Source organism: Solanum stenotomum, chromosome 5 (genome assembly GCF_019186545.1).
Source record: "Solanum stenotomum isolate F172 chromosome 5, ASM1918654v1, whole genome shotgun sequence".
In the NCBI taxonomy this organism is placed as follows: domain Eukaryota; kingdom Viridiplantae; phylum Streptophyta; class Magnoliopsida; order Solanales; family Solanaceae; genus Solanum; species Solanum stenotomum.
Window position 1 is genome coordinate 20,645,633 of NC_064286.1, and position 72,089 is coordinate 20,717,721.

The window sequence follows — 72,089 nt, forward strand, 5'->3', positions numbered from 1 at the left end:
TCAAGAATCAAAAAAACAAGGAAGAGTAATATCAAGAAATTAAAGAATTAAACTTTCACTTTTCAGACTTTTTCCAAGCTTTGTCTTTCTGAGTTTTTGTATTTCAATCTTGATAGAATGAATTTAGATACCAATCTTATTGATAACGTGTTATAAATAAAGAAAAAACTAAAATCAAGTGAAAAGAGAAAGAAAGAAGAAAACATATATATATATATAGGCAATCTGACATGGCACCTCTCTATTGCCAGAATTAATATTTATCTTTTTTGAAATTTTATCTTTGTTTACTATTTTTTATTTGTATTTTAAAAAAATTGAAAGCATTTAAATGAATTACCCAATTAATCATGTTCTTAAAACTTCCCTCACACTAATATACATTTAAGTAAATGGAAGATGAAAAGGCTAAAAACTTTTCATTTTCATTACTATTTATAGTTAGCTAGCCTATAAAATAAACATATTTGAGTATTTGTAACCAACGAAAATGAACTTCCCCTCCTTCTTCTTGTCTTCTTCTTTTTCTTGTGATGATGAAGAAGAATATACGGATATCAAATTTCTAGGTTTTGTGATTTCTTCAACAAAGAGAAAGAGAGAGTACATCATGATACTTCCGAAGATGTTAGTATAAAGAGATTTTTCATGTAACAAAAGTTTTTCTCAAAATAAAAGACTTTTTGAAAGAATGTTAATTTCTCCTACGTGGAGATATATCTTTGGAGGAAAAAAATAATTTGGTTGAGAAATTTATAGGAAGAGTGATTAGTGTTACAAGGGTTAAGAAGAATTATTTGGAGAAAGAATCTATCTATCTATGAAATTCATATCAAAACTAGGAGCATAATAAGTAGAAAATCTTTTTTTGTGATTTGAAAGGAGACGGAATTAGTATTGATATTATTTCTTTCAACATTATTATTATATATTTATGGAATTCATATAAAAATTAGGAGGAGAATAAGTAGAAAATTTTTTTTGTGATTTGAAAGGAGATGAAATTAGTGTTGATACTATTTCTTTCAAGTTTATTATTCTATTATATTAATTCTTCTCTTCTTTTATTTTGTTTTAATTTTTTTTAATGTGTATTTAGTTAAATTTTATTTTATATATACTAAAGTCTGAAATTATAATTACTTTTTGATTTTTTTTTGGCAGTTATTCTAATTTTAGAAGAAAACAAGTCAAATTTAATTTATTTCTGTCACACCCCAAACTCAAGGGGCGCAACAGGCTCCTAATGCCAAAACCCAGGCCCGAACCGATCCTGCTGAACCATTTGCCACTAGCGCATGGCAGCCACACGCAATCAAGAAATCAAACAAGTATATCTCGGCTTAAAACTAAGTCATCGGCCGGCAAGGCCCCTGCCAACTGACCTCTAAAAGAAACAGCTACTCCCAGGAGATCATATAAATAAATAGCCAACTAGCACAGAAGTCCTGATTGGGCCGTCGAGGCCACCATGAAATCTATACCAAAACTAAAAGCAGGTATATATCAATACAATACATCAAACAGCTCACAAGCTTCAGCAAACCAACCACATAGGCCAGTATGGCCATAACGTAGCTATACACCCCACACACTAGTCTGCAAGCCTCTAAGAGTAGTAAAGATTAGCGGGACAGGGCCCCAGCCTACCCATAAAGATATATGCAACAAAAGGTAACAAACCTCCCAACTCTAGCAGCTTCGGAGAAAACGGGCTAGCCAACCGGATAAAAGTCAATCCTGCTGCTGAGGAGGTCTACTCAGTCGTCTGTCAGGACCTACATGCAAGAATGCAGTGCCCCCAGGCAATGGGGTGTCAGTACAAAATAATGTACAGAGTATGAAAGGCAATAGTCTATGATGAGGTATCCTGATATACTGGAATAATCTGATAAATAAATCAAGGATAAGATAAGTGTACTGACCTGCTCCTAAATCTAAACTTATCAAACATAATAAAACAACAACCTAACCAAGCCCCCATAAGCTCAGCAGGTACAAACAACACACAAGACCACCTACTCAGGCCCCCATAAGCCCGGAAGGTGCCAATCAGCCTATATACCCCTACCAGTAGTCCCCTAGCCCCATAGGCAATCACATAGCCCTCTTAGGCATTAATATAGCCCCATAGGCAGCACATAGCTCTCTTAGGCATCAACGGAGCTTATAGACAACTCATAGCCCTTTTAGACAACAACATGGCCCTGTAGGAAGCAGATAGCCTTCTTAGGCGTCAATATAGCCTTGTAGGCAACTCATAGCCCTTCTAGGCACAATATAGTCCTATTAGACAACATCATAGCCCCCATAGGCAGTTCATAGCTCAACAGCTAACCATAATAGCCCTAAGGGCAACAACAAACAATTAACTAGGCTGAAGGCGAGCAATTTAGCTATAAAAAAAATATTTATGAATAATCTCCAAGTCGTTCTTAACTTAGGGTCTTTCTTAACAGATCGTGAATCCCTAAAATGAGCGGTTATAAACACCCAATCAGCCAACCATTCACAATTACATCTACAAGATTACCAACGTTAACTACATCTAAGGAAACATGTCGAACGAAGGGAATAACCTTAACATACCTTTCAAATGAACGCTCGAAAGACCGTAGTTCCTTCAGGTAAGTTGTTCCTTATGTCCTAAGCTTCGCAAACACTATATATACACAGCTGGTACGCACCTATAAATAGTTTATAATTAATCTTATATCGGCAGATTTGCCATATTGCCCTAATTTGTCGAAACGCCAGTAGAAATTCATAAAAATAATCATAAAAGAGTCCTGAGATGATTACCTTAGCTAACCAAGTTAAAACCTTGAAGAAACACCAATAATTACAAATTTATATCTTCAAAAACCAACTCCAAACGCAGCAAATAAAAGGGAAAAACAATTGTCACGTGTAGGGATTACGTTTCAAGGCACGGGGGCAATGTTTAATGGTAGAAATCGTCAAAACTAACCTTCATTATCCTAGGACTCCATAGAAACCCTCTCCTAAGCTTTCTCTCTAGTTTTGGAACTGAAATGAACTGTTTCCATGGCTAAAAACGTTAAATAGCCGACATACCATATTTCTTTACCCAACTCGGATTCTTCCCTGGCAGTCCCTAGTAAAACCCTCATAACTTTTTACTCGGATGTCCGTTTGATACGGGGTTTTATGCGTTGCAAACTAGATTCGTAGGCCTTCGATTTAATGGGTAATAGGCCTTCTAACTCTTTATATATTGGGAGAAAACATCCAATACATTTGACCCAAATTTCAAAGAAATCTTTAAAAAGGAACTTATGATAACTTTCGCCAACTTTTATTTTGCCACTTACTTAACTTCAAAACTTGAGATAAAACCCTTGAACACTTAGCTTAATTATGATAAGTTACCTCAAGATGAGTTAGAAAAACCTCTCATTACCTACCTGATGGCCAGCACCGATGGAGGTCCACCATTGAAAGTGGTTGGCCCTCCTTTATTAACTAAACCTTCCGAGTTTCCATTCCTAAGTGGGAATGATTCACAAACTTTGCAGGCAACCAGTAAAGATATTACTTTTTTAGATTTGTTACAATCACAAGATCGGAGGAGTCATTAGAGGCACTAACAAAATCAGTTTTAGTTACGTAGATGGCATCCCTCACATACAATGGACAACATCAGAAGTGGAACAAATGAATATTAAAGAAGACTTGCAGTATGCAGTTGTTGGAAAAACTACACACGGATAGCCTGAATGTATGATCTAAGAGAGGCGATTCTAAAACAATGCAATATCAAAAGCAAGTGCAAAATAGGATTGTTTCGGAATAGACATATCCTTATTAGACTATATTTAAAGGAGGATTACATCAATCTCATATTTAAAGGAGCTTTCTACATTACGTGTAAAGAAGGGTATTCATACATAATGTGAACCCTACTTTATGATGTAAATTTTAAGATTGATGAGGAAACCACAAAGACTATGGCATGGATCTCGTTTCCTAATCTCCTTCCAACCTTTTTTGGCAAAGATAGTTTTTTCTCCTAGACCAAGCAACCATCAATCAATCTAGGCCTAGTTGCGCTAAGGTTAGAATGTTGGTGGATCTAGCAGCTAATCTTCCTAAAGCAGTGGTCGTGAATGTACTTGATGAGGCGACTGGAGAGTTAAAAACCGATAAGATCACTATCAAGTATGACTACATTCCTAAGTATTGCTCAGAGTGTAAGTTACAAGGAAATGACAAAAATAATTGCAGAATCTTGCATCCTGATCTATGGAATTATAATTATTCAAACGAATTGGCAAAAGGACATGAAGTGGAGGAACCTTTTTACCCTAAGATCGAGAGACTTCAGAAGGGAAAAGCAAAAATACTCTCTAGTGGGAAAATATTGGAGTGGGAAGTGATTAGGAATAATAGGTACAATCATACAAGTGTGCAGAAGGAAAAACAACAATTGGAAATTACAAACAAATATGGCTCTTTAGCAGCAAATGAATCAGGCGAATCTTCAAACAACAATGACATTGCTACAAATGTGCAAGGGGTAATTCCAAACAGTGATAAGCAAAGTGTAGAAAAAAAAAGAAGAGATCAATAAGGAGGAGCAACAAGTAGACATCAATGATGAAAAGGTCAAGAATGATAACATCAAAACGCTAGAACATCAACCATAATTTGAAGGAAACATGATCGAAACAGAATCTCAAAGGCAATGCAGTGATATTGTAGTGTCAACAAAGGTCATCATGGAGGAAAAAAGAGAGGTTACAATGCAGAATCATCAATACAGTCAACAAGACAAGCAAGAACAACATCAACACCAATTATGTTCCGATAAAAAACAAGCACATGCAGATGGACAAAGCTCCTCATATAAACATCACAGTGGTTCCAATGAGAAGAATAGGGAGCAACAACATCTAGAAGATTTTCTACCATAATAGTAGGTAGTCACAGGGAAAAGTAAGGTACAAGGGAAAGTAAATCAAGACGATAAATATTTGGCAGTAATGGAGATTCCAACCATAATACAAATGACAAATTAGGAGCATGTGACAGTGAATGGGTCTTCACCTCACAGGGTCTTACAAGATATTGTGTCTCATTCTACAACTGAGGATACTCCGCAGAAACAAGCACAACAAAGTATATATGAAAACAAAGAAGACAAGAGTATGAATAGTGAAGGAGAAGACAGTTCAAGTGATAGAAAGAATCATAAAAAAAATTAACAAATCAAGTAGAAATGGGAAGAATTGTGGTAATACAGTAGGTTCTCAACCTACTAGAACATTGCCAAAAATAGGGTTGCAAAGGAACACATCTCAATGATGAAGACCTTCTTCTGGAATATTAGGTCTATCAAGACTCAAAAAACATTTCACAGAGTTCAAATGTTGAACAAAGCACATAAATTCATTTTTATTGCTTTAATGGAACCTTTTCAAAATGTTAGACACATCAATAAGTATAGGAGAAGACTAGGAATGCCTTTTGCCAAAGCTAATTGTAATGGCAAAATTCGGTTGTTTGTCAAGGAGGGATATCAAGTGGATATTATAGATTATTCTGCCCAACAACTTACTCTAAAGATTCATGATTTTAATCTGAACAAAGCATTTTATGCTACTACAGTCTATGTCAAATGTGATAGTATGCAGAGAGTAAATCTGTGGGAGGAGTTATATCAATTATACAACTCTTCTATTTACCATGGATAATTGGTGGAGATTTCAACGTGGTTCTGAATGAGGATGAGAAGATTGGTAGGGTTCCCGTGCAACCAACTGATACTGAAGACTTTGTAAATTGCATTGGATCTTGTGATCTTACAGAAGTAAGCTACAGAGGCAACCCATCTACTTGGTGGAATGGAGCTGCAGAAGATTGCATCTTTGAAATACTAGACAGAGTTCTTGTCACGACCCGGGAGCACCCCCAAGTCGTAACAAGGCGTACTCGACCGGAAGGGGTCTTATACAAACCACATAGTCATTCATTGCATTCAATAATGATAATAGTGCGGAATGAAAAACTTATTTACATCCACACATTCAAACTTCATTAAAACAACTTTAAAAACACACAGCGGAAGTCTAAGTCTCACATGGTCATCTTAGACACAATCACAAAACATAAGTAGGGACACAACCCTTTACAATCGAAACAATAACTAAAAGTGTCTATTACATGAACAAAAGAACTTAAAAGTCTTGTCCTCGAATCCATGAGGACGTACCAAGTCTTTGAGGAAAGCAATCCAACACTTCAAACTAGCTAGGAGGGATCACTTGCCAGAACCTACACTTGTAGTAAAAACATAAAGAATATGGGTTAGGACACAAAATGTACTAAGTATGATGACCATGCAAAACATGCTTTAAAAGGGACATTTTGGCTAGAAACCATGCATTATGCCACTTTTTGAAGTATCATGAACCGTTGCATAGAAGACATACAAGACAAGCATAAACATCAAGTAAGTCATAATATCACCTTTAAACAATATCAACATGAAAACCTTTACCTTGGACCTTCACCTCAAGCAACCCTTATGCTATACCTCGTGCAATGTATGGATGGCGTCCCATACCACCATCCATACTAAGGCACCACATTTAGGTCACTTAAAGTAACTTATCATTCCTTTCTTTCACCTTTGCACAATATTCATACATAAGAGGTATATCATTAATTAAGACATGACAAGGGAAAATAACTCATAATATAACCCAAGTATAGCATGCATCTCATATTAAGCATTTGAGAGCCAACATTCTTTAATAACCTTATTTAGGCCACAATTGTGTCACATACATTAGGATTTAGAGAAACTCACTATGACCCTCTCCAAGCCTACTCGTGCAATGTATAGGTTGCATCCCATACTACTACCTACACTTGGTAGAATCTATCAAGAAACAATAATGAAATCTCACATAATGGGAAGTAAGCATTTAACCGACATAGACCATGAGAGCTTGTCATGGAATCTGGTGTCATAAGTCCCCACACCGTAAAGAGGTGGTCTACTTGCCTAAGGAAGACCGGTACATATAGCTTAATGGATCCACTAGCTACCTATGCGGGCACATAGTTTATGGGATAAGGTAGACGATCATTGAAACGCATGCCTAACTATTGGGGGAGTTTCCATCTAACCAAATCCACTCGGTGCTTAGCCTACATTCCCATAGAATAGTTCGTTACCTTGACATTATCACATATGAGAGGTGTCATTGGCCTACCAACTCCAAATTACATTCATTAACACGTGAAAGGGTGCTTTAAGCCTACCGTTTCAAGGTTCATTTAGGAAAGCTCATTAACTCCTCTTGAAAGGGTGTCATGGGCCTACCGGTTTAAGTCTCATCATTAACCTTTATGGAAAGGTGCCATAGGCCTACCGATTCCAAGGTCCATTACTATCATTAATGGAAGGGTGCCATTAGCCTACCGATTCCAAGGTTCATTATTATCATGAGTGGAAGGGTGCTACTAGCCTACCGATTCGAGGATTCAACAACCAACAATATAATCATTTAAACAAGAAAAGGATGCACAAGATCTACCAATTCGAGATATGCAATACATTGGAGAATCCTTCATATTCTATCATCAACATTCATGAGTGACAAATTGAGAAAAAGCCTTTCCATAATAACACATTTACGTTCATAACATGATCACATTAGCTCCATTGAATGTCCATTCATAAAATATCATGTAACACTTAAATTTCTCATACTATGCTTTCAAGGCCATGGTCACAATGTACAAAATAAGTAAACACCTCCACCTTTCAAGTGGATCAAAATCAAGAACAATTCTACTAATAATATGACATTAAGTCAACGTACCATCCCCCAAAGCCATAATCACCATTACTCAATTCCCAACAATTCTATGACCACAAGGTGATTCACCCATAACTTGCCCATAAGGCCACAATCCTCAATTCATCCATATACCAACAATTCATTATAAATAGATATAAAAAACCATATAAATCAACAATACAATTCGATCTAAACACAATTTCATCAACATTAAATCATAGGCATTAAACCCACTTCATATGCAAATTCTAGGCTTTTAATGAAAACATGGGTTCTTGAAGAAGTTTCATATAAAATCATCTTAAAATCATAAATAGAACTTCAATTCACCAATATAATGACTTTGAAAACATTTTACCCATGAGCCCATACCTAGAATAGAAAATAGAAGTTTTCTTCTTTGAAGACTTTTGAAACCCTTTTTAATGGACTCCTTGAAGGAAAGATAATCAAGGATCAAGGGTCACCACACCTTTGTAAGATTCCCCAAGAAAATTGATGAAGAAACCACCTTCAATCCAAGCCCTAGCTCCAAGTTCTTGATCTTCTTAAATGGAGGATTGTAGAGAAAGAAATATTTGAGAGGAGGTGGGTTTCTTTTTAATTCTAATTGGAGTGACTTAAATGGAAGAATTTTGGTCTAAAAGGGTTTTATAATTGCTAGGAAAGGTAAAGAATAATAGGGACTCAACCTAGGAAAAGAATTAAGGACCCACAAAATTAAACTTAAAAGTTTTCACTAAACTCGTCTAAGCTCGTCCTTTTTTACAGTGCTTCACTATTTTGGGCATAACTTTTTACTCCGAGATCGGAAAAGGGAAAACTCGGTGGCGTTGGAAAGAGGACTCAGATACCTTTAATTAGAGAGGTAATAGTCCACATAATTCATTTTGAGCTAAAATATATCATCATTTGAAGTTGACCCTAAAAGTTGTAACTTTAAAAATTTGCCCTTTGCCTGTCTATTCCAGTGGGATCACTCAAAGGCTGGTCAAATGGGTAGTCCACTAGGTGACCATAGGGCATAAGGGCGACTCGCCAACCCCTTAGGCGATCTAGCAGCCATATCACTAAACAATCCTTCCAAGGACAAGGCTTCTTTCACCCTAACTCGCTAGCCTAGGCCCTTGCTTGCACCCTAGGATGCTACCTAGCTCCATTTATGTTCTAAAATAGCATAAACATCAACCTAAGCTCCCACTAACCCAAACGTCAAGGCTCAAGTTCATTCTATCATTTTTCGAGTCGTTACAGTTCTAGTAAATGAAGAGCTGCAAAATTGGTTTAGTCAATTGGAAGTTAAGCATCTTTCAAGAACTGGATCTGATCATGCTCATATGCTACTAACTTGTGAAATAAATATGGAAAATATCAACAAACCCTTTAGATTTCTGAACTTATGGATAGAACATGAATCTTTCAAGCAGGTGGTTGCTCAGAGTTGGTCAGGGTCTCACTCAGAAAATCCATTCTTTGCATTCAAGACAAAGTTGAAAAAGTTGAAAGTTGTCCTCAAATCTTGGATTAGAGAGGTATTTGGTGATAATTTTAAGCAATTAATTATTATAGAGTACATTGTCAAAATCAAGGAGAGTTTGTTTGAAGATGACCCATCTAATGTGAATAGAGAAATTATGGAAAAGGCACAAGCAGAGTTTAAGAAATATCTACACTATGAAGAGGAGTACTGGAAACAAAAAGCAGGATTAACTTGGTTTGAGAAAGGAGATATAAATACTAGATTCTTTCACAGTCTAGTGAAGGGAAGAATAAAAAGACTAATGTATCCAGAATGAGCAAGGTGGGCTTCTAGAAGATAAAAGACAAATATGTGATGAAGCTGTGAAGTATTATCAGAAGCAATTTACTCAAGAAAGGGATAGTATTGATTTTTCCCTAATGAGACACATTCCATGGACTCTAACAGACGAGGATAATGCAGCTCTTGGCATTAAGCCTACAAAGAAAGAGGTTTAAAATGTTATTTTTTAATCTTAGTGGGGACAGCGCAAGTGGCCCAGATGATTTTACATGCCTTTTTTACCAGCATTGCTGGGATATAGTTGGTGATGATGTATGGAAGCTGGTCTCGGCTTTTTTTTGAAGGACATACACTACCAAAATCTATTACTCATACTAACCTTATGTTGCTGCCTAAGAAGAATGACCCTCTTTCTTTCTCTGATCTAAGGCCTATAAGCTTGAGTAATTTCATCAATAAAGTTATTTCCAGGGTAGTGCATGACAGATTGGAGAAGGTTCTTCCAAGGTTGATCTCTGCCAATCAATCAGGCTTTATTAAAGAAAGGAACATTATTGAGAATATTTTGCTCACTCAGGAGATTGCATCAGATATCAGTAAAAAGGGAAAACCATCCAATATCATAATTAAGCTTGACATGGCAAATGCTTATGACAGGGTATTTTGGTTCTTTTTTATGAAAGTCCCAAGAAAAATGGGCTTTTCAGAGGTTTTTATTGATATCATTTGGAGGAATATAGCTAATAATTGGTACTCAGTATTGGTTAATGGGCAGGCGCAGGGTTTCTTTCACTCTACTAGTGGAGTAAAACAAGGAGACAAATGTCTCCTACTTTATTTATTCTTAGTGCTGAAGTTCTATCTAGGGCTTTGAACTCTCTATTTGATGATAGCCAATATGTAGGTTATGGTATGCCTAAATGGACTCCAAATCTTAGCCATCTTGCTTATGCAGATGACACGATTATTTTTGCAGCTGCACATGAAAAGTCTCTTCAAATAATAATGAAGGTGTTGGGCAAATAAGAATCTCAGTCAGGGCAATTAATCAACAAAGGGAAAAGTGTTTGGTACATGCATCAGAATGTTAGTGCACAACTAAAAGATTTAGTTGATAGATATACATGTATAATAAGAGGCCAATTTCCAATCACTTATTTAGGGTGTCTTAACACTCATGCTAAGAATAAAAAGAGTGACTACAATGATCTTATTAAAAAGGTGAAGAACAAGCTCCAAACATGGAAAGGAAAGATGTTATCTTTTGGTGGTAAGGCAACTTTAATTAATAGTGTATTGAAGAGTATTCCTATCTACACTCTCTCTGTAATTGTCCCTCCTAAATGTGTAATTACTGAATTGCACAAGATTTTTGCAATTTTTTTTGGAACAATAAGGAAACAGGAAGAAGTAAACATTGGACTGCTTGGCAGAATGTATGTCTACCTAGAGATGAAGGTGGACTAGGTTTCAGATCTTTAGTTGATGTCTCCAAAGCAATGTTCGCAAAGTTGTGGTGGAAATTAAGAACATGCAATTCAGTATGGGCAAATTTCATGTGGAATAAATATTGCAAAAAAAAATACCTATACTAGTGCAATGAAAAGGCGGATCTCAGGTGTGGAAGACGATGCTTGAAAATAGAGATATTTTAGAGAAGAACATGTGGTGGGAACCAAGAGGAGGCACCACAAACATTTGGTACGAAAACTGGACCAAATTGGGGACTTTATGTCATGAAGGAGATTGTATTATTCGACCAGAAATGGAATCTATAAATGAGCTAATGAATGAAGAGGGATGGGACCTAGACAGAATCCAACAAGTACTGCCAAATAGAATTGTTAATCATGTACAACAACAATTAAGCAATGTTATGCCTAGTACTTTGTCTGACAGACCCTGGTGGCTACTCAATAGAACTGGAAAGTTTAATGTTAATTCAGCTTGGGAATTTTTTTATTTTTTTTATGATCGATAAATTCGTCTGTGACCCGCCCTTTGGACCAATCATAGCCTTCTAAACTTGGTGGATAATGGGCCCGCCCCTCTACCCTTCTCCACTTAAATACCAGGCTTTGCTTTGCATGGTGTGAGGTTTGAACGTGCAACTTAAGCCACAAATCCTCCACCTTTTGCCACTTGAACTAGGCCTTGGGGGCATTCAGCTTGGGAATTATTAAGAGAGAAGCAAGAAGAAACTCCTCAATACAAGCATTTGGGTGAAATGGCTGCCATTTAAGTTTGGTTTTTTAACTTGGAGAATATGGGGTAATAAAATTCTAGTGGCTACTTACATTTCCAAGTGGGATAGCAATGTGAGCACAGATTGTTTATGTTGTATAGTTTCTGCTCCTGAAACCATACAACATCTCTTCTTAACATGTGATATAGCGAGAAGAGTATGGACCTATTTTACAAATGTTGTTGGACTTCATGGTCCTTGGATCCAAATAAAGCAATCAATACAGAAGTGGAGAGATGCTCCTGGCAATGTGAAGCTTAAGGCAATTTTGGATGCAGTCCCTATTTTAATTTTGTGGTTTCTTTGGAAAAGAAGAAAAACTATTCTACATGGGTGTCTTTATCCTTATGAAAAGGTTATTCATGAGATCAATAATACTATTCATAAATTCACAATTAGCAAATTCCCATTTTTTCAAAACTTACCAAGGACTTGGCCTGCTATTGTGAATGTACTAGAAAATTGGCTGCCTAGGTTTAGACACAAAATTGTGAGGTGGATGCATCCTCCTAGTGGATGGTATAAATGCAATACTGATTGTGCTTCTAAGGGTAATCCTGGCCCTAGTTCGGCTACATTTTATGTGAGAAATTGCTTTGGAGACATAGTGGTGGTGAAAGGGAGAAGAATACCAAATTCCACTAGCCTTGTAGCAGAAGTTGTAGCAATAAAGGAAGGCATTATGTTATGTATTGACAGAAATCTATTACCCCTTATAGTGGAAACAGATTCTAACACTATGGTTCAACTTTTAGAGGATACATAGGAGGTCCCTTGGAGTGTTGTTATGGAGGTTGAGGTTGTTAAAAGAATGAGGGGAGGTGTCCCTATTCATGTTAAACATGCTCTAAGGGAAGACAGTGCAAGTAAGGATAAAACTCGTGGAGATGTCATTGTTAAAACATGCAACCCTGTCCATAAATGTTTGACATCAACTCATTACTATCTTTGCAATTCAAAGTTTTTGGACACCAAATACAAAGAAAGAATAACTCAACAGCCAAACATCAGCATTGTGTTGTTGAAGGACATTATTAGAAAGGAGTTGGATATTAATGTTGGTAGGACAACAGTGAGAAGAGCTAGGACTAGAGTGTTACAAGACATCATGGGTGATCACATTGTGGAGTATGGTAAGATTTTTATTATAAAGATGAAATTTTAAGGAATAATTCAGGTAGTTCTTGTGTAGTGAAGGTTAGAGAAGAAAATGAAACTGGGCAGAAATTTTTTGAAGGATTTTATGTTTGCTTCAATGCTTTAAAGAAAGCGTTTTTTGGAGGTGCTAGGAGGTTGATTGGTTTTGATGGATGTTTTCTCAAAGGTGTGTGTAAAGGCCAGTTGTTAGTGGCAGTTTGTAGAGATGGAAACAACCAAATGCTGCCTATTGCTTGGGCAGTTGTTGAGGTTGAGAATCAGTTTACCTAGACATGGTTTCTTGAACTAGTGAAGAATGATCTTGACCATGGAGAAGGGCATCAACTATCCATCATTACTGATATGCAAAAGGTAATTATCTTACTGATCTTACTGTTTTATTGTTATTGAGTTTTGCATTTTAATTATTCTTTTTCTGTTATGTTGGTTTGTTAGGGACTAGAAATTGTTGTTGAAAATGTATTGCCACTGGTTGAACACAGAAAATGTGCAAGACATGTTCTTGCAAATTGGTGTAAAAACTGGAAAGGAGTTGAAAGAAGAAGAGTGTTTAGGAGGATTGCTAAATGCACATTTGAAGCTGAGATGAAGGATAATATACAGGAAATGAAGAAATTAGGACAAGAATGTTTGGATGATCTTTTATGGTACAACTACATGGTGCAAGAAGTATTTTCAAGACTATAGCAAATGTGATGTTGTGGACAACAATATAGCAGAAAGCTTTAATGCTTGGATACTGCCTGCAAGGTATAAAACAATAATCACAATGCTTGAGGAGATAAGGGTGAAGATGATGAAAAGAATTGGTGATTTGAGAGAGTTCTCAAACACTTGGATCACTGATATATCTCCTATGTCTTTGAAGATTTTGCAAGAAAATATTGAAAAGTTTATGCAATGTAACTTGACTTGAAATGGAGAAAGAGGTTTTGAGAGTAAACATCATGGATTTACACATACTGTGGACATTGTTAGTAGGAGTTGTAGTTGCAGATCCTGGCATCTCAGGGACGTTCCTTGTCCTCATGGTGTTGTTGCCTTTCATTACAAGGAGTTGGAACCAATCCATTATGTGGCTAGTTGTTATAGCAAGGAAACGTACCTCAGCAAATATGCCCATTTTTTTCAGCCAATGAATAACATGAAAATGTGGCAAACATCAAATAATCCAATTGTAAAGTCACCAAAGATCAAGAAGTTGCTTGGAAGACCAGGTAAGGTTAGAAGAAAGGAGGCAGATGAAAGCAGAAAAATTGGAAAGCTTAGCAAAAGAGGTGCTGCTATGACTTGTAGCAAATTCGGTACACAAGGACACAATAAAAGAGGATGTCTTACGAGAAACCAAGTTGGTCCAAGTCAATCAACTGAACCATCTTCTCAGGCACAGGTACTTTTATTTGTTACTTTCAAATGTAAGTTATATGTACATGTATTGATATATTAATATACAGGCTACAGGCCACCACAATATACAGGAGGCAGAGTAAGGGCTAGTAGTTCAACTCAACCACCTAGAGCCTCTTCACAGGCCACCACAAATAATGAAAGTGGTAGAGGAAGAGGCACATGAAGAGTTTCAAGTTCTATAGGTGTTCTAACTCAATCACATGGAACTGCTACAAACACAGAGGTAATATAGCTAATTATTATATCATTTTTAGACAACATAGATATGCTTTAATATTTTGGTTTCAAAGTACAGACTGTAAATGGTAGAGGGAGAGGTAGAGGTAAAGGTACTGGTACAGATAGAGGATCAGGAACAGGTAGAGGAAAAGGAATACCTCAAGAAAGAAATGTGAATGAAGGACTAAGTAGAGGAAGAGGAATGACTCAACATAGTCAAACTAGTTCTGAAGCAACCTGCAGTGAAAGAGGCCTAGAAAGAGGGAAGAGACCAGTAGAACATGAGGACACTAGTGGAGGACAAACAAGACCTTTTAAAAAGCCAAGAATGATAGGTGTTGGCATATACCAAGTTGAAGCTGGATTTACAACTCTCAATGTAAGTTTACAATTGTCAATGCAAGCCTAAATATCTTATATTTGAATGTGTATTTATCTGACGAAGCAGCACGGATTGCCAAGTAGAAGAGTCATCAATACTGGTACAAGAGTGACAAAAAGGGTTGATGTTGTTACTGATGATATTGGCTACACACCAGTACGTGGATTCAAATGGAAGGGGAAGACAACTATTACCAGTAGCAACTTAGAAAGAATGAGGGTTGAAAAGGTTATCCAAACTAGGTCTGCAGCTGCTACTACTGCTAATAGCCAAAGCCAAACAACTTCAAGTAGGAAGACTTATGTGCCATGGAAGTAGGGCATTTTGATGTTGTCTTGTTCATTTTGAAAAACAAAATTTAATTATGTATATTTTGGTGCTGTTTTTGGTTGAAATCAAACTCAATTTTGTGTGTAACCAAACAAAACTTGAATGATTGTGTTGAAATGAAGTCCTCTTTTTGATCAGTTTTGTTGTTGCCTTTTTATTTGTAGTTGAACATATTTTTGAAGTTTCTCAAATGGTTGCCACAATAATATAGACAAGAGAACCAAATACATTAACAACTTGTTCAAATCATAACTATTTCAACAACAAAGATCAACAATAACTTGAGCATTCAGCAACTTTCATCCTTCAAGTTACACACACCTACGACTAGCAAGATCAAGACAATTAGCTTAGCTTCTAGTTACACACACCTACGACTTCAAAAACTTGAAAGTCACTAAAGATGTCTATGGCAATTTTGGTTGCACACACCTACAACTTCCATCCTTCACATTCTTGGTTAGACTTAAAAATAGAAAACACACAATAATAATCAAGACAATTAGCTTTAAGTTACAACATTTGCTCTTCTTTTTCTCCTTCGTCACGACTTGGTTACTTTCAACACGACTTTCATAAGATGCCAATACTTCTTCCAACTCCTTAATTCTCTTTGCTAATCTCGGAATTACGTACTTGGATCGTATATCAACATCTTCATGATCCCTCTATCTAAAGAAGTTGTACGCATCCTCCTAAAATACGCAAAAAACAAATTAAAAAAAACATAAACAAAAGATCTCCATAAAAGAATTAGGAAACATACACGATAGCGTGGACAAGACCAAAATCTTCGAGCTGGATTATGCTCCGACCATGAAGTTTGCATTGATAGTAAGTCACCATGTTTGCATCACAATTTCACTCGCAACATCGAATCATTCTCATCATTACAAATACGATTCAACATTGCATTTGACATTTTCAATCAAAACCTAATCACAAAATTCAGAAGAAACTAAACCATAAAAAACTTTAAATTAACGTTTTATACTGGAAATTAAAAGATAAAATGAATTCCTACCATATTTTCTTGGGAAAGAAGATGAAGTCGTCAAACAGAGAGAACCAACGTTGATCTTGCTATGGAAAAAACCATGAAATCGAAAAATTAGGGCTACCAATGGCTATTTTTGGGTTTAAAATTGGGGAAGATGACATAAATTGAATAAATAATTAATAATAAAGAAAGAAAATGACATGTGGCACTTTTAAACTGGTCCATGGCAGTGAAAACACTGAATGACGCGCCTCATGTGCGTGGTAACAACCCAGACGAGGGAATGGGTCAAAATGGCCCATTTACAACGATATCAAATAGTTCTGTGGAATGATAGGACACTTTGAAAGTTAAGGTGTCTTTATGCAAATACGGGACAACTTTAATTGTGTCTTTATGTCTTTTCTCTTTCCTTAAATCACTTTTTTTCCTTTCTTTGTTTACTTTATTTATTTATTCCTAGAAATAAGTTATTATAACTAAACAAAAATTGCAAAATAAAATTTACAGAATTTGATTTGCCTTTTTTGTTTGTTTGATTTATATATATATATATAAAAGACAATCATATTTAATTCATTTCATCATCAATGATATAAATCTCTTTTACTTTTTTGTCTTAATTTTATAATTAATAATTTATATCATTTTCTTAAATCACTTCTTTTTATTATTATTAATTTATTTCATGAAATTAGTTATTATAACTTTATACGAATTTCCAAATTTTAAAAGACTGAAAAATTTACCTTAAATTTTATAAAATATAAAAAATGACAATATATAATTCCTACCATTATTAGTGCTATTAACTCTTTTTACTTCCTTCCCTTAATTTAATCATTAATGTTATTTATATTATTTCCTTAAATCACTTCTTTTCCTTTCTTTGTTTTTTTTTATTATTTTATTTATTCATAGAAATATGTTGTTATAACTTAATAAGAATTGCAAAATAAAATTTAATATATATTTATTTTTCAAGAAATTAGTTATTATAACTCTATAAGAATTGTGTATATATATATATATATATATATACAGAATTTGATTTGTCATTTTTCAGACCATTTCTTTTGCTATATATGTATATTTATATGTAATAAAATAATACCTCAAATAAAACATATGATGTCACCCTTCTAAGTCAATCATTGATATTTATTTATTTATGTCAATTATTTTGAATTTTCTATACATTTTTTTTATCAAAATCATTGCTTAAAGATGAAGTTACTCTTAAAAAAAATTATTCCCTGATATTTATTTTATTTTAATGACATTTCCCTAATTTTAAAAGACAAAACAATTTACCTTAAAATTTTATAAAATATCAAAAATTACCATATATAATTCCTACTATCATTAGTGCTATTAATTTCTTTTACTTTCTTCCCTTAATCTCATCATTAATGCTATTTATATTATTTCCTTAAATAACTTCTTTTCTTTTCTTTGTTTTTTTCTCTTATTTTATTTATTTATTGCTGAAAATATATTATTATAAATTTGTAATCGCAAAACAAAATTTAATATATATTTATAAAATCTAAAATGACCTTATTTAATTCCTATCATCATCAATGCTATTATATTCTTTTACTTGCTTCCCTTATACATATTATTTTCTTAAATCACTTCTTTTTATTTATTTTTTGTTTTTTCCCTTTTTATTATTTGTTCCTAGAAATAGGTTATTAAAACTTAATAAGAAATGAAAAAATATTTTTACAGAATTTGATTTGCCTCTATATTTTGAAATTTTTGAATAATATTTATATACTATTATATAATAATAATAATAACAATAATAATAATAATAATTAAGTAATGTGACACTCATCTTAGTCCATCATTTATACTTATTTGTTATAAATACAATACAATTTCGAAAATTAATCCTATAATTTTATATATATATATATATATATATATTTGACCTTTTTTTGAAAAAAAAAGCAGTTAAACACTTTTTGTATTCTCCAAACACGTTTAAAATTTAAAAAGAAGATTGAGATGGGTTTAGTTACACTTTTTGCAAAGAATATTTGGAATAATATTCATGCTTTAAGGTACTTAAGTACATACAATTTCAAAAAAGGCAAGTGGAATGGAAAATACAACATCAAGTTGGATAGCTGTATTTGGAATTTTCATTATCATATATATTAATTTTCAAATAAAATAAAAAATTATTCCAAAAACACATAATTTTTTAATAGAATGGGATAATGTATTTCATGTATGCATTATTCATCTTTATAAATTTATAAGTTTAGCTAAAAAAAAAAATTATAGCAATTTTATTTATTTTTACCATATAGAAGTGTGCATTGTAGCACTGTCATTTAGGTGCGCCAATGTTCTAATTATGATTATATACAATTAAGAGTCAAAATTAAGTTTAACAAAATTTATATGTGGATAATAAAGAGAATATTATCCAAATGTCAGAAATATAAAAAAGGTTATCGTGTTCAACTATATAATTTATCTCCTATTTTATTTTAAAAGTGAAAATTTTAAATTAACTACATGTCAAGAAATTGAAATTAACATTGTATCTTAATTTTTTATTTTTTTTCTAAAAAGCTAATTAGAAGAAGATTAATTTGATATTGGTCATGTGTAAGAATAATCGGACTATTTCATTGAACTCGTCACTTGAAATAATTAGTCTTAACCAAATTCAAAATGTATAACATGTTCTCAAAAAGAAGTCAGTATCTTTAAATAGAATCATAGTCCTGTATTTTTTTTTTACGGGGTAAAATAATCTAATTCAAAAAAATAATTATCTTTTTTTCTGATTATTTTATGATGTTTCAACTTATTTTGATGATTCATTTTATTTTTTAATATCACTTGTTAATATGTAAAAAAAAAAAGTTTCAGATTTAAGCAAAATAAATTTTCTCATTTGTTTCAATTTAATTTATTAAAGATCATTCTCAAATTTTATTAATATACCGCGCGAAGTGCGATTCAGTTTGCTAGTTAGTAATAAGATTAGTAATTCTTATGAGTATATTTTTATTGTTGTGTGAGATGCCTTTTTATAGGCAAAACATAAATTGGAGAGGTGATATTCGTACCGTCTCAAAGGTGGGCCCACACATGACATCCATCATATATATAACAAGAATAATCAAATATGAACGAGAATTATATTTTCCTATCATGAAAAGTAAAATAAAATAATTATGGTAATGCTTTAAGTATCCTTTAAGGTAAAATTAAAACTAAAATATGGTTAAAAATAGAGAATTTGATTGAAATTAGTTTTCTAAAAAAACAAAAAATTCATAAAATAGAGAATAAGGTTAGAGATACCTAAACGTAGGGGTGTCAAAAGAGTATGAAAAATCGACCGAACCTAATCATACCGAACCAATTTATATATTTTTTCAATAAAAATGTGAACTTTTATTTAAGTGTATAACCATCCCGAACAATTGGGATGGTCTTTTTAATTTATAAGAAAACCCAAAAAATTTTCGAACCAAACCGAATTACCTTACGTGTATGTAACTATGTTTTATACATTAACAATATGTTATATTTAATATATAAATATATTTTATAACATTTGTTCAAATATAAACATAACCGTCCTGGACCTTTGATGATTGAACGACTTTGAGTCTTTACTCTTTAATTAGCCTTTAATTAATTAGGTTAAAAATGAAAAAAAAATACTATAATAGATATTGCATCAAACAATATGACAAAATATATGCAAGCACTCATATTAAATGTTTAAGATCAAACAATACGACTACAACGTTTTACATTTTTGACTTCTTGGTGAAGAATTAAAGTATTTTTTTTCAAAAACACACTGGTGAAAAAAATATTTTAATAATAGTATATTTTGAGGTGATATTTTAAAGTAAAAAAAATCTAAAATTTATCAAACCGAACCGTACCGATATGGAAGAGAAAGCAATATGGTTGAGATAGTTTTTAAAAATCTAATTTTAGTTATACAATATAAAATACTTTTAAAAAGGCAGTATAATTTATTAAAGGGAAAAGAGCATGATATACCCCTTAACTTGCAATTTAGAGCTATGTAACACCCTCTAACTAGAAAGAAGTTAAAAAGTGGAAAGAGTCATTTTTGGAAAGAATATATAAAAATCTGGAAAATTTGTTTAAGTATGTTAAGTTGGATTTTTGGTCAACTTCAAACGACCATAACTCCTAGCTCAGGATGAGTTAAGTGTGTCTCCAGATATAGTAGGAAATATCTTGGAATAATCTTTTCAACGCCGCCAAATTGGCGCTATTCCGAGTTCGTATGAGTGAGATATGCCCATTGGAAGTTGGGTTGTTCCAACAATAAAAGACTAATCCGAATTTTGGAAGGGTATTTTAGTCATTTCCTTTCCCAATTATTTTAATTCATTTTTAGGAGTTTAATTGGGGTCTAAACTGAACTTGGTCAGTTTACGCTTTTCCAAAAAGAGTTTGGGTTATGAGATAAGAGAAAAGAAGAGGAGAAAAAAGGAGAAGAAGCAAGATTTGTCAAGATCGTTTTAAGTTTGATCGTGGATTTCGTCAAGGGGTGATCCCTACGAGGTATGTGAGTCTTTCATAGCGTTGGGTTCGTTCACCCTTGCGCCAATCACGTTTATTTCAGCGAAGTTCGTTCTAGAAAGTTGAAAGTTGACAAATCTTGAATGGTGTTCTTGAATTTGTTTTTCGTTCTTGAATTGGGCTGAATTGAGAAGTTTCTGAGATCTTTACGTCGAGTTTTAGAGTTGTTTTGAGTTAGGTTCATGGGTACATATGTTGGGTATCTGAATTTAAAGAAAGGTTGAGAAGAATAGTCGAGTTTAGGTGAATTGGGATTGGAAAACGAAGAAGGAAAAAGTCGGGCAAATTTGGTGCCCTTGTCCGCGTCACAGACTTGTCCCAAAATTTCGCAAAAAAGTCTCTTCGCATCGCGGAGCGGTCACGGACCGTTCTGCGTTAAAAATTATTTTCGTGACCAAAATTTAAATACACCTCTGCGTCGCGGACTAATTCCAAGCTGTGATTTCTTGATCATTTCTCATGTTTAGCTATCTAAAATCATTCGTAAACATCATGAGATCTTTCCTATCACAAATCACAATCCTTGAATCCATAATTCAAGTCAAGAGAAGTTATGAGTCAAGTCAAGAGAAGTCAAGAGTCAAGTCAAGAGAAGTTAAGAGTCAAGTCAAGAGAAGTCAAGAGTCAAGTTAAGAGAAGTTCATAAAGTTTTCCAAAAGTCTTTTACAAATGTTTTAACTTTATTTAAGACTTGAGTTTTGAGTTGAGTAAAGAGTAAAGTTTGAAGTGCATTTCTTCAAAAGAGTATATCGGGACTATGTATTCCCAAAGAGTAAATGTTTTAACATTTAAACAAGAAAGGAAACTGAGATTTCCAAAAGAGCCTTTGAGCTAGTTTTCAGTAAATAGTAAGAATAAAGTTCATTCTTCAAAGATTATTCGGGAACTAAGTATTCCTAAGAATTAAAATGTTTTCACATTTGAGCAAGAAAGGAAACTGAGATTTCCAAGAGAGATTTTAAGCTAAGTTGAGACTTGAGTTGCCACTTTGGCAGTGAATGTTATTATAATACATTCTAAGTTATATTTTGAGAAATTCAGTTTACTTGTTTTAAAGTATTTATCTTGGGTAAAGTCTTTCGCTGAGTAAGTAAGTCAGGTCAAGGGTTCGCTTGGGGCTAGCAATGGTTCTCAAGTGTCGGCCACTCCCAGGGTGTAGGCTCGGGGTGTGACAAACTTGGTATCAGAGCACAGAGTTCAAGAGTCCTAGGGAGTCTATGAAGTCGTGTTTGTAGAGTCCTGGTTATCTGTGCGAAGCGCGCCACATCTATAATTAGGAGGCTGCAACATTTAGGAACTATCTCACTTCTTTCATACTGATTTTGTGCGATAGAGTTCATCTCTATAAAAGTTTCTTTCTAACTCAAACTTGCGCATAATCGATTGTGAGTTGGACTATTTTGAGAGTGCTTTCATGGGGCATTTCTTTCCCCGTGAGCTAAGAGAAGCAAAGAGATGGTTGCCGACATGAGGAGCAGGATGAGTTTATTCGTTGTTGGCTTGCCTCATCTATCAGATAAGGAAAGTAAGGCATCCATGCTAATAGGTGACATGGGCATAGCAAGGCTGATGAACCATGTGCAACAAGTTGAGGAGGACAAGCCGAGGGATAGTGAAGAGTTTAAGAATAAGAGAGTTAGGACATCAGGGAATGAATCGGGCAGCAAAAGAGTAATGCGAACTGGTTTTCTTTCCAACATAAGTAAAATGGACCTGCTCCATCATCTATTGGTGCACATGCACCAAGAAACAAATATGAGTACAATAGTTAGAATTCCAGAATCTCAGAGCTAGACCTGTGCAGTCTCAAGGTAGTATGGCACAAGAGAGTACTAAGATTCTTGCATGTGTTAAGTGTGGTAAGAACCACTCAGGGATGTGTCGTGATAGCTCTACTGGATGTTTCAAGTGTGGCCAGAATGGTCATTTCATGCGAGAATGTCCAAAGAACTAGCAAGGTAATGGTAATGGGGGCGATAGAGCCCAATCTTCTTCAGTTGCTCCACCAGACAGGGTTGCACCTAGAGGAGCTACTTTCGGTACTGGCGGAGGAGCAAACCGCCTTTATGCGATCACTAGTCGCCAAGAGCAAGAGGATTCGCCAGATGTTGTCACTAGTATGATCCAAGTTTTTAACTTTAATGGTTATGCTTTGCTAGATCGAGGAGCAAGTTTATCCTTTGTAATTTCGTATGTTGCGATGAATTTTAATGTTCTTCCTGAGCAACTTAGTGAGCCCTTCAGTGTTTCTACACCTGTTGGTGAGTCTATTCTAGCAAAGAGAGTTTATCGTGATTGTACAATTTCCATCAATCACAAGAGTACCATGGCTGACTTAGTTGAGTTAGACATGATATATTTTGACGTTATTCTTGGTATGGACTGGCTTCATGCTTGTTATGCCTCAATTGATTGTAGAACTCGAGTCGTCAAGTTCCAGTTTCCAAATGAGCCAGTATTAGAGTGGAAAAGCACTTCAGCAGTGCCTAAGGGTCGTTTTATTTCGTACCGTAAGGCAAGAAAGTTAGTTTTCAAGGGGTGTGTCTATCACTTAGTTCGAGTTAATGAGTCTAGTGTTGAGATACCTCCTATCTAGTTAGTTCCAGTAGTAAAAGGTTTCCAGAAGTCTTTCCTGATGATCTTCCCAGAGTCCTTCCTGAGAAAGAAATAGACTTCGATATAGATATTCTTCTAGATACTCATTTGATATTTATTCCGCCATATAGAATGGCTCCAACAGAGTTAAAAGAGTTGAAAGAGCAGTTGAAAGATCTCTCTGATAAGGGCTTTATTCGACCAAGTGTCTCACCTTGGGGTGTTTCGGTCTTGTTTGTGAGAAAGAAAGATGTTTCCCTTAGGATGTGTATAGATTGCAGCCAGTTGAACAAGGTTACCATCAAGAATAAGTATCATCTTCCGAGAATTGATGATATTTTCGATTAGCTTCAGGGTGCTATTGTTTCTCTAAGATAGACTTCAGATCTGGCTACCATCAGTTAAGAGTAAGGGAATGTGATATTCCAAAGACAGCCTTCAGGACCCATTAAGGTCACTATGAGTTTCTAGTCATGTCGTTTGGTTTAACCAATGCACCTGCAACGTTCATGGACCTTATGAATAGAGTATTCAAGCCTTATTTAGATATGTTTGTTATCGTCTTCATTAATGACACACTAATCTATTTGAGGAATGAAGAAGATCATGCTAGTCATCTCAGAATAGTTCTTCAAACTTTAAAGGATAGAGAGTTATATGTCAAGTTCTCTAAGTGTGAGTTTTGGCTTAAGTCTATCGCATTCGTAGGCCACATCGTGTCTGGAGAGGGAATTAAAATTGATACTCAAAAAATAGAGGCAGTGCAGAATTGGCCTAGACCCACATCTCCAACTGATATTAGGAGTTTCTTGGGTTTGACTAGCTATTATAGAAGGTTCGTATAGGGGTTATCATCTATTTCATCCCCTTTTGACCAAGTTAACTCATAAAACAATGAAGTTTCAATGGTCTGAAGCTTGTGAGAAAAACTTTCAGGAATTGAAGAAGAAGTTGGCTACTGCCCCAGTGTTGACCTTACCAAAACTTTCCTTAATTTGTTTCCTTTTTTATTTAGGATTTGTTTTCTATAAATAGGACATGTAAACCTCGTTTTTAGGGGTTAGACACTATTATTCTATTTTTGCTTTGTAACTTTGGAGATTAATTTGCAACCCTAGCAATTATTGATTTCCCAAGTTCGTTTTGAAGATTTTGGCTTTGCAGTTCAAGTTAATTTTTTGGGTTTATTATTCTCTTTACGTAAGTTCATAATTTCTCCATCTACAATTATGAATTGTGTTCTTGCTAATATGAGTAACTAAATCCACAACTAGGGTTGTGGGAACCGTGATCGATTAACAAAGTATGAATAGTAAATAAGCAATTATTGACTAGTATTTTGCATGCATTGATAATTCTTTCGTTTAGAAGTCTTTTTAACGGTGGCCAACGTTAGAACTCGCCTTGTTACTACTTGCCAGACCAAGGAGGTAATTAACAAGAAAAGAATTATCAACATAGATTTAGTGTGATACTATCTAATAGGCTAGTGTCGATTGGTGCGAAGTAATAACTAAGCCAAACATCGATTATGATGTCTAATATGAGGTAAAGGTAAGGGGGTTAGTAAATTATACACACGTAGCCGGACCAAGGATTTAGAGATACCTAACTTATCACTTTGCATGTAATACACTAGAAAAGGATTGCTATTACTAGGATTACTGCGTTATGAGATTATGGGGAACACGTATACCCTAGTTATTTCTCTTATCTTGATAACAACCAAAGTTGAGTTTAATTATTGATTACAATATTACTTATTACTATTTGTTTTACACAAGCACAAACCCCCCTTTTTATTACTTGTTTCTGGAAATAATTTGACTAATCGAATATAATTGTCGGTTAAAAGTAAAGTCTAAACCATTTTCCTCGTGGGATCGATCCCAACCTACAAGTTGGGTTCTTTACTTGATAACGATCGCTTATGCTTCTGAAAGGAGGTGTAATTTGAGCGTATCAAATTTTGGCGCCGCTGCCGGGGAAACTGGCTTTTAGATTTAATTTTAACTACAATATTGAACGTTAGTCAAATATTTCCTAATTTTATTTTTTTTCTTTGTTTTTGTCTCTCTCAGGTTCAGACTCTAGTGTATGCCAAGTACACGGAGCCAAGGCGAACCACTTACTCCGTACGATCCAGAGTTGAACAGAACTTTGCGAAGAATGAACAATCAAGGACTTCCAGTTCATCCTATCGGAGGAAATCTAGATGAAGCAGTTGAGTTACAGCAGCCAAGAGTAGTTGGTGGGGAAAACCGGGGTCTAGCTGAAAATCAATTGGGAGATGCAATGAGAGTGCATGGTCCACCAGGCCCACAACACCATGACAACTATCGGGGCAACGTCGACATAGCAGATTCCGATGGACCCATCGTCCTACCTCCTCTACCTCCAGGGCACACATTTGTGGTGACTAGTAGTTTGATGCAGATGCTTACAGCAAGAGGCTTATTTTCAGGATCGCCATCGGAGGATCCACATGCTCACTTAGCCAAGCTCAGGGTGGTTTGCAAAAGTTGTGTAGGCAGACCAGACTTGGATATGAACGTCATTGGGTTACGAGTGTTCCCTCTGTCACTGACAGGCGATGCTGCAGTATGGTTCACTGAGCTTCCTTATAACTCAATTTTCACATGGGACCAACTAGCAGAGGTATTTAAAGCAAAGTACTATCCAGTATCTAAGAAGCTCAATCACAAAGATCGGGTCAACAATTTTGTGGCATTACCTGGAGAGTCTGTGAGTAGCTCGTGGGACAGATTCACTGCTTTCGTAAGAAGTGTCCCAAATCACCGTATTGATGATGAGTCACTGAAGGAATATTTCTATCGAGGACAGGATGATAACAATAAAGCAGTACTTGACACTATTGCTGGAGGTTCATATGGTGATTGTACATACGCACAGATTGCTGAAAAATTGGAGAGGATCTCTCGCAACAATAAAGCGTGGAGCACTAGAAGGTCAGATACTGGGAGAAACACATTTGCTGTTCATAATGCTACTGTTAACTCTGCAGATGATATTCGTGAGGAGATGGCTCAGATGAGGACAGAGTTGGGGTTGGTATTGAAGCATGTGAGTGGAGGAGCAGAAAAGGTAAATGCTGTAAATTACTTAACTAGAACTCCACCACCAGTTGAGGAGTGTTACTATGAAGAGGACACTTATGCGGTGAATGATCAGACGGGGGGTTTCCGACCAAACGCCCAAGGATCCAACACGAAAAATTGGCGCCAAGGTCAAGGGAACCAAGGTCGGAACTATGGAAATTACAACCGAGAGGGTCACTATGTCCGAGATGGGAACTTCAATCGCGACAACAACTACAACAGGAACAACTATGGCAACAGAAACGATCGGGTTGGACCCTATGTTCCCCCTCAAAATCGGGAATCTGGTGCTAGGGAAGTTGGAGGTAATATGACGCGTATTGAAGATATGCTGCAGAAGATGATGAGAAGGTTTGATGCTACTGATGAGAATGTGAAGGAGATGAGAAACGACTTATCTGGTATTGGTCAAAAGGTTGATGCCCATGCAGTGTCAATAAAGCATCTAGAGCAGCAGATGACGCAGTTGTCTACTACAGTGAACCCGCGTCAACCTGGCACTCTTCCTAGCAACACCATTCAGAATCCAAAGAATGATGGGCATTGTATGGCAATTACCACTCGAGGAGGTAAGCAAACCATAGATCCACCTATGCCGTCTGTGGTAGAAGTCGAGAATAGAAAAGAAGATGATGTGGTGAAAGATAGAGAGGAGTCAGAGGTTGTGACAGAACAAGAAGTGGAGGTACCTCAGAAAGTGGTTCCCATACCTAGACCTCCACCACCTTTTCCTCAAAGGTTAGTGAAGAAGACTGAAGATGGGAAATATCGCAGATTTATCACTATGTTGAAGCAGCTTTCTATCAATGTCCCTTTGATAGAAGCCTTGGAGCAAATGCCTGGATATGCAAAATTCATGAAAGATATGGTGACAAAGAAAAGGTCTGTGAGTTTTGAAGACGATGACAGATTGCAGCATTGTAGTGCTATTGCTACAAGATCTCCGGTGCAGAAGAAGGAAGACCCTGGTGCTTTCACGATTCCATGTACTATAGGGTTATTACACTTTGCTAAGGCATTGTGTGATCTTGGTGCTAGCATCAACCTCATGCCTTTATCTATTTACAAGAAGTTGGGTCTAGGGGATCCAAAGCCCACTGCAATGCGGTTACTGATGGCTGATCGGACTGTGAAGAGGCCCATAGGTGTGCTCCATGATGTGCTAGTGAAAGTAGAGTCTTTCATCTTTTCGGCGGATTTTGTGATCCTTGATTGTGAGGTTGATTTTGAGGTTCCCATCATCCTTGGGAGACCATTTCTTGCCACAGGACGTGCGTTAGTTGATATAGAAAAGGGACATATGAAGTTTAGACTGAACAATGAAGAAGCAACTTTCAATATCTATAGATCCATGAAGCAGAATGGTGAGCTACAAACAGTATCTGCTATAACTTACAGAGTGGAGAGTGGGTCAGAAGTGCAAATTGAAGAGCGATTAGGTGTTGAGGCACTAGTAGCAGTCATGATGAATTTTGGTAGTGATGGTATTGAAGAATATGTTGAGTTGGTAGCCGCACTTGATAAGTGTGAATACCGGTCCAAACCAAAGAAGTATGAGCTAGACATGAAGAATCGTGAGTCCCCACCCACAAGACCATCTATTGTGGAGGCACCGAAATTGGAGCTTAAAGCTCTACCACCACACTTGAGGTATGTATATTTAGGCGAAGAGAATACTTTGCCGGTCATCATTGCAGCAGATTTGAATGCAAGACAAGTAGAGTGTTTGGTGATTGTATTAAAGAAGTTCAAGCGAGCGATTGGGTGGACTATTGCAGATATTATTGGGATCCCCCCCGGTATCTGTTCTCACAAAATCCAACTCATACCAGATCATAAGCCCTGTGTTGAGCACCAGAGAAGATTAAATCCACATATGCAAGAGGTAGTCAAAAAGGAGATCATCAAATTGTTGGATGCGGGAGTTATTTATCCCATCTCAGATAGTAATTGGGTGTGTCCTGTGCAATGTGTACCTAAAAAAGGTGGTATGACTGTGGTTCCAAATGAAAGAAATAAGTTTGTTCCAATGAGGCCTATCACTGGATGGAGGGTTTGCATGGATTACCGGAAGTTGAATGCGTGGACCAAGAAAGACCACTTCCCTATGTCATTCATGGATCAGATGTTAGATAGACTTGCAGGCAAGAGTTGGTATTGTTTTCTTGATGGGTATTCGGGCTACAATCAACTTTCTATAGCTCCAGAAGACCAAGAGAAGACCACTTTCACTTGCCCATATGGGACTTTTGCGTTCAAACGAATGCCCTTCGGATTGTGCAATGCTCCAGCGACCTTCCAGAGATGTATGATGTCGATATTTTCTGATATGGTGGAGGACACTATTGAGGTGTTCATGGATGATTTTTCAGTGGTAGGTGATTCGTTTGATCACTGTCTAAAACATCTGGCCGAGGTGCTCAAAAGATGTGAAGACTGCAACTTGGTGCTGAATTGGGAGAAATGTCATTTCATGGTAAAAGAAGGTATAGTGTTGGGTCATCGAATTTCAGAGAAAGGTATTGAGGTTGATAGAGCTAAAGTCGAGGTAATAGAAAAGCTTCCACCACCTATCTCTGTAAAAGGTGTTAGAAGTTTTCTTGGGCATGCAGGTTTTTATAGGAGATTCATCAAAGATTTCTCAAAAATTGCACATCCCTTGTGCAAACTGCTCGAGAAGGAGAATAAGTTCTGCTTTGATGATGCTTGTCTTAGAGCATTTGGAGAGTTGAAGGAAAAGTTGGTTACAGCACCTATCATTATTTCACCAGATTGGGAACAACCGTTTGAGGTAATGTGTGATGCGAGTGGAGTGGCGCTTGGTGTAGTATTGGGTCAAAGGCGTGAGAAAATTCTTCACCCTATTTACTATGCTAGCAAAGCTCTGAATGTGGCCCAGAAGAATTATACAGTGACCGAACAAGAACTTCTTGCGGTGATTTTTGCATTCGAAAAATTTCGTTCCTACTTGCTTGGTACTAAGGTCATCGTGCATACTGACCATTCTGCATTGAGGTATTTGATGGCGAAAAAGGATGCAAAACCACGATTGATTAGATGGGTATTGTTGCTGCAAGAGTTTGATTTTGTGGTAAAAGATAGAAAGGGAACCCAAAATCAAGTTGCCGACCACTTGTCCAGATTAGAGGAAGAGGCCATGCTAAAGCTTGGAGATAGGGCTGAAATTAATGATGCGTTTTCAGATGAACAGGTATTGGCTGCTTCTAACGATTTGATTCCTTGGTTCGCAGACTTTGCTAATTATTTGGCAAGTGACATTGTGCCACCCGATTTGTCTTTTCACCAAAGAAAGAAATTTATGCATGATGTGAAGAAATTCTTTTGGGATGAACCTTATTTGTATCGTAGTTTTGCTGATGGGATTATTCGTCGTTGTGTGCCTGAGGTTGAAATGTTGAGTGTACTTGAAGCATGTCATTCATCACCCGTTGGTGGGCATTATAGTGGTATTCGGACTGCACATAAGATTTTGCAGTGTGGGTACTACTGGCCTACCATCCACCAAGACGCTCATGATTTCGCCAAGTCTTGTGATCGGTGCCAAAGAGATGGAGGAATTTCAAAGAGACAAGAGCTCCCTATGAATCCCATATTGGTGATCGAATTGTTTGATGTATGGGGCATTGATTTCATGGGCCCATTTGTTAGTTCATATGGGATGAAATATATTCTGGTCGCGGTTGATTATGTATCGAAGTGGGTGGAAGCAGTAGCACTCCCCAACAACGAAGGTAAAAGTGTCACCGCATTCCTAAAAAAGAATATCTTCTCCAGATTTGGTATACCAAGGGCTGTTATTAGCAATGGAGGCTCTCACTTTTGTAACAAGTTGTTCAAAACACTACTTGAGAAATATGGTGTCCGTCACAATGTAGCCACTCCTTATCATCCACAGACTAGCGGTCAAGTTGAGGTGTCCAACAGAGAAATAAAACAGATATTGGCAAAGACTGTGAACGCCAATCGAACTGATTGGTCAAGGAAGTTTGATGATGCTCTATGGGCATATCGCACTGCATACAAGACCCCCATAGGTATGTCGCCTTACCAACTTGTATATGGGAAGTCTTGTCATTTACCAGTAGAGTTAGAGCACAAAGCTACGTGGGCAATGAAGAAGTTAAATTTGGATTAGGTCACTGCATCTAATCAAAGGATGAACGACTTGAACGTGCTTGATGAGTTCCGCCTAAAAGCTTATGAAAGTTCAGCCTTATACAAAGAGAAGATGAAGAGGTATCATGATCAAAGAATTGAAAAGCAAGAATTTGTGGTTGGCGATCGTGTGCTGCTATTCAACTCTAGGTTGCGCTTGTTTCCAGGCAAACTCAAGTCCAAGTGGACTGGGCCATTTTTGCTCACAAAAGTGCTCTCGCATGGAGCGGTTGAGCTTGAAAATAAGGATGGAACAAGGTTTCTGGTGAACGGGCAAAGGATAAAGATCTATCTGGGAAATGCTGAAACTGTGCAAGAAGTGATTGAGGTCTGCAATCTTGATGAAGTTTGAATAATCAAGATACTTGCGTCGTGCCGCAACGTTAAATCAAGCGCTGCTTGGGAGGCAACACAAGATGTAAAATCTAGCCAATAATAGGGGTCTGTTTTACATTATGTAGTTTAGGTTTCTTTGATTACTTGCGTTTTTTGTATCAATGTAGGTAGGGGTTTCAGTATTTTAGTTCTTAGTGTTGGCTAGAAGTAATATAGGGTCCGTGTCTAAAAAGTGTCCAGAAAATGTAAAAAAATAGCCTATTGGTTGCTTCATGTGCAGGTACACCATGCAAGAAATCTGTAGAAAATGGTCTGGTGCAGAGGTCTACGGACCCCATCGACGGTCCGTCGATCTATCCACGGACCGTCAATGGTATCCGTAGATCCCAGGTAAGTCCCTAACACTGTCTTAGTGTAATTGTGATCTACGGACCGTAGATAGACTCACGGACCGTAGACGGGGTCTCGTGAGTCCACACCTTACAGTTAACTGACCCGACCCGGACCACCATTACTTAAAACCCCCATTGTTTCAAATCATTTCCCTTCCCTCCATTACTCCCACAACCGTTTCTCCCACTCTTTAAACTCCCCAAATCACTCCATAATCACCACATAATATCCTCCCTTCCATATATTCCCAACACCTTTTCCATACCATAATTAACCCACTCCATAATCTGATAAAAAGGGTACGATGTTTGGTCAGTGACGAAAAGGTGACTCCTTGGTCTTGCTAAATCATAGTACCATCACGCAATCACCCCACTCCTTGTTGCTTGTAAGGTAATAGACTTTCTCTTCACTTTGAATTTCAATTCATAGATTGAATATAGAGGGTCGGGAGTAGGTCTTGACCTTGGGTAATTGTTAGATGAAATTGCATGATAAACTTGAATAGTACAATGCCCTTGGAATGATAGATAGTGATTGTTAGTTTTAATTGTGATGTGAGTTTATGTGATCGTAAATACTACGTGCTAGTTTCAACTTAGGGTTCCACATCTAGTCTAAAGTGTTGGGTATAATAATCGGTAGGAATCTTAAGAATGACGAACTAGCATATTTCAATTGTGTATATGCATGATTAGGTTATGTTAATATTGAAACCAAAAGCGAAAAATGTATGATACCTGGCACTGTTTGCTTCCACGATACCCCGTCTACGGACCGTAGATCCATCTACGAACCGTAGATGGGGTTCGTCATTTGATACACCTATAAATTTTCACCAAGTGTAAAACCACAGATATGGACTACGGTCCGTAGATCTATCTACGGACCTTTCTGTACTTCCGTGGTTTTCATCTGCGACCTATATTTCAGGCACCCTGATCCACGAAAGAGATCCACGGACCGTAGATCAGTCTACGGACCGTAGGTCTCCTCCGTGGATGACTTCTGTAGCATCTGTCAAAAAAAAGTTTTGGACATAGTCTGGGTTCTTACCAACTCTATATGAGTTCTTTTGTTGCATATGGTTAGTTTTGGCACTAATGACATTCCTGCAGGTACGATGGCACCCAATAAGATGGTCACCTACTCGAAACGGGGCAAGTCCAAATCGGTTGCCCCTAGCTTCCGGTTGATTGATGAGGACACCGAGAACGACTCTGACCCCGCATATGTGCCTCTCAACCCTAGGGCCTCTCGCGCAGCACCCAGGAGCACCCCCCGGAAGGTGATCCCCGACGTAGTCACTGTCTCCCAGTCTGATGAGGAGCACACACTGATCGGGTCACCAACTGGGGCTGCTTCCAGTTCGGAGGGTCCTATGTCCGGCTCCGAGTCTACTCATGCCTCAGGCTCCCAATCATCACAATCAGAGTCTGTCCATGCTACAGGGTCCAACGCCAAATCGTCCACAGGGTCTGGAGAAAATGACCAAGCAGCCTCGTCTGATGAGGCAACTAGTTCAGAGGCCATTCCTGCACCTAGGAATGATGAACCTGCTCCGGTAGCAGGGGAGTTGAATAGGTGGTGTGTCGAGGGTCAATGGCAAATCTATAGGGATGCAAAGATGGTGAATGACAAACAGAAAATGGCCCGATTAATACAAGAGGAGCGCAGAGTCCTCACGGGGAGCTTGCATACTGTGCCAGATATTCACCGGCTTTTCAAACTTCACAAGTGTGACTGGATGGCTCGAGACCCAGGGACGTATAGCGAGGAGATTGTCCGGGAGTTCTATGCTTCCTATGCTGCCACTCTCCGCGGGTCCATTTCCAAGCGGTCAAAGCCACTAGCGCAGGCCCCGCTCACTTCCACCTTGGTTCGAGGGTGTCCGGTGGATATATCACCCGCCACCATTAGCCGGTTTCTCTATGGTCCTACCACGGGCCACTCTTGGTCTCCTAACACATCGGAATTTGATTACCGCTGGGACATCGTGCGGAGTGGCACTTTCCAGAGGAATACTGAGCAGCGAGAGGCTGTGATACTATGGCTGGCCAGGTACATTGCTGCAAATGGCAAGCGTGCAGAATGGGTCGCTGCTCCACGGTTGGGCATCCGGAAGGCCACATTGAACTTCGTAGCAAAATTCTTCTGGCTATTGGTACGCAACAGAGTGGCACCCACAAAAGCTGACAATCAGGTCACTTGGGACAGAGCGGTGATGGTTGCTACATTGGTGGCGGGAGTAGAGATCGACTTTGCCCAAATGCTGCTGGCAGAGATCCACGAGAGAGCTTTCAGGACCTCCACTACTTACCCTTTCCCCTGTCTAATATTTCACTTGTGCAGGGACTCTGGAGTACCGATCTGGCATTGTGACAGGCTAGTCCACCCTACAGGGGCATTGGACATTGTCCTTATTCGGGATGACGCAAATGTGGCAGCACCTCGCAGAGAGCCCCAGATTGAGGTACCCCCCTTGAGCTCCGATCTTGCAGACACTGTGGGGCAGGCACAGGGCGGTGACCCCATTATCCCAGACCACACTGACACTGTCCCAGGCTCCTCTTCTCAGACAGCTAGTGTTGCCCCTAGTTCTTCCCGGTCTACACCACCGCTAGGAGCGACGGTTGTCCCGATGGCCAAAGTACAAAAGTTAGAGGCGCAGATGGCCACACTGCTGCATCACATCCAGCCTTGGATGCAAAAGTCAATTGCCGAGTCCGAGGCTAGATTGGATCGCATGATGGAGGGGATGATGGACCATAAGGTCCTGGCGATTAATAAGCGGCTTGACGCCTTTGAGTTGCGAGTCCTCGAGCGATCAGTTCCGGCCACAGACTTATCTGCTTTACAGGCTGACATAGCCAGCCTCCGAACTGATGTGGATGCCATTCTTGCTGCACCTTCAGTTGAGACTCCGGCTGCCCCTACTGCACTGGCTGATGATACAGTGCTAGATGCTCTATTCAGTGGCATCACTGAGGAGGGGCCTGCACCGACACATGCCAAGGGCAAGCGGCACCGCTCTCATCGCACGGAGGAAGAGAAAGCTCAGAAAAGATAGCATCGGCAGGAGAAGGAGGCTAGGAGGGCCTCGATTGCAGATGAAGAGTTGCGCCAGCAGAGGGTGCGTGAGAGAGCTGCAGGGGCATCGAGCTCTGCCCCGGTTGCAGAGGATCAGCCTATTTTGAGAGGCGTCGCGAGCACCACTGATGGTGCAGAGCGTTTGATAGAGCGCATTACTGAGGGTGCTAGGAGTGCTGAGGTGGGCACTACTGAGGGTGCCCCCACTGATGTTCCAGAGGGCTCCGGGAAACCGGATCCCCCTACTTGTTGATGATTTGCCGGCGCTTTGCGCCACAGGTTTGCTTCACTCAAATCCATTCACTTTTACTGTCTATGTATGCATTGTGGAAAATTGCATCTATTTTTGTTGGGGATGGGGTAAATGGATCGTGAGTGATAGGGTGAAGCCTGAGTAACCCAACTCATGTATCCTCTCTTGGGGTTTTCTTGCCTGTGTTCTTTTGCCCCAAGAGACTGCTTAATTTTTGTTGAACCGACGTGTCTTAGGATTGTGTGTGTAGAAGCATGATACAGAACGAAGCATGATGGCTTAGGAAAAATGATACCCGTCAGATTCTGGGTTGTATGCTAGAAGTAGGCTACGAGTTGCTGATTGTGTTGGCTCTGAGTATGACATAGTAACTATCGACTTGATTGCATGATTAAACCTAAAACTTGAACCGGGTAGTCTAATAATCTGATAATGAAACTTGTGCCAAGAGTGGGTGAGAATCATTGACTGTTCAAACAGTTTTGTGCAAAACTAGAACTTGCCCGGTTAGTCCTGCTAAGACAATTCAATCTAGAGGATAGGAAGTGATCATAGGCCGTTGTTCTGAAAAACCCATAAATTGCCTAGTAGGATTCAACCAAATGAAATAACTGTTCCCTTTGATCCAACTTTAAGCCTAAAAATAAACCATTTCTTTCTAAAACCCCGAACTCACCTTCCCATAATCTACTATGTTGGCCCCGGTCCCTCCTTGGACATGTGCACTTTGACTTAGGCCAAAAGCCTAAGTTGAGGGTGGCTAATGTAAAAAGTAACTTCAATCTTGGCCCTGACTTGACATCGGGTATTGTGAACCTCAACTAACGGAAAATCCATAAGTTGAGGGTGGCTATGAAAGAGGAAACTGAAAGAAAAATGGGGATGAAAAAAAAAATTCTTGGGGGAAACGTAAGGAAAGGATGTGAATTATTCAAAGAAGAAAGGAGCAATTAAATAAAAAGAAATTGAGCTACAAAGTTTAAAGTCACTTCCGTGGTTGAAGAAAATCAAGGGAAAGCGGTAAAGCAATAATATGACAAAAATAGGGCAAAAAGAGGTTAAAAGCCTAGTGTAATGACAAGGAGGGCAGAAAGTCACTAAACAGTACCCAAATGTACCACACCTGACCCTGAGCCTACGTTACAAGCCAATAAAGTCCTATAGTGATCCTGGAGTCTAGTTTGAAGAGTCTGAGCAGTGAAAATAAGGGCAAGCTTATGGCAGTAAGCACGAACTGTATTTGAAATTACTTCTGAGCGTGAGTGTTGAATAAATCCTTGTACCATGAATGAAATCAAATTTTTGCTAAAAGAGGATTTCGTTTGAAGTAAGGGCACTAGTTCCATTGTTGGAAAGTTGGTATCTGGGTGACAGTGAGAAGGTGTCTGTTGTGTGTCAGTTGGTTGGTCTGTGTCATGATGGGATCCACATGAGTTGGCTTATCGAGTCTAAGAACACGAATGTGCACCCGAACAATGAGGAGGTAGAGAGCCATGTGATTGCTTGAGTAGAAATGCTTGCTTCTATACAAGTGTCGTTTAGAGTTCTAGTGCGTCGCTTGAGGACAAACAACGAATTTAAGTTGAGGGTGTTGATATACCGTGAGTTTACGGTATTTCTAATACATTTCACTTACAAGTTGTGTGTGTCTAGGGCCTTTTTATATTGGTTTTTATGTATTTTATCATGTTTTGCAGGAAAGGTGTTCAGGCGCGGAAGTTTAGAGACAGCTGAAGGAAATGCAGAAAAAGGCATCCACGGAGGTCATCTACGGACCGTAGGTCCATTCACGGTCCGTAGGTGATGACCGTAGATCAGCAGGAATGTGTTGAGGACAAATCAGGGAAATCTGACCAAGTGTGGAACCACGGTGCCCATTGACGGTCCGTAGATTGATCTACGGACCGTACTGTTGATCCGTAGAGTGAGACTGCGAGGGTTCCAGTACCTGATTTTTGAAGATGCTAAGTATGGAGCTACGGAAGGGATTGACGGACCGTAGGTCGATCTACGGTCCGTGCTGCTGGTCCGTCGTTTGCTTCAGAGAAGCTGATTGTTGGATGCTGAAATATTTTCTAAGTCCCGAGTGACGGAAGGGACTTACGGACCGTAGATCAATCGACGGTCCGTAAGTCAGTCTCGTGGATCGAAGACGCGTACCTGAACAAAACTTTCCTTAATTTGTTTCCTTTTTTATTTAGGATTTGTTTTCTATAAATAGGACATGTAAACCTCGTTTTTGGGGGTTAGACACTATTATTCTATTTTTGCTTTGTAACTTTGGAGATTAATTTGCAACCCTAGCAATTATTGATTTCCCAAGTTCGTTTTGAAGATTTTGGCTTTGCAGTTCAAGTTAATTTTCTGGGTTTATTATTCTCTTTACGTAAGTTCATGATTTCTCCATCTACAATTATGAATTGTGTTCTTGCTAATATGAGTAACTAAATCCGCAACTAGGGTTGTGGGAACCGTGATCGATTAACAAAGTATGAATAGTAAATAAGCAATTCTTGACTAGTATTTTGCATGCATTGATAATTCTTTCGTTTAGAAGTCTTTTTAACGATGGCCAACGTTAGAACTCGCCTTGTTATTACTTGCCAGACCAAGGAGGTAATTAACAAGAAAAGAATTATCAACATAGATTTAGTGTGATACTATCTAATAGGCTAGTGTCGATTGGTGCGAAGTAATAACTAAGCCAAACATCGATTATGATGTCTAATATGAGGTAAAGGTAAGGGTTAGTAAATTATACACACGTAGCCGGACCAAGGTGCGGGGTGAAATTCTCTAGATGCCGGACCAAGGATTTAGAGATACCTAACTTATCACTTTGCATGTAATACACTAGAAAAAGATTGCTATTACTAGGATTAATGCGTTATGAGATTATGGGGAACACGTATACCCTAGTTATTTCTCTTATCTTGATAACAACCAAAGTTGAGTTTAATTATTGATTACAATATTACTTATTACTATTTGTTTTACACAAGCACAAACCCCTTCTTTTTATTACCTGTTTCTGGAAATAATTTGACTAATCGAATATAGTTGTCGGTTAAAAGTAAAGTCTAAACCATTTTCCTCGTGGGATCGATCCCAACCTACAAGTTGGGTTCTTTACTTGATAACGATCGCTTATGCTTCTGAAAGGAGGTGTAATTTGAGCGTATCATATATCTTAAAATTTCACCCATGAAAGGTGTTATGAGATTTGGTATGAAGGGGAAACTTAGTCCCCGGTATATTAGCCCTTACAAAATATCAAAAAGGGTAGATAATGTAGCTTATGAGTTGGAGCTACCACAAGAGTTGGCCGCGGTTCATTCGGTTTTTCACATTTCCATGTTGAAGAAGTGCAAGGGAGATTCTTCACTTATCATACCAACTGAATATATTGGTATCAAGGATAACTTATCTTATGAGGAGATTCCGGTTCAAATTCTAGATCGACAAGTTCGCAAGTTGAGGACTAAGGAAGTAGCATCAGTCAAAGTTCTTTGGAGGAACCAGTTTGTTGAGCAAGCTACTTGGGAAGCTGAGAAAGATATGAAGAAAAGATATCCACATCCCTTTGAAACCGGAGAAATTTCAGATCAAGGTACTAATTCTCTTCTTAGTACTCTTTTAACTTATGAGATTGCATGTTGTATTTGCATTGCTTGTTGGGTGTTTGAACTGAATGTTAGATGTTACACCCTTAGAGTACTAAGAGTAAGCTCATTCGAGGACGAATGTTCCCAAAGGGGAGATATTGTAACACCTCGTAACTAGAAAGAAGTTAAAAAGTGGAAATAGTCATTTTTGGAAAGAATATAAAAATCTGGAAAATTTGTTAAGTATGTTAAGTTTGATTTATGATCAACTTCAAACAACCATAACTCCTAGCTCAGAATGAGTTAGGTGTGTTTCCAGATATCGTAGGAAAGATCTTGGAATAATCTTTCTAACGCCGCCAAGTTAGCGCTATTCTGAGTTTGTATGAGTGAGATATTCCTATTGGAAGTTGGGTTGTTCAAATAAGGAAAGTCTAATCCAGATTTTGGAAGGGTATTTTAGTCTTTTCTTTTTCCAATTATTTTAATTCATTTTTAGGAGCTTAATTGGGGTCTAAACTGAACTTGGTCAGTTTACACTTTTCCAAAAAGAGTTAGAGTTTTGAGAGAAGAGAAAAGAAAAGGAGAAAAAGCAAGATTCGTCAAGACCGTTCAAGTTTGATCGTGGATTTCGTCAAGGGGTGACCCCTACGAGGTATGTGAGTATTTCATAGCGTTGAGCTCATTCACCCTCGCTCCAATCACGTTTATTTCAGCGAAGTTCGTTCTAGAAAGTTGAAAGTTGATGAATCTTGAATGGTGTTCTTGAATTTATTTTTCGTTCTTGAATTGGGCTGAATTGAGAAGTTTCTGAGATCTTTACGTCGAGTTTTAGGGTTGTTATGAGTTAGGTTCATGGGTACATATATTGGGTATTTGAATCTAAAGAAAAATTGAGAATAATAGTCGAGTTTAGGTGAATTGGGATTGGAAAACAAAGAAGGAAAAAGTCGGACAAATCTGGTGCCCTTGTCCACGTCGCGGACCTGTCCCAAAATTTCGCAAAAAGTCTCTTCGCGGAGCGGAGCGGTCACGGACCGTTCTGCCTCAAAAATTATTTTTGCGACAAAAATTTAAATACACCTCTACGTCGCAGACTAATTTTCAGGCAGTGATTTCTTGATCATTTCTCATGTTTAGCCATCTAAAATCATTCATAAACATCATGAGATCTTTCCTATCACAAATCACAATCCTTGAATTCATAATTCAATTCAAAGAAAGTTAAGCAGTCAAGTCAAGAGAAGTTAAGAGTCAAGTCAAGAGAAGTCAAGAGTCAAGTCAAGAGAAGTTAAGAGTTAAGTCAAGAAAAGTCAAGAGTCTTGTTAAGAGAAGTTCATAAAGTATAGGACAGTTCTGGCAGCGTGGGAAGACGTTGTATCACCACTTAGGCTAATAGTAGTGGTTGTCGGTTAGAGAAACTCCCACAGAAACTATATTACTTTATTTTATGAGTACAATTGAGTTTGTTATTGCATTTTCTTTAACGAACTAAGTTGTTTTCTACTGTTTCTATATATTGCATGTGTTTTATTGCTTTATATTGAGTTAAGTTATTTAGGAGTTGAGTAAAGCCAAGGTAAGTGTTTCTTTCAGATTCTTTTTAAGCTTAAGTTATGTTTAGCATTCCAACTCGAATACTCGTACATTCAATGTACTGATGTCAGTTAGCCTGCATCTTATTATGATGCAGACGCAGGTAACCAGGATCAACATTCAGCGCCTCGTTGATCCAGTTGAACACTCAGTTGGTGAGCCTCCTAACTTTCCAGAAGATCCTTTTTATTGCTTTCGGTATTTTAGTTCATTAGGATGTCATGGGTCTTGTCCCAACGTCCATCTCAGTTGTTTAGAGGCTTCATAGACAGAGTTAGTGATGTTAGTTCATGAGTCTTTACTTTTCCTTTTCAGTTAAGTTGAGACTTGAGTTGCCACTTTGGCAGTGAATGTTATTATAATACATTCTAATTTATATTTTGAGCAGTTCAATTTACTTGTTTTAAAGTATTTATTTTGAGTAAAGTCTTCCGCTGAGTAAGTAAGCCAGACCAAGGGTTTGCTTGGGCCCATCAATGATTCTCGAGTGCCGGCCACACCCAGGGTGTAGGCTCGGGGCGTGACAAACTAATATACCACTCGTTAAGAAAGTGACTCATATATACCCTTGCCGTTATATAAATGACTCACATATATCATTACAATTAAAAAATGAGCTCACACATACCCTTCATCTGATGGAAGTGAAAAAATTAGTTTTAAAATTATTTTTTTTACTTTAAATTGTTTAAAAAATCATGTATGGGTATATATATGATTCTTCTAGCAAAGTTCAAGGTATATTTTAATCTTTTTCATTCAAAAATTAATTTTTGACTTCTTTTATTACCATTAGTCAAGCTTCTTATTCTTTATTTTCTTTCATTCTTTAGTATAAAAATTTAAAACTATTTTTTTGTGGCTATTTTATAATTTAGTTTTTGTATTTGTAGGAATAAAATAAAAAAATGGGGCATCTATAATAAATTTTACAAGAAAATTAGTTAAACATAAAAAAATTTGACCATCAAAATAATAAATTTAAATTAGTTGTTGAAACAAAAAATTAAAAAAAATTACGTCTGAGGAGGATCAAATATACTTATATGGACTATATTTTTTTCAAAAAGATAATTAAAAAATTAAATTAAAATTAATTTTCACTTCTATTAGAAGAAACGAGTATATGTGAGTCATTTATATACCAATAGAAGTATATATGAACCACTTTAATAACGATGATATATCAACTCTAAATAACAAAGTTGAGAGTTATATCAAACCCTTTTTATTTATTAAAATAATAAAATAAATCGATCAAACGTCCCGGTAGGGAAGAGAAAGGAAGTTGGGCGAGTTGACCCGAGTGGACTCACTCTCTGGATTGGGTTTGTGTCTCTCTCCGCCATTCTATCAAAACCTCAGCTCCTTCATTTTTCCTGCCCTCTCTTTGGAGCAGAGGGAAATTTTTTTCTCTCTCTCTCTATCCCAACACTCAATAACACAAAACTTTGACAAACAATACCACAAATGTCTTACTCTGTCTTTCAAACCGCTCAAATCATGCCCATAAATACCCAACTGCTCCCTACTTCCACTAAACCCTTATTTCCGGCCATAATTATCCGGCGACCAGTTCTAGGGGTCGGCCGGAAGCTCCGTAAAATTAACGTAATTAGGGCATCGACTTCCCCGGTGATCGACGGCGATGCCATTGCCGGTTTGGAGCGGTGCTTTCAAGCTTCACCGTCGGTTGATTCTCCATCATCGTCCTCTTCCTCCGCTACGAATATGTTCGCCCCTGTAATGAAAGGGGGAAAATATGGTGCTTTTGGTGCAGTTACGTTGGAGAAATCGAAACTTGATATGACCCAGAAACAGACCCTGTCTAGCCCCGAGGTTTGTGCATCACTACTTTTTCTACGAATTCAATTTTTTTCCTCAGTATTTTGAAGGGGAAAAGGTGAACAAATAATTGACTTTACCAGCTTATCCTTCGTTCATACTAATTATTTTCTTTTATTTTTTTTTCTTTTCTTGAGTGAAATTTGTCTACTGAAATTGTGGTCTCGTTATAGTTGTATATTCCTAGAAACTTCCATTTCTCCACTATATTGTAAGTCGTCAATAATTTTGGAATGAACGGCCCTGAAAATAATGAAATGGATATTGATGATAAATCTTATGCTGACCCATATAGCTTGGGATTGAGATGTAGTGCTGCTGTGTTTTGTGGTATGCTATTTATATTTGATATCTAGCTGGAGTTTATCCCAAAGTTGGATAAAATATACATGGTGATGTAGTAAAGATAGTCCAACTTCAATTATTTGACATCAATTTCTACTTTCTAATCTGTTGTAACTTGTAAGGATATCAACTTCAGAGGTTTCCGCTCATGTATTGTGTTTGGTACCTAACTTTTACTAATCACTAGTGTCATTAAAAGTCATCGTTTTGTGGTTTAAAGCGATGAAGTGATGCAAAGCAAGGGTCTATTGCTTTACGGGTGAAGCCATGAACTTCAGAGAAGGGTGCTTCAAATAATCTCACAAAGAGATCCCAACATGAAGTGATCTGTCCTGTGAGTCTCAACGTTGGGGAGTTGATTTTAGTAACAACGTTGTTGTTTATTGGATGTTGAAATTAGTTATTTTAATTGCAATTGGACTATTATAGAACTAAATTTATTTGTATTTAGTACTTGTTCTTATTTCGTAAATTGTGCGCTTAACTTCTAAGAGTGTGTGCTTTCACTTCTCGCTTTTGGCTTCAAGTCCCACAGACTTTGTCTTTTTGTGCTTTCATTTTAAAAAACACTGCTAATCACTGAAGCTGAAAAACAGCATTGATGGTGTCCGGTGTTGAGAAAGCCCCCATGTAGTAATCAAAGTAGAGTTAGACGTTTTGTTTGAGTAGAGTTTTAGTCAAAACTGTGAGATTGTCTGTAGGAACATTATTTTACACTTATCTGTAGGAACATCATTTTTCATCTCTTATTATCATCGGAGCACCATAAGCCCTTTTAAGGTATGTCTAGTTCTCTTCACAGATGATCATATATCAAAATCTGATTGTTGTGAAGCTGGGCCATGCGAACGGAACTGAAACTGTTGTTGTATTCTTATCTAGTTTCATCTTGGTATTTGTTTGTGGTTTTCCTTCAGATGTGTTACTAAAAAAGAATTGAGGTGTAGACACATTGCTTTCGCTATATAATAAATTATGTAGCTGAGCAAAATGTGTTTGTTTCATTGCTACTTTTTCTTTAGGAATGAAGAGTCTTGCAGTGTGAGTTTCCTGGTGTTGCTTGCTTACTTATAAATTAGAGGTGGCTTCCAGGAAAGTTAAAATTTCTGTTTCTATATGTGCTTTCTGCAAAAGAATAAGGAGCTAAGAGTTAAAAAAGACTGATCAGATATAATTAACTACAAGTGAAAATATGCGTCCAATATACTTGAATCTGACGTTGATTAAAGTATCTTAGATGTGTCTTATGTAGTTTGGTTCTAATGCATCTCCTTTGTCAAAATGAACTTGTCAAAAAGTTAATGTGCTTCGCACCCAAGGTGTGACCTACTGATCAATGAAGTGTGTTAAGAATCCGGAGGTCTCAGATTCAAATCCTAGGAGACGAAAAAAGAGTAGGTTATTTCTTTTCATTTGTCCTAGCCTTAGTGGAAAGAGTTACTTGGTACCTGTTGCTGGTGGTAGGTTCTGGAATTAATCGAGGTGTGCGAAAGCTAGCCGGACACCACAGCTATAGAAAAAAAAAGTAATGTGCTTCAACTGGCCAAGATTGTGTGAATTTGGTATGTGCTTGCTTTATATGATGAGAGAATATTCCACCTATGTTTGAGAACCTTGTTCTCTGTTTATTTCCTGATCAACTTTTGTGGTAGACTTAGTGGTACAATCTGGCAACTCTTTGGGTGTTGAAAAAATTGGCTAATGTCGTGCAAAATCATAGCTTTCAACCGGAGGAGGAGGTGGAAATATGGGAAAGAATTTAAATCATGGTGGTGGTGATGGAGGTGACGATGATGGTGATGATGATGATTACTTTGATGACTTTGATGATGGTGATGAGGGAGATGAGGGTGGATTATTTAGGAGAAGAATGATACTACAAGAGGTAAGAGGCTTCTGAAGATGAAAATGGTTTCTGTTAACTCATGGAATAAATTTACAGCATTATTATATCTCTCATAATTTCTCAATAATATTTTCAGTTGTTTGATCGGAAATTTGTTGATGCCGTGCTAAATGAGTGGCAGAAGACAATGATGGATTTACCAGCTGGGCTTCGACAAGCCTATGAAATGGCAAGTTACTTTATTTAATGTAGTTATGTAGTTGCATTGTTATATGTCTAACTTTAGTCGTACTTCTAATCCAGGGTTTAGTTAGCTCTGCACAAATGGTGAAATTTCTTGCCATTAATGCCAGACCGACAACAGCTAGATTTATTTCCCGGTCACTTCCTCAAGGATTATCAAGGGCATTCATTGGCAGGTAAATACAACACTACACTACCACATTACTCAGAACACTTAGACAGGGCAAAAGTTCTGGAGAAAAGCCTTTCTACTATTTAATGTTTGTATGATAGCTGGTTTTGGAGAAATTACTTCGCTAATCAAAGCCTTATTCTCTCTGTGTAGCTTTTTTTTAAATGGTAAGCCTTATTGATGTAAAAACTAGCACTAAGAAGTGTTGTAATTACATCCATAAGGGAGGGGGAAGGGGAAAAGACGATTGAAACCCCAGAAAAACAAAAATATGATGAAGTGCAATAGGGTTCGGCATCATCTATGCTCCACTTTACACCAAAAAAGAAATGAGAAGTATACATTCGGATTTTGATTATCAGTACAGAGCTGTTGTTTCCTTCAAAATGTCTTCGATTTCTTTCCTTCAAAATGCACCACCAAATGCATGCACATATGGAGTCCAAGTCTTCTTCAGTTTCTTAGATAAGCCCTTTTTGTGTCGGCGTAGTAACAGATCAGCAGGTGAATTAGGCATCACTCATTTCAGGTTCAAAACATTGATGCCAAATCTGAGAAGTGAAAGGACTATGCAAAAAAATGTTTGTTTGATTCTGATTCTCCTCCACATAGAAAGCATTTGCTGACTAGTTGTATGCCCCTCTTTTGCAAGTTGTCTTGAGTTAGATAAAGCTTCTCTGATCTAGTCATGTAAAGCACATTACTTCCACTGGTGCCTTTAGAGTTCCAAACCTTGTTCCATGACCCATAAGTTTCTTGACTGGCTTCTTTTACTGGCATGCTGTAACACAACTTCACTGAATTGGAACCATCTCTCTGCTGCCCCTCCAAAATTAAATTTTCACTGTTTAAATCTGGAACTGAGGAAAGAAGAACAAAAAAGTCAGTAACTCTGCCCATATCCCAGTCGTTAAGGTTTTTTCTGAAGATGATATTCTGACCGTTGCCTTCTTTATTTTGTGCTACACTGAGACTGTTGTCCACTGCTAAATGTATTTAGAAATCTTAGGGTTGTAGCCTATAAAGTTTTACTGTGAGGTTGCAAAGAAGTTTGTGTTTGGGGTTTCATTGAAGGAGGGGGGAGGGGAAGGGGGATCTTGTCCTTTTCTTCCAAAAGCTTGAAAGCTTTGAGCCAGGATGCTAATCTGCTGAGGCATTTGTTAACAGAACATGGGCAACTCGTCTATTTATGACTCAACCCAAGTTCAAGCTCAAACTCAGTTTATGCTCAATTTTTAGATGAGTTGAGCTTGAAAAACCTCAGTTGGCTCTTTTTCTTTTTTGTTTTTTGGAGGAGTTGGTTCATTTATCTTCAAACAAAAATATATTTAGCCTCTTTTGCCTTTTTATTTTCACATCTCAAGAGCAGCGTGCAGCCACATGCCCTCTAATCAATTTCTCTTGGTTTCTTTAGTTTCCATGCTCCTCAAATTTTTTTCCAGATTGATCTCTGCAACGTAAAATTTCATTTTGCTATCCAAAAATGCAACTCACTGGCATTGTCTAGGAACTCGTCGACCTCACTTTTTCATGGAATCTCACCCTCAAGCTTTCCTCTCCGGTTGTCCCTAGTTTTCTGTCTCCTGCTCTAATAGGCAAGTATCCCTGTTGGACTATCTCTCTCTATCCTTAGTTTTCCTATAGTGTATTTGTTTTTTTCTATAATAATGATAACCATCACTGAACATGGAAGTAGTTGGGGATGCAAACAATATGTGGGATAAGACAAGTAGTTGGATCAAGGAAGAAGTGAGAGGTGCTGGGGTCTTGAGGGGCAACTTTGGTGGACATCAAGGTGATTGGTGGTGGAATGGGAAGTCCAAGGAAAGGAAAGAAGGTAGCTTATGCAAAGTTGGTGGAGAGCTACTAGGAGGAGGATAAGCGGGTGAGTAGGAAATTTGTATAAGATGACGAGGAAGAAGGTGAAGTTAGCAATGACTGTGGCAAAAATGACAACTTTCAAACGTTTGTATATAGGACTAGAGAACAAAGGCGGGGATAAGAAGTTGTATAGGCTAGCCAAGGCGAGAGAGAGGAAGGCTCTAGACTTAGACCAAGTGAAATGCATTAAAGATGAGGAAGCCAACATATTGGTTGAAGAGACTTGGATAAGGCAGATCGGAGCACTTGCCAGTCGTGATGGAGCTGCAGCAGGGGTCAACACTTAATTCGTTTTTATATTCCTCGGTGATGGATGAACTGACGTGTTATAATAAAGGTGAGGTGCCATGATGTATGTTATTTGCAAGCTACATAGTACCAATTGACGAGACTCGCACCAGATTTAGTGCTAGGCTGGAGGTTTGGAGAAAAACCCTGGAGTCTAAAGAGTTTAAGTTGAGCAGGACCAGGACCAAAACTGATTACTTGAAGTGCAATTTTGGTGAAGTACCGTGTGAGGTTGGCATGGAAGTGGGGATTGGCACATTGGCCATTCCCCATCTTGGGTCTTTAATTCAAGGAAAAGGGTAGTTTGATGATGATGTCGCACATTGTATTGGTGGGAATGGACGAAATAGAAACTTGCCTCCGGAGTCCTCTGGGACAAGAATGTACCACTAAAACCTAAAGATAATTTCTACCGAGTGGTGATTAGGCTGACTACGTTGTATGAGGCAGAGTGTTGGTCAATTAAGAACTCATGTTCAGGGGATAAGAAGTGGAAATGAGGATGTTAGGGTGGATATGTGGACATTTCTAAAAGAGATAAGACTAGGAATGAAGATACCCGAGACGAGGTGGGAATAGTCTTTGTGGTGGACAAGATGAGGGAAGCGAGACTGAGATGGTTCAGGCATGTGAAGAGAAGATGCCCAGATGCCCTGTGAGGAGCCTCATTGTGAGAGGTTGGCACTGGTGGGTTTAAGGAGAGGTAGCGGTTGGCCAACGAGGTATTGGGTAGAGGTGATTAGATAGACATGTCACATCTTTAACAAACTGAGGACATGACCTTAGATAAGAGAATATGGAGGTTGCGGATTAGGATAGAAAGTTAGTAGGTAGTGAGCGTTGTCTCACTTTCCTGTGGGATAGGTTTGGTGGTAGCAGGGTTCACAGAAGCATTTAGCGGAAAAAAGATACAAATCCCCGCTTCACGCTTTAAGTGAATCGCTCGCTTCATTGAAGTGAGCGCACACAATGTTTTTGTAAGAACCAAAATAAATAGAGACAATATAGTTATGTAGTTGCATTGTTATATGTCTAACTTTAGTCGTCTTCTCTACTTCTGTGTGTTCTTTTCCATACTGCTTTGATATGCGTTACTTCAGCTGAGGGTCTTTCAAAACCACTCTCTATCTCTACGAGGTAGGGAAAAGGTTTGCGTATCCCACCTGTGGGATTGCACTGGGTATATTGTTGTTGTTGTTATCTGTGAACATGGCAGGAGTGAATCCATTTTAATGAAGTTCTGCCATTTGCAATCTCAACACTTGCACTGAGCAGTGGGAGTCCCGCTCTTCTCCACCAGGATTGCTTCTGTTTCAAAAAACTTCTAATAACTGAATAATTTTCTTCTCCTTGATTATTGTTGTTGAATTTATGGGGAATTAATGATGCCAAATTTGGTTCAACCATTTGCTATTTATTGTGTGAAAGGGAAAGAAAAGGGAGAAGAATAGACATCTGCGCAAGAACTGAGCTCTTTTTTTTATAATTTTTTTTTTAAAACGGGGGTCGGGGAAGCGGAAATGTGAGAGGGGATAACAAGATGGGAATCGAATCCTCACCAACAAAGTGAAAGTTCAGGTGGCCAACCAATTGAGCTGCTAAGATTCTCCATGCAGAAACTGAGCTTGGAAAAGATCTCAGGAAAATAATTGCTTGAGACAAGCTTTAGCTTTATATGCCAAGCTGTTTGGGTAATAGCAGAAGCAAGTCTGAACATCCAAAAACCTCACCCTTCTCACCCCTAATTTTGGTACATTCAAGGGAGTTCTTTGGCACCTCCATGTTTTTGATATGCTGGTAGTGAATAAATCTTTTCTTTCTATAAATGTCTTAGCCATTAGAGGCAGGTGGAGGATAGTCCCAGCAAGCATTTGGTGGACAATATGGAAGGAGAGGAATGCTAGGTGTTTTGAGAGCATAGAGAACAGTATGCAACAGATTAAGCTTAATTGCATCTTGCTACTGTGTTTTTGGTGTAATCAGTTACTTTTAAATGATCCTATCTCTATCATTGATGTTTTAGACTCATTATAGACATAGGATCATAGAATCATAGATGTAGGTAGTACTTTGTAAATATGGGGCTGCTACAACTCTTGTAAGATTCAGATTCTAACATATATAGAAAAAGTTACCAGTTTCAAAAAAAATAAAAATAAATGTCTTAGCCATTCAAAAAGTTATTATGCAGATTTAGATTGATGCTTCTAATTGCCTGATTTTCTATGAATATGTAACACAGGATGATTGCAGATCCGGCATTTTTATACAAGCTGCTTCTAGAGCAAGCCAGTACAATTGGTTGCTCAGTTTGGTGGGAGATCAAAAACCGTAAGGAGAGGTATACTTATCAGTTCAAGGAAATAAAACTCATTAAAAAGTGCATGCAGGATATTAAATAAACACTTTTTTTTTGTCTAGGATAAAGCAGGAATGGGTTCTTGCCCTTCTTAATGTGCTTACTGTAACGGCTTGCAATGCTATTGTTGTTTGGTCACTTGCTCCTTGTCGTTCATATGGAAACACATTCCAGTTTGATTTGCAAAACACATTACAGAAGCTTCCAAACAATGTCTTTGAAAAGAGCTATCCACTAAGAGAATTCGACTTGCAGAAGAGGATTCAGTCCTTTTTCTGTAAGGCTGCAGAGCTCTGTTTGGTTGGTCTCACTACAGGAGCTTTCCAAGGGGCTGTATCAAATCTTGTTGTCACTAAAAAGGAGGGAAGGTAGATATTGGTTGGCATACTTGGCAATTCATTTTCCCATTTAATTTTATATAAAGGTAAAAATACACTGATTAACACCTTATTTTCTTGTCTAAATCTCTTTTGCTACTACTCTTTGCTAGGTTGTCGGTGACAATACCATCTGTGAGCAGTAATGCACTTGGTTATGGTGCCTTCCTTGGTCTTTATGCAAACCTGCGTTATCAGCTCTTGTGTGGATTTGACAGAGCTGTAGTTAACCACTTTGATGTTATTGGAGTGGCTCTCTTCTTCAGCACTGCCCTGAGGTATACTGTCAGTAAATGAATGGTGGTAGCATATGCAAGTTCTTTTTTCTTCTTTTTTCAGCAAGTGCGAACTTCATTCATCAACTACAGTTCACATTTAGTAGTACATGTAAGCTTACTAGCTTTTTAAATGGCGGTAGCATATGCAAGTTCTTTTTAGAAAGAATAGGATTCTTTTTGCAGCCTTAACACAAATGAATAATGATAAAAGGAAAAAGGACATGATATAATTTTGAGTGGAAAAAATAGGAGTGTGCTCCATGCAGAACAGCTAGTCTAAATTTGCTTCTTTGGTTTTCTGGAAAAGAATTAATGCTTTAGGACCTACAATAAGCAGTTGCTGTAGAAGTGCAATGCCGTTTTTGATTCACGTTTATTGTGTTTGTTGATTCTTCCGATAGTGCTTAAATGTCAGTCTGAACCATCTTAGTGTGTTAAACTAGATTAGCATTGGTTATAGAAAAGTATTTTCTGTCATCCTAAGTACTGAAGGTTAGAAGGATGCAATGCTTTAGATTTAAGAGGGTTAATTTTGGTGCTCATTGGATTTGTTTCTGCTTAATAATCAGTCAAATGTATGCAGGGTCTTGAATGTTCAAGTAGGAGAGACATCAAGACTAACATGGCTCGGTGTGGAGGTGGATCCTCTGGCCCATTCAGATGATGTCTTGAAGGCTTATAGTAGACCCACTGAGGGCCTTGATCAGCCTTCTTCAAAATGGTTCTTATCCAAGAATGCCATAGTTTCCGGGCTTGGGCTTCTTGGGATCAAACAGGGGCAGACTGACTCAGCTTCTGAGGGGGAAACACCAGCACCGGCTCGGAGAAAAAGAATAGTCAGGAAAAAAGTAACAAGTCAAGCCTAGGTGGTTGACAAAAGCAGTCATCAATCACTGTTCAATTTTGCAGCCTGAGAATTTAATAAGCATTGAGTGTTTGATTGAAAGCACAAAATGAAGACGGCTTAGATGCAAGTCTGGTCATGAGCATTGCCATGTCCACTACAGCAGAAGATGATTAACTGTACTAGGATGATGAGGAAGCTCTCTTCTCAAATTCTTGCCTTCGTTTCCAAATCTTCATGAATCACTGATTTGCGTGAGATTACTTTGGCTATCAGGAAAATATGCGAGGCTGAACTTTTAAAATGAATTCCATAGTTAGGACTAGTTATATTGCTGCAATCCTCTTACAGACTGCTTTTAGTATTTCTATTTCTTATCCCTGTTGCCTCTTTTGATGTTTTTGGCTGAGATGCCCAGCTTAAACCATAATACTTGTTTGCTCAATTGAAGCTAGTCCCACATTTTTTGTTCTCTTCAATATCTTATAAACCTCATCATGATAAATCAATCAAGAACTTGTGTTAGAGGGAAGACCATATCATTATTTGAAAATTACATAAAACATATTATAAATCACAATAGTTAACAATTTAAAAGACATAAACAAATATCATTATTTGAAAATTACATAAAACATATTATAAATCACAATAATTAACAATTTAAAAGACATAAACAATAGGTCTAACCCATCAATGGCCCCCTAAAGTTGACACAATGTTTCACTTAGACATCTTAATCGGACGATGTTCATTTAGACATCTCATATAGGATCTCGCTGTGACACTTTTTTTAATATCAGCAAAAATATATAATGTGTGTGTGTTACACTCGCGAATGACGTGTAAAGTGACGAATTAAACGATGACATTTTCATTTGTGTCAAAAGTGATTTTTAAATAATTAATTTTGAGAAAAAATAAAAATTGACCAATAAATTAATGACAAATAAAAATTGGCCAATAAATTAATGACACATGACCTAGATAATTACAAAATAGAATAAAATTTAAATCAATAAAAGAAACACCCCCACCCCACCCCCTCCATCGTCTTCTCCAAATAGCCCCAGATCTCCAAATATACTCATATTAGGGAACTTATCCGCGCTTCGCGCGGTTAAAAAGATGAAGATGTCAATAATTTTATGAAAATGTAGTATAGATAGAAGAAATATTTATAATATGTGCATATACATATATCTAGACATATAAGTGATTTCATAAAGAGAAATGTTTGGTCAGTAATTATGTGACTTCCAACAAAGTTATAAGTTGTTACTTTGGACAAAGAAAAATTATAAACTTTAGGATAATCAAAAAATCGTAGAAACTATAAAACAAAAAAATTATGAAGAGAATGTAAATAAATAAATAATGCAACATCATTCTTATGATCTTAATTATTAAGAAAAAGAGGAAAAAATGTGAAATTAATGCACAAATTTTTGAACTCTAATGTGATCATTTCTAAAAGTCTTACAATGTCTTTATTTATAGACATTTAGATTTTTACGATAAAGAATAAAAATGAATGCAAAAATTGCAATTAGCTTTTTATTATTATAATAATACTAACAATATTTTTGGCCAAAGAGAGGTGTCGATTTTATTCATTCATTATTATTCATTATTATTGTCTTTCATCTTATTTTTCATCATTATCTAAATAATATTCATATTTTTAATTTTGCCTCTTATCCTTTATTGTAGTATTTGTTTTATATTTTATTAATTTTTTCTTCCTTTTCTCTTTTCCTTCTTCTATCCTACTTAATAGTAACTTTTTATAGTAACAAAAACACATCTTTCTTAAAATCTTAATCATAAGAAGTATAAATGATTCCTTGTATTGTAAAAAATATCATAATTTTTTTTTATTTCAATATTTGATATATATTCAAATTTTCTAATCTATCAATAATAGTGTTTGAACCTTGATAATAATTAGCATAAGATAAAGTTACAGTAATAATTTTTTGTCTAACAAAGTACAAACAAAATGCTTTTACATTCCAAGCTTAAGAAATTACATAGAAAGAACACAATGCACATACCTTCATCAGGATCTTAATCATAAGAAAATAAATAATATTGATGAATTAATGATGAATTAATGCACAACATCTAAGAGTCCTCTTTATTGAGTCTACCTATACTATAATAACAAAACATGGAAAACACGACTTCCAATATGAAATAAAAAGGATAATCGTGAGTAGGAGTTTCATGAAATAAGAAATTATGATTTTATATGGACACAATAGAGGAATCTTTAAAAGAAACATAAATAGTTTTTTGTACAATAATATTGTTGAACATTGGTTAGAAGTTAATATTATTACACACAAAGTTACAATATCTGATTTGCATCTAAACAAAAATATAGACTTGCAATAATGAAAAATTATACAAATTCAAATTAAAGAAGTTACATGGAGAAAACACAAACACACACACATCTTCCTTAGAATCTTATCAAAAGAAAATAGATAAAAATAAGAATACAAAATAAGTGCCCACTTTTTTTAGCTCTTTTTTTCAGTAACTTTTTTGAGCTTTTGACCGACACCTTTTTTGTCAAATTAATCAACATTCAGGAGTCTTCTTCATCATGTACTACAAAGAACAATGAATGAAATATAAAAAATAATCTTGAGTAGAAATTTCATGAAACAAAAAACTTGTGAATTTATAATGACAAAAATGGAGAAATATCATTAAGTATCTTAAATTTTATAATTTAATAGTTGGGGGTTTTGAATATGAAAACTTAAAAGTCATGAAATTAATTATATTATTAAGAATAGAAGTTTAATAGATATAAGTTATGGAGGTGAAACTTTAAAAGTAAATAAAGAAGGAAAATAAATAAATAAAAAAGATAAAAGAAATACCTTTATACTAAATAAAGATATAAATTTTTTGAATTGAATAAATAAAAAAAGTGAAAAAAGAATAAGGAAAGGAAGAGAAGTGACTAAAGAAAATGTTATAAATGTCATAAATGGTGAGATTTAGGGAACAAAATCATAATTTTTTTAATAAAAGAAACTTTATATTATATAAAAATATAAGTTTCTTGAATTGGATAAAAAAAAAAAATTTTAAAAAGTAAACGGAACTAAAAAGGGGGAAAATGTGATTTAAAGAAATGATACAAATATCATTAGGGAAGAAATTAAAATACTAAAGAAAAAAGATGAGAAATACTGAGGAATAAATAATAGCATTTAATGGCAAAAAAACCACAAAAAAAGAAGATAAATAGCTACATCAGCATGTCTAACATTCTCCTTTATATAGATATATAGATTAAAGGACAAAATATAAAATAATTATTTTAAATGTAATTTAACATATTCAATTATATAATAACTTAGGTTTAGAGAAATGAAGTGACGAAATTTTATTAAAATTCTAAATAAAAATTTGAGAAAAAGGTTTAGTTATACCCAATCAATCTTAATATTCTCTATTATTACATGATTTTTTCCTTTTTAAAGAACTCATAATTATATCAGGAATTTAATAGTTGAGTATGCTAAGATAATTTGATTTAAAGCATAAGAAAAGATAGAAGAAAAGAGCAAGAGAGGCATTTTAAGAAAATGAAATGAATGATAATAATGAAGAAAATTATATTTATTTTTCATAATTTTTATAATTTGTTTGATAAAAAATAAGAAAAAAGTTCAAAATTATGAGAAATAAATAAATGGTGATACTTTCCAATGAGACATGTCATTTCATTTTTTTATTGCCCAACTTTAATATTATATATAAATATAGATCTTTAGAAGAAGAAATGAGGTAAAAATTAAAAAAAAAACGACAAATCAAATTTTGTAAAAATAAAATGCAATGCTATTAAAGTTATAATAGTTAATTCCTCGAGTTGCATAAATAAAGGAAAATAAAAAGAACAAACAAAGGAAAACGAGTGATTTAAGGAAATGATATAAATAATATTAATGATGAAATTAAGAAATGTAGAAAAAGAGATTAATAACATTAATAATGAAAGGAATTAAATGTAATTATTTCAAATATAAAATTGTAAAGTAAAATTTTTAGTCTTCTAAAATTAGAAAAAGGCCATTTTTTATATAAAAAAATAGGACAAATAACAAATATCTTATTTATAGTTTGAAAATTGTTACATCGTCAAGTGGTATCCATATATATATATATATATATATATATATATATATCTTTTTTTATATATATGATTGGAAATACTTTACGATGGTTCTTTGCTTTCATTTTATTATAATACGAATAAATTTAAGATTTTAATAGTCATAAATAATGAAATGATCTCATTAACAAAATTTGGTTTTGGACATTTGATAAAAATCAATTGTGTCATTGAATATTAATTACTAAACAAATTTGTATCCGGCGAAGTCTCATCTATATATTAAAATATAAATAGATTTAATATTAAAGATATAAACTTTAATTAAAGACACATAAATAAAAAATAAATGAGGAAAGTATTTGTGATAAAAAAAAACGAAATTAGTAGAATAAATAAGCTAAAATAAATAATGTAAGCACTAATTTTGGCTCCTTTTCAAATTATAAAATATTTTTTTTATTCTCCTTCTAATTTTATATGAATTCCATAAATAGATTGATTTTTTCTTTAAATAATTCTATCTTATTCTTCTCTTAATTTAATTTGAATCGCATAAATAGATAATTCTTCTAAATATAAATATAAAGAGATTTAATGTTAAAGATATAAATTTTAATTAAAGACACATAAATAAAAAAATAAATGAGGAAAGTATATGTGATAAAAAAAGAAATTAGTAGAATAAATAAGTTAAAATAAATAATGTAAGCACTAATTTTGGCTCCTTTTCAAATTATAAAATATTTCTTTTATTCTCCTTCTATTTTGATATGAATTCCATAAATATATTGATTTTTTCTTTAAATAATTCTATCTTATTCTTCTCCTAATTTAATTTGAATTCCATAACATTAATAATGAAAGGAATTAAATATAATTATTTCAAATATAAAATTGTAAAGAAAAATTTTTAGCCTTCTAAAATTAGAAAAAAGGCCATTTTTTATTAAAAAAAAAAAAAGACAAATAACAAATATCTTATTCATAGTTTGAAAATTGTTGCACCGTCAAGTGGTATATATATATATATATATATATATAAATATGATTGAAAATATTTTACGATAGTTCTTTGCTTTCATTTTATTATAATATGAATAAATTTAAGATTTTAATTATTTTAATAGTCATAAATAATGAAATGATCCCATTAACAAAATATTTTTTGGACATTTGATAAAAATCAATTGTGTCATTGAATATTAATTACTAAACAAATTTGTATCTGGTGATGTCTCATCTATATATTAAAATATAAATATAAAGAGATTTAATGTTAAAGAATTTTAATTAAAGACACATAAATAAAAAATAAATAAGGAAAGTATTTGTGATAAAAAAAATAAAATTAGTAGAATAAATAGTTAAAATAAATAATGTAAGCGCTAATTTTGGCTCCTTTTCAAATTATAAAATATTTGATTTTATTCTCCTTCTAATTTGATATGAATTTAATAAATAAATTGATTTTTCTATAAATTATTCTATCTTATTCTTCTCCTAATTTAATTTGAATTTCATAAATAGATAATTCTTCTAAATATAAATATAAAGAGAATTAATGATAAAGATATAAACTTTAATTAAAGACACATAAATAAAAAATTAATGAGGAAAGTATTTGTGATAAAAAAAAAATGAAATTAGTAGAATAATAAGTTAAAATAAATAATGTAAGCACTAATTTTGGCTCATTTTCAAATTATATTTTTTTTATTCTCCTTCTAATTTGATATGAATTCCATAAATAGATTGATTTTTTCTTTAAATAATTCTATTTTATTCTTATCCTAATTTAATTTGAATTCCATAAATAGATAATTCTTCTAAATAATTCTTCTTGGCATTTGAACATTTATCACCTTTCCTATAAATTTCTCAATCAAGTAAAATTTTTCTCAGCATGTAGGAGGAATTATAGTGTAACATTCTTTGAAAAAGTTTTTTATTTTGAGAAGAATCATTTGTTGTGTAGTCTTTCTTCCTACACCAATATATTCTCTCTTTCTCTTCCTCTTCCTCTTTCTTTTTGGATGGAATAGAATTATGTATGCCAACAGATATGTAATATCAAATGTTGACATTCACTTCTAACAAAAGTGTACACATCAATTTTTTTCTTAAATTTTTTGTTTTTGTATGAATTGATAAATGTGAAGAAACGGAAGAAGAAGAAGTGAAATCATGGAGTTCATTGTTGGCTATGGATGCTCAATATTTTTTTTTAATTTATAGGCAAACTGTATAAACAGTTATAAGAAATGAAAAGTTTTTTTTGTTATTTCATCTTCCATTTACTTAAATGTATAATAATTTAAGGGATGTTTTTAAGTAGAGGTTATTAATTGGGTAAGATTCTTAAATACTTTCAGTTTAAAAAAAATATTAATTTAAAAATAGAAAACAAACCCAAAAAAAAAGAGATAAAAGACAAATAAAAATGCTGATCATAGAGAGGTGCCACATCAGATTTTTTATATCCAGCTTTATATATATTCCTTTTGGCCCCCCCCCCCCCCCGCCCCCCCGGGTTGTCTTCTCCAAATACGAAAGTTGTATTTTTGTACCACTGTTTACGATTACTTTTTCTCTTCTTTTTTTCCTAATAACTAGATTGATAGAGAATGGGAGATTTTTGTTAGTATAAAGATATTTTTTTAGCTTAGTTTAAAGAAATTTACTCCGTTATTTTGCTGAAACCTTCATTCACAGTGGATAAAATTTAACATGTGCAAAATGGTGGTTGAAAAATGGAAAAGAAGAAGAAAAAAATAATTAAAAATTAACTAAAGGACCATTCACGCGTGACGCCCTGGTCAATGAGTGTATCACACTCGTTATGCCATGTAAGTAAAACGTGTCAAAATGACATAACAGAATTCTACATAAAGTGTTTAAAATGAATATCGTTCAGTTGAGGTGTCTAAGTGAAATATTGTGCCAACTTTAAGGGGCTATCGATGGGTTAAGTTTAAACAATAAGATGTGGATTAATAAAAATAATGCCACATATTTAATTAAAAAATAATTTATGCCACATCAGCTTCTATTAAAAAGGGTGGTAACTTTAGACATAAATTTAAACAGAAGGACATTTTTTTTATTCAAATAGGTGGTTCATTGGTGGAAGGACATTTTTAATCTTTAGATGGAAGGACATTTTTGAACCATTTTTCTAAGGTTTTTTTTTTTTTACCCCTTTTCCTTGTTTAAATTATAGATAAAGTATTAAATAAGAGAGAACTTATAATATCATATTAGGAAAGAGAATATATCAAGAGAAATTGAAAATATCAATACTTTGAGGATATTTATATTTTAATTTTTTTTTTTTTAAATAAAGGAGAAAAACTTTCTTGGTTAGGATTTATTATTCTGATTAATAATTATGAACAGAAAAAATATTGTTAGATCTTATGACGAAATATAATGAAAAAAAACCTTTTATTTATTCTTTGAACATATTTAAATTTATAGTGTGTATGTCTGCTTCTACTTTAGATATTAAAAGATCAATAGTTAAATACCTAACGAACGTGGATTCTGAAGGAAGAGAAACATATAGAGTTGTTTTTGCTAATGATATTTAGATTTGATATCACTTAAAATTTAATAACATACAGATTTCTAATCAAATATAGAACTTTTTTTCTTTTATTTTATTGCACGTTTCAATTCATTCTAAAATAATTTTAAAAATAAGACAATTTCAAAAAAAAAAAAAATTAAATTATAGGAATAATGCTTAAGTACTCCTGAACTATGACCGAAATTCCAACGACGCACCTTAACTTAACTAGGGCCCTATTACACTCCTAAACTATTTTAAAATGGAATAAATACATCGTAAAAGCTGATGTGGTATAGAAAGTGTGCACTCTCTTGAAGGCAGAGACAAAACCCAGGATTTGAAGGTTTTGAGTGCACCAATATTACCTTAGCTCAAATATGAGCTCTAAGCTAAACTTAAAATAAAAACAGTAAAAAAGGACATTAGCTGAATACAAACACCGTCTCTAGGGTGATTCTTCTAGGCTCTGGCTTGTACCAACAACACTAGGACACTTATATGTTCCTCATGGGTGCACTGTTAATTATACCATAGTTTCTATCAGTTTCTCAAGACAGATATACATTTATACATATGAGTTTTTTCAAAGTTTTCGGGTGCACGTGCACCCCATTTATAGGTGTGAGTTCGCCTTTGCTTGAACGCAAGTGATGAGTTAAAAAATTGGACATGTGTTCCTTATTAATTGGTAACTTTATAATTAGTTAGTACACATAATTATTGATACTAGTTTCACGGCATGTGCGTTGCACGCGTGTATCGTATCATATAGTATACGATGTTGTGAAATAGAATTATTATTACTAAATTAAAGGTTTTTAGTAAATAATTTTAATTGAAAGAACATAAGACAATGCTTTTATATGATTAATACAAATTGTCATAGAGTTACTTGTTTTTTGAGATCAAAATGACCTGATATCATTGAAACATTTTAAAATACATTCAAAGTTTAAATATTGAGAGAAAGTGACATTTCATTAGTAGTAGTTTTTTTACTTTACTCAATTTTATAAACAAATTTAACCAACAAATAAAAAGTCAACATAAAAAAAGTCACCAATAGCCTTTCTTCATGAGGTAATGACCATAAATGACGAATACCATTTAAGTACAAATTTTCTCTTAAATATTCATACATAAAATTTAGTATGTGCATGACACTAATAACGGCTATCACAAATATTTCAATAGTTTATCTTTATACATAGTATATATTTAAAAAATATTATTACTCAATGAATATTTGAGTAATGCTATCATAGAGAGACAATTTTACAAAAAATGTACTTTTATAGTGAATGCCATCAATGTTATAAGTAGAATGTTATAAAGACAAAAAATATAACATCAAAAATTAGTTGTAAAGATAATTATATCATTATAGTGAAATGTTGTAATAACAAATGATGGTTTAATAGAGGTTTGAGTGCATGTCAAATATTTAGCTTGACCAATTCTTTGTTTTAGATATATATACATCAGTAGCATATATAATTTAATGTTAATATATGAACAACATCATCTATGGTGAAAAATATTTCATTTCTTTAAGTTTCTACTTTATCGTTGCAAAATTGTAGTGTTCTCTCTTTTTTTTTTGCCACATACATATGTTGTCTAATGAAAGAATCTTTTATCTTATAGAAATTGTATCATGATATAAAACATTAAACTTTTTCAAAATAAAATAAAATAGATGAATAAAATTTAAAGTATTATTTATAGAATCTTTAATTTGATTTAAGATCATTTTATGATCAATCACTATATCTATTTTTATATAGCTAGCAAGTAGTGTATCTTATGACATAACATTTTCTTAGATTAAATGAACACAAAATAAGAGGAAATTCATACTTAAAAATTTCATACTCAATATAAATATAAAAAAAGAAAAAACATATGGAACACTTCATAGGCAATAAAGAAGGAAGAAGAAAATATATGTTCATGCTATATTCATTCTAGTTTTCCATATGATTGAAATCTATTTCCACCAATACTTTACTTTCTTCGTTCGTTTGTACTAACATATCTATTAAAATATAATTAATATCATATTAAAAGTTAAAGTGAAAATTTATTTTTGAAATAATGAACTTAAAATCAAAACTAATAATTTAATGGACTACATTGATGCTAGTTGTTTTAGTTAAATTAGGAAGAAACTCATTCTTTTGAGGGTAAAAGAATAAAAAATAAAAAAATAAAAAAGAAATATCTTACCCAATCATGTGCCTTTTTGTCATATTTGTTTATTATTATTGTCTCTCCCACAACTTGATCTACTAATTTATTAGAAAAATAATCTACAATGTGTGCATTCGTCACTGTTCACTCATTATGTGAACTCTAATTATTAAATTCTCTCTTGAATTAAAACACAAAAGAAATTAATTAAAGAACGAAAACAAGAAAAGAGAAATGAAAATCCCCGCAGTACACTATATACATAAATTTTCTGTGTGAAGAAAGTTCATAGTTAATTGCACATTTCTTTGTTGTCTCAATTTCTTCTTATGTTATCTTAATTTCTTCTTTAATAGAAAGTCAATATCTAAATTTCAATGCTAAGAACCTCGACGAAATATATCAATGGATTGAGGATGAATCATTTATGAAAATTTTAAATGATTTCAATTTGTCACAGAAAAGAGATCCCAAAAAAATTATAAAAAGTAAATGAGGGTCTTAGATATTAAAATAGCTCACTATTTAGTGCAAGTCGCTTTGGCGCTGGGTTTTGTTGCTCTGGCGGGGTCGCTATAGCGGGGTGAGGGCCGCCGTGGCGGGCCAGACGAGACTTAAAGTCGTAAATAAATCCCTAAACGACTTTATTTTGCACTTTACGATTTTTAGAGCTAAGGAACGAACCCCAGACGACTCTTGACAGTTTTCCACCATTCTTGAGGCTAAATTAAGCTTTTCACTCCCCGAATTCATTTTTCGATCCGTAGAACGTAGTAGAATTGATAATTATCGATGGGGGAGGGTTTTGAATTGGAAACCATGGTGGGAAAAGCCCTAGTTTGGATACTTGGGATCATTGTATGATCTAGGGTTGTTAGAATTGTTAGTAATCTGGATAATTAGTGATTGTTTATTGATTCTCGTATTATATTGATTATTTGTAGACCAAGAACAACCGGAACGAATCCGGAAAGGTAAGGATCAAGTTTCTTTGAATTTCAAGCTTGTTTCGAGGTAGGTGATGGTTTTGATTCTATGATTGTGTGATGTATGTTTATTTTTGCTTCATTATGATACATGTATGTATATGAATGCTGGATTATTGATCACACCTGTTGTAAATGAGATAGATGAATGATGGTTACCATGAAGTCATGACTTAAATGTATAATCTTGAGGATATACTTGTGATTGTGATTGTGGTGTGTTGAATGAATCGGTTGCTACGTTCCGACATAACTAACTTGGATTGGTTGCCACGTTCCGGCATAATTATGGGATCGGTTGCCACGTTCCGGCATAATTATGGGATCGGTTGCCACGTTCCGGCATAATCATTGGATCGGGAACCACGTTCTGGTATGCTAACTGTTTGGGTTTGGGTTTCATGAGAGGACCAATGACTTGTTATAATTGTGTATTTTGAGAAATGTGAAGTTGTTCGTTGTTCGTAAATGTTGATAATATTGTATATGTTCGATATGTGCATGTGTTTATAATGTTGTATTGACTTGCTTATGTTACACTTAGTGGGATAGCCGCATGGTCATACCAGTACACTGTGGTTGTGTACTGTTACTGCACTTGCTCTTATTTTTGTTGAGTACAGGGCATCTTCCGGCGGCTATTGACAGACCTCGCTTAGAAGATTAGTGATCGTTCAAATTCAAAGGTGAGCCAATTTTTCCAAGCTACCATGGGTTCTCTTTCGTCTATGTCCACCACTTCGGACTTAGACTTTCTAGTTAGTTATTAGTGCGTTAGTTTGGGGTTGTGACCCTTCTTGTTTAGACTTTGGTTCATTGTTAGATGTTTTGGTACATTGACTTTCAGGTTCTATGTATTACTTCCGCATTTGTTTAGTTGATAGACTTTTTATTTTGAGTTTATGGGAACTCCCTATTTCGTTCTTTAGAATTTAACTTATTTTGTATCCTTAAATGCTTAGCTTTTGGTTTAGTTGCTTGGTTTGAGTTGTAGTAGTGGTTCTCCCATCGGAGGGTTAGTGTGGGTGCCAATCACGATGGTCTGGGTCATGACAGGTAAAGTATTCATACAAACATATAATTTACTTGTACTTCAAATATTTCTTTAGTCCTACCAAAATACAACTATCTAAGGTGTTTCTTAAGAAAATAACACAAAATATGATATGATTAATGACACTAAAATATCCAACAAAAAAATAATAATAATGAAATCGCGTAAAACAAATATTGCAAATTAACAAGTCATAATGAAAATGATCATAATTTAAAAGTACTAAATCATGCTAAAATAAATTTAATAAGTATTAGTTAGATAACTAAATATTAAAAGAAATTAAAATTAAATTATGTATTTTAATTGTCTAAACTAATGTAAAACTAAAGAACAAATATTCAATAGTATTGTCATTCTTAGTGTTGAATTGATTTTCTTTTTGCATTAGTATTAATTTCATTTTGATTTAAGCTTTATTATAATTACCAACATTTGTTGACTATAATCTTTATTAAACCATTCAGAATTCTAAGTTTCAAACTTGAAATAATATATTAAAAGATATAAACTATGAAAACATATAAGAAATATTTAAAAATTATATCAAAATAAATATTTTTATGTATAAAATAAAATTTTAAAATTATATATATAATGTCGGGTTGGTTTTTTTAGTTAAAACCAAACCAACCCAAATATAGTCGGGTTTTATTTTTCAATACCAAACCAAGTCAAACCAAACCACTAGTTGAGTTCTTTTTCCGGTTTGACTCGGTTTGCGGTTTGGTTCGGTTTTCGGTTCGATTTTGTACACCCCTAGTTCAGAGAGTACTTCTGCATTATCCCTAAATTATAAGATAAATTATTACAATTATTTTTGAATAATACACAATTATTAAGAACAATAACTACTACTTTTTTTTTTTGTATTTTCTTAATCTTTAGAAAAGAATAACAAAAGAAACACAAAAATGCAAGATTTTTTTAAAAAAGTAAAATTAATCTATGCACGCCCCGTCCCTTATTATAGAACTAACTAAGAAATACGCATAAACACAATTTTACACGCATACACAAATAAAAAAGAATATCTTAACTCTATCTTCGGTCACTTTTTTTTTACTTTATTTTTAACATTGTATTTATATGAAAATGTATATTATTGAAATGCCTAAATAATTAATTTAAAATTCAAACCTTAAAAGATGAATAACTTATCATATCCCTAAAAAATACCTAACCCCATAGCCCACATTTTAAAGATTTTTTTTTTACCTCAAAGCTTTATGTGCCCCATTCAACGCCTTGCTTACATAATAGAATGGGGTGAAGGACCTTGTTGCGCTTTCCCCCCGGCACAACACCTAAGACTACATCACTAGCATCACACATTACCTCAAACGATTCAGACCAATCTGGAGCAATGATGAGCAATGAAAATTGGAACCGAAATCAACTTCTCCTTCAGACAATCAAAAGCTTCCAGGCAAGCCTCATCAAAAGCGAACTTCGTCTCTTTCTCCAATGGTTTGCATAAAGGGTGTGTAATCTTTGAAAAGTCGATGATAAATCACTTGTAGAGCCCCCATATGCCCCAAAAAAATTCTGATCCGGAGGCAATTTTTCAATAGCCTCAATCTTGACTTTATCCACCTCCAATCCCATTTTCAACAATTTTGTGGCCTAGCACAATGCCCTCCTTCACCATGAAGTGTTACTTTTCCCAATATAGGACCAAATTAGGTTCTTTACATATCTATAGTGCCCTGCTAAGATTTAACAAACATTCATCAAAGGAATCTCCCACTACAGAAAAGTCGTCCATGAATTCCTCCAGTGTATCTTCCACCATCTAAACAACATGTGCTTGAACGCAAAAGTGTCATAAGGAGATTTATAAGTAGTCTTCTCTTGGTCCTCTAGCATAATAGAGATTGGTATAGCCAAATCAACCATCTAAGAAGCTGTACCAACCTCTACCTACCAATCTGTCTAGTATTTGATCCATGAAAGGCATTGAGAAATGGTCTTTCAAGGTCCATTTGTTCAGCTTCTCATAGTCCACTGGACTAACCCAACCACTATCGGACATTGGGTACACCACACCTGCATCTAGCCACTTTATGATCTCTTTTTTCACCACCTCTTGTATAGGTGAGTTCAACCACTTCTTGTGCTCTTTGCTCGAGTTACAATCATTCTCCAAATGAATTTTGTGTGTGTAGATTTCAAAAGATATACCGATTATATCAGCAATGGTCCAACCAATTTCCCTCTTAAACCTTCTCAACACTACCACAATGGCTGAATATGATCCACACTTTAATATGTAGCCACAATAATTGATAAAGTATTTCTTTCACCTAAAAACACATACCTGAGATGGCCGAGCAACTCTTCAACTCCAACATTGGTGGCTCCTCAATAAATGGTTTAATCGGAGGAGTTGGGCTATTCTTCAAGTCTATGTTCAACTTCTTTGGGGCATAAGGATAGGATCCCATACCCTGCAAGGCATTTTTTGTCTCCTCATACCTTCGATACACTATACCTTCGATACACTCGCCATCAAAATTCATAATTACTACAACTAAGGTCTCAACAATGAGCCTTTCCTCAACATACACCTCAATCATTTCTTCTTCAGCTACATCAATCACAGATACAATACTCATATCTCGTGGCTGCTTCATCGACTGGCACATATTGAATTTTACCTCTTCCTTGTTCAACCTAAACTTGAGCTCACCACTCTCCATGTCCACTAGTGCTCTACTTATGGCCAAACATGGCCTCCCCAAAATTATAGGAACCTCAAAGTCCATCTCAAAATCTAGAACGGAAAAGGGCCTAAAATACCCTCAAACTATTGGAAATGGTACAAAACTATCCTCCATCCACCTATTGGCTCTCAAATACCCCTAACATTGTTGATGATCACAACACTGAGTTTCACCATGGAAGTGAACTCGATTCAGAACTCAAAGAGAATGGACAAAAGGTGAGGGACAAAGTTTGATTATCTCTCATTTTAGGACATTTTTATTCTCTTTCCTATTTCTCGAAATCATCTCAACCTTTGATCACAATCAGATCTTATCTTCATCAAACTCATCTTGATCGTTCATTTGGGAATCATGACAGCTGTCCAAAGAACATTCCAGATATATTCCTTTATATATGTAGATATTGTTTTTATTTATTTTTATTTTTTTTACAATTAGTCAGTTAGAGAGAAACAAATAAGAGAAGGACAGCTGGTAGTATAGTAACAGATTTATTCTTTTCATTTTGTATAAATGCAGATGTACAGTTTGAATGAAATACAAGAAAGAAATTTTTCTCTATTGCTTTCTTTCTCTTTCAATATGGTATCAGAGCCATAAGATCTTCCTCACGTCCCTCTTTTTTTTTAATTTCATTGTGGATTTGCTTGACTTCATCCTCACATGGCAGGTGATAGTGTGACATCTCAAGTTGGAGAGGCTGGAGGCTCAACTCCAGTAGATTCATCTATTCAGATCAACCAAGGGAGTGATGCCTCACATCCTTTTATCTTCACCCATCTGATTCACCTGGAATGGTGCTTGTCAACTCAATCTTCGATGGGAAAAGCTACGGTGGCTGGCGCAGGGCAGTCTTCATAGCTCTTTCTGCCAAAAACAAACTTAGCTTCATTGATGGAAGTCTTGGTGAACCTACTGTTTCTTCCCCAACCTACAAGGCATGGAATCGATGCAATGATATGGTGATTTCATGGTTACTCAACTCCCTTTCTAAGGACATAGCAGAAAGTGTCTTGTATTCAAAAACTGCTAAGGACATCTGGAAAGAACTTGAAGATAGGTTTGGGCAGTGCAATGGTGCACAGTTATTTCAGCTCCAAAAGGAGTTGAGTGATTTAGTACAAGGAAACTTAGATGTGGCTGGTTATTATACTAAGGTGAAAAGGATTTGGGATGAGTTGGATAGTCTTGACACTTGTACTCATTGCACTTGTGCCTGTTCTTGTGGAGGTAAGAACAGGACTTTTAAATCTCATCAAGACGGGAGGCTCATTCAGTTCCTTATGGGACTGAATGATGCATATGCTAGTGTTAGAAGCAATATCTTGATGATCTCACCCTTGCCAAGTGTCAACCAAGCTTACTCATTGTTGATCCAAGATGAGAAGCAAAGAGAAATTCACAACTTTCAGCATCCCATTGAGTCAGCTTTCATGGCTGCAAGACAACAATATGGGGTTCAAAAATTCAACACATTAGAGAAGAAGGGAAATTTTGAAGGATCAAAGAATAACTTATTCTGCACTTATTGTAAGAAGACAAGGCACACAGCACAGAACTGCTATAGGTTGATTGGTTTCCCAGCAGATTTCAAATTCACAAAAGGTAAGAAAACTCAAGCACAAAGTAATGCAATATACACAGGTACTGATGCAGGAAATCCTTCACTTGCCTTCCCTGAGAAAGAATTCACACGGGAACAATATCAGCACATGTGTCGTATGCATCAAGATTTTCAACATCTCAAGTTAGGCACTCAAGGTGAATCAAGCTCTGAGGTTCATATATCTGCTAATTGTGCTGGTATAGCTCAAACTCTTTCTACTACTGTACATTCTTCTAAATCTATCATCTGGATTTTGGATTCAGGGGCATCTGAGCATATGACCCATGAATCCAATCTTTTATTCAATATTCACTCTCTTCTCACTCCTGTTTATGTTAATCTTCCTAATTCACAAAGAATCAAAGTCACTCAAGCTGGAAGTGTAAACATTTTACCCAATTTTACTGTTGTAGATGTACTCTTTGTTCCTAGTTTTAGGTGCAATCTTCTTTCAGTTCACAAAATCTGTGCCAGAGCTAATTCATCTCTTCTTTTTACTTCATTTGGAACTGTTTTGCAGGCCCCTTCAATGAAGAGGCCAATGTTACTTGGGGAGGCTAAGCAGGGCATCTATCTTCTTCACACCATCAAGCCTACTACTAGTTCCAATCCTCTAGACGTACCTAGTTTATCTAATTCAGTTTTCACTTTTTGTAATGAAAGCAGAAACCTATCCAGTTCAGTTTCTTTTTCTGCTACTGTTCCTACTGATGTAAGCCTATGGCACAATCGTTTGGGGCATTTGCCTTTAAGTAATATGAAGAATATTTCATCTCTTTCTTATTCTTCTAGTAATTCTATAGATGCTTGTGATATATGTGCCAAAGCCAGACAAGTTAAAATGCCATTTTCCTCAAGTCTTAGATCTACCACTAATGTCTTTGATCTAATTCACATAGATACTTGGGGGCCATATAAAACACCTACTCTTGAAGGATTTAAATATTTCCTTACCATTGTTGATGATTTTAGTAGGGCTACTTGGATTTTTCTCCTTTCTACTAAATCAAATGCTTTCACAGTCCTCAAACAGTTTCTAGCTATGACTGAAAGACAATTTGGTAAACAAGTTAAAACCATCAAATCCGACAATGCAATGGAACTTGGGGGAAGTTTTGAAATATCAGAATTTTTTTCTTCAAAGGGTATCATTCATCAAACAACTTGTGTCTACACCCCTCAACAAAATGGAGTTGTTGAAAGGAAACACAAGCATCTACTTGAGACTTCTAGAGCCCTTTTATATCAATCAAAGTTGCCAATTCATTTTTGGGGTGATTGTCTCCTCACTGCCACTTTTCTAATTAACAGATTTCCATCTCGCATCCTTAACTTCAAAACTCCTTATGAAATCTTATTTGGTAAGCCTCCTTCTTATCATACTCTTAGGAGCTTTGGTTGTTTAGCCTATGCATGCACTATCTCTCAATTGAGAGACAAGTTTGATCCTAGGTCTATACCAAGTGTTTTCTTAGGTTATCCTTTTGGAAAGAAGGGTTACAGGCTTTTAAATCTTCAGACTATGAAGGTTTTTATTTCTAGACATGTTAGATTCCATGAATCTATTTTTCCTTTTTCCTCAACTTCAACTCATCAGCATCTATTTCCTGTTCCTGCTCCTTATTCTCTTTCTTACCCTGATCATGATCCTTTTGACCTTTCACTCCCTGTATCTATTTCTACTTCAGATTCAGTTCCTCTCCAGTCCTTCATTTCTTCTTCCCCTCTACATGCCGACATTTCTTCTCCTTCCACAACTCCTTCACCTCCTGTCTCTATCACTAGGAAGTCTAGTAGAGTCAAACAACCTCCTTCTTATCTCGCTGATTATTTGTGCAATTCTGTTTTTCTCACACCTCAGCTTACTGATTCATGTTTTTCAGTTTCTCTTGACCCTACTATTTTACCTTTCTCTGCTCTATCCTCTACAAATCAATCCCTCCTTAATTCTACTTCATACATTTCTGAGCCCACCTCCTATTCTCAAGCTGTTCTCCATCTTGGTTGGCAAGATGCTATGGACAAAGAGTTTGCTGCCCTTGAGGCTAACAAAACTTGGGACGTTGTTCTTTTGCCTCCTGGGAAGAAGGCTCTTCCTTGCAAATGGGTTTATAGGGTGAAGTATAAATCCGATGGTTCTTTGGAAAGGTTCAAAGCTCGTTTGGTTATTCGGGGAGACACTCAACGTGAGGGCATTGATTTTACTGAGACTTTCTCTCCAGTGGTTAAAATGACCACTATCAGATGTTTACTTGCCATTGCAGTTAAAAAGAATTGGAATATTTCTCAGTTAGATGTTAATAACGCCTTTCTACATGGTGATTTACAGGAAGAGGTTTTTATGAAATTTCCTGCTGGTTTATCTCCTCCTACTCCTCACCATGTATGTCTATTGAAGAAATCTCTTTATGGTTTACGACAAGCCTCTAGGCAATGGTATGCCAGGCTCACAGCAGCTCTCAATTTTAAAGGTTACACTTGTTCTCTAAATGATTATTCCCTGTTTTCCAAACAACTCTCTGGCAAAGTTACTATTGTGGCTGTTTATGTTGACGACATTTTAATAACTGGGGATGATATTACTGAACAATCGTCTTTGAAAGATTTTCTTCACTCGGAATTTCAGATTAAGGACCTTGGTCATGCTAATTTTTTCTTAGGCATGGAATTATTGAGAGAACCACATGGTTTAATTATAACTCAGAGAAAGTTTACCCTGGACTTGTTGTCTGAATTTGACTGTCTTCATCTCAAGCCCGCCTCTTCACCTCTAAATCCTGCACACAAGCTTCTTCCAGATGATGGTGATCCTTTACCTGACCCTACTTTCTATCGTCGGCTGTTGGGAAAGCTTAATTTTTTAACACATACACGACCGGATTTGTCCTTTGCTGTTCAGACTCTTAGTCAATACATGCAATGTCCTCGTCAACCTCATTTAACCGCTGCTTATCACTGTCTCCGATATCTCCTCCGGGATCCTGGACTGGGTTTATTTATGTCCTCACATGCCTCTTTTCGTCTTCTTGCTTATTGCGATTCTGATTGGGGGAATTGCCCAGTCACTCGTCGTTCCATCAGCGGGTTTTACATCAGTCTAGGAGGTTCTCCGATCTCCTGGAAGTCAAAGAAACAACCTTTAGTGTCTCTTTCTTCTGCAGAAGCAGAATATCGCTCTATGAGAAGAGTGGTTGCAGAGGTTACCTGGTTGGCTCGGTTGCTTGAAGACTTGTCTGTTCCTCCATCTTTACCGGTGACCCTTCACTCTGATAGCCAAGCGGCTATCCACATAGCTCGTAATCCAGTTTTCCATGAACGTACAAAGCATGTGGAGTTGGATTGTCACTTCGTTCGCCAACAATTTTTGGCTGGCATCATTTCACTCTCCTATATCCCCTCCAGGTCTCAAGTCGCCGACATATTCACGAAACCTTTGTCTGGTCCTGCTCATCGGAACATCATCGGCAAGTTGGGTGTGGTCTCCACCCCTTCCAACTTGAGGGGGGATGTTGATGATCACAACACTGAGTTTCACCATGGAAGTGAACTCGATTCAGAACTCAAAGAGAATGGACAAAAGGTGAGGGACAAAGTTTGATTATCTCTCATTTTAGGACATTTTTATTCTCTTTCCTATTTCTCGAAATCATCTCAACCTTTGATCACAATCAGATCTTATCTTCATCAAACTCATTCCACCTATTGGCTCCCAAATACCCTTCCATCCACGTTTGGGTCCAATATTGACCACTTTTATAGTGGATTATCATTTATATAATTTTTTAAATACGTGGCGACCATCTATTAGTTACAATTTAATTACTTAAATTAATATACAAACTCACCCATTACTAATTATACCTAATCCAAATTGACTACACTCGACTCAAGTTAACTATACCCAACCCATATTAACTACACCCGCCCCAAATACACCCTTCATTTCCAACATTTCACTTTTTCTTCCAACCTTACTTCCCCAATATATTCACTTACAATCTCGAAAAACACTACCTAAATACACTCACGTATTACCATAAAAAATCATGAGTGCTTTGGTGATACATGTGTATTTAGGTAGTATTTTTCAAGATTGTAGACGAATATATTGGGAAAGAAGGTTTGAAGATGAAGTGAAGTGTTGGGAATGAAGGGTGTATTTATTTTAATTGGTGGGGTAAATGTAATTTGGGGCGGGTGTAATTAATTTATTTGGGTCGGGTGTGGTTAATTTGAGTTGGATATAATTAATAATGGGTGAGTTTGTAAATTAATTTAAGTAATTAAATTGTATCCAATAGATGACCGCCACGTATTTAAAAAATTATTTAAATGATAATTCGTTATAAAAATGGTCAATATTGGACCCAAAGATGGATGTTAGGGGCATTTGGGAGCCAATAGGTGTATGCCAAGGGTATTTGGGAGCCAATAGGTGGATGAAGGATAGTTTTGTACCATTTCCAATAGTTCAAGGGTATTTTAGACCCTTTTCCGAATCTAGAATAACAAAATCGGCACGAAAGATGAAATTTTCCACTTTTACCAAGACATCGTAGAGAATACCCATAAGCCTCTTGATTGACTGGTATGGCATTAATAACCTCATAGTGGTCCGTTTGGGGGCTTCCAAGTCCAACTACTTGTATATGGAAAGTGACATGAGGTTTATACTGCCCACATATCACACAACGCCCTTGCAAAATGAAATGCATCAATTGTGCAGGGAATAGTGAACGTCCCTGTGCCTTCTTTCTTCTGAACCAAAGATCTTGTAGCAATAGCGCTACAATGATGCAAATTATCTGCCGGCTCGAAACTGACCAAGTCTTATGTGAACTTAGCCTGGTCTGGCATAACCGGGCATCTACTCTAAAGCTTCCACCAAAGATATATTTACTGAAAGTTGACGAAGCATAGATATGAATTTCAAGAACCTACTATCCTGAGCTTTCTTCTTCAGCCTCCGTGGAAATGGAGGTGGTAGTCTAATAATTGGTTGCAAAGGTTGTGATACCTCTGCTGCTGGATCCTCTGTCTATTAGCCTCTTCAACATCCTTAGGACTAACTTCCACCTCTTTTGGCTCGCTAGAATCAACAAGAACCTCTTCATCAACCTCATTTTCAGCCCGAGTATCAGCTTCAGCATTAACATCTCTTTCCTACTCAATACTTAGATGTACAGTGACTTAAAATTTCTAGTAGTAATGGACATTCATTT

The 72,089-nt window shown here is 35.7% G+C and overlaps 1 protein-coding gene across 1 annotated transcript; it reads left to right on the forward strand.

Annotated features, from left to right (window-relative positions):
- Nucleotides 1-41,394: 41,394 nt before the first annotated feature.
- Nucleotides 41,395-50,935, forward strand: LOC125864898 (protein RETICULATA-RELATED 1, chloroplastic-like). The gene is made up of 8 exons (XM_049545000.1): nucleotides 41,395-41,945; nucleotides 44,017-44,181; nucleotides 44,279-44,371; nucleotides 44,446-44,561; nucleotides 48,969-49,067; nucleotides 49,148-49,453; nucleotides 49,576-49,740; nucleotides 50,324-50,935. Exons 1-8 carry the CDS (start codon nucleotides 41,577-41,579, stop codon nucleotides 50,604-50,606), a joined length of 1,596 nt encoding a protein of 531 aa, XP_049400957.1. The 5' UTR covers nucleotides 41,395-41,576; the 3' UTR covers nucleotides 50,607-50,935.
- Nucleotides 50,936-72,089: the final 21,154 nt, after the last annotated feature.

What these genes read in the sequence shown, in the direction of transcription:
- LOC125864898 (XM_049545000.1), top strand. Translation starts at nt 41,577, where the DNA reads ATGTCTTACTCTGTCTTTCAAACCGCTCAAATCATGCCCATAAATACC. An exon ending in AGACCCTGTCTAGCCCCGAG is followed by an intron (nt 41,946 to 44,016) that starts GTTTGTGCATCA and finishes GCAAAATCATAG; the next exon opens with CTTTCAACCGGAGGAGGAGG. An exon ending in GAAGAATGATACTACAAGAG is followed by an intron (nt 44,182 to 44,278) that starts GTAAGAGGCTTC and finishes TAATATTTTCAG; the next exon opens with TTGTTTGATCGGAAATTTGT.